Source organism: Pristis pectinata, chromosome 44 (genome assembly GCF_009764475.1).
Source record: "Pristis pectinata isolate sPriPec2 chromosome 44, sPriPec2.1.pri, whole genome shotgun sequence".
NCBI classification, from domain to species: domain Eukaryota; kingdom Metazoa; phylum Chordata; class Chondrichthyes; order Rhinopristiformes; family Pristidae; genus Pristis; species Pristis pectinata.
This window is the reverse complement of record NC_067447.1, coordinates 669607-726093: the sequence shown is the minus strand read 5'-3', so window position 1 is coordinate 726093 and position 56487 is coordinate 669607. Positions and strand designations below refer to the sequence as shown.

Here is a 56487-nt window from a genome sequence, read left to right as displayed (position 1 = left end):
TGGTAACCCCGCCCCCTTTTTCTTACCTCCCCCACTCCTTATTCGTGTGGCTTCCCTCCCTCGCCGCTTTGATGACCTGCTCATCTCATCTCCTCCCCTCCTCCATCCTTCGTTTCATTTTCCTCTGCCCTCTCCTGCTGGATTCAATCTTCTTCAACCTTTTGCATCTTCTACATGTCGCCTCTCAGCATATGAAATCCCCCCTCTTCCCCCACGCACCTACCATCTCCCGCTCACTTGGACTCGCCTATCACCGGAACACACCTGCTTGTGTGTGCTCCTCCAACGCCCCTCTCCCCACCTTCTTATTCTTGTGTCTTCCCTCTTCCTTTCGTCCTGATGAATGCTCTCGCAGCGAACGGTCGACTGTTTATTTCCCTCCATAGATGATGATTGACCTGCTGAGTTCATCCAGCCCTCCTTGTGTAATGATCCATATTTTAGAATCTGCAGAATTTCTTTGTCTAAGATACCGAAAGGCGATGTAAATATTGGATCTCCCCTTTCTTGGGTACTTCATACAATTGTTACGGACTCAGTGAAAGTCCCTTTAAGGTAGAGAGTGTGTGTGTATGTGTGTGTGGGGCGTGCTTACGTCAATAGAAGATAAAGGACGTAATGACGTTGTTGAAGAAGAAGAAGAAGGAGAGAGAGAGAGAAGGGAGAGAGACACCAGCCTGCTTGTTTTCTCTATCGATGGATGAGAAACAATAACTGTGTTTGCCACTGAAATCCATGTATGGAAGTTGGAAGTAATCCGGTGGAGTTCACTTTGTTGCTGACCTGTAGAAGGAAACAGGTATTTGTGTGTGGACGACCACGGTTCGGATGCTTTTCGGGGAGAGGAAGTCACTACCGAGTAAACAATGGAGTGTCGTTTGGGTTCCATCGTGGAACATTTGGATTTCGTATTTACTCTCTCTATGTTTCTCTACGTCTACGTCTTATCTTCAGACAACGGTGGTTGTTGAAGAAGCCCTTGCTCATGTTTCACCTTATGGCTTGCGGAACTGAACTTTAAGAACCATTCCGGAACTGGGAGTTTTGGACTTTGCCACACCCACACACACACGAAGAGTTTAGTTTTGGGGTTAACGTTCAAGGTTTAACATTTTTGAATTCTAACATACTAACATTTTTACTTTTATTTTACGTATTACCATAAGTCGTGATTAATAAAATAGTTTTTAACACTGAATCATGCTCAGTGTGTTTCTTTTGTTGCTGGTTCGTGACACAATTTATGCATTGATTATAGTGTTTTTGAATTTTGTATTTCATTCATTTTTCTGATTGCTGAAATCATTAGTTCACATTTGCACGTATAGCTGGTAAGTAAAATGAGACAGTGAATGAAAGCAATCCTGGAAAAGATTGCGGTAGGGGGTAACAACAGTTTTGACTTGTTGCCCCAGGACACGTACATTATAGCTTTCAACAAATCTTCTAATTTGTATTGAATACATATTGCTTGACAAAAAGTCGCATGATCCGCAAAACTTTGTTCAATCACACTGCTCAATCCGTGCTCCGTCAGTTCCGCAAGCATCCGATTTCCTGAATGCCTTGACGAAGCCTTCTTCCTGCGCTTTTGTGGAAATGGGATGATCGGCCGTGATCTAGTTCCGGCAAGTTCAGTGAGGATTAGGAACTAAAGCGGAAGGTTGAGTCAGTTCGTAAAAGTTATTTCACTTCACAGTAAAAGAAATAGCGATTTCTAGGCGTATTTTAAGGTGTTAATTCATAATTTCTTGGCTTTTGAACGATTCTACCCGAATTCATTCTTGTCTTTTTTTCGTTTAGAATTTACTGAATGCCAGACTCATTTATAGTCGCACAAAGTTGACAACGTTCACTTTAGCTTTTTGTGTCAAACATTATCGGTTCAAGGGATTTTTTCTCAGTTTTGTTTCCCCCTCTTCGAGGCCAGATCTCCCTTCGCGACTCTGAACCGAAAGACGAAAGAGTTTGTATTTTTGCAGCATGGATTAAACTCCACAATAGTGCGGTTGGTGGAGAGATTTTATTGCGTATCTAACATTAACTCAGAATTCACAATTGCGAAGATATTCTCATGTGCTGGTAAATTATAATAAAAAGCTCAGCTGATCAGCTCGCTGCAAGATACAACGGCGTGACATTCAACCTGGAGAGTAAAAACGATTGTACGATGTTTGTCTTCCCTTGAGACAGTCGCTTAACCCATGCACTACACATATGAATAGCTTTGTTCTAAACGTTGTTATCAGAGCAGATCATTCAGGATAAGGTTAGAGACAAAGTAGATCTCCTTTTTTTGTGGATTTTCTTCAATATTTATGGAAGCCTCATTTAATTATTAGGTGTCAGAATAACATGCTGTCCACAATGAGTCGATTTATTGCTGAAGTATTTAACACAAACACTTAAAGCTGGAAGCCAGCTCAGAACAGAATTAAGATCAATGATGGAAAGAGAAGATCTTGTTATAGTGCAGATACAGCATATATCTTTTTTTAGAATGGCCTTGCCTAATTTTAGATTATATTATTGGGCAATCAATATTAGATATTTAATTTTTTGGATACCAAGATTCAGATGTAATTCAACGCCCCAAATGGGTACACCTTGAGTCCCAATCAGTACTTGAATTTTCATTAGTTTCTATTTCAGGAGCTTCACTCTCTTTTGCACTCACCAAATTAAGTCAACATATGATTAATCCAATTGTTAAACATACAATACCAATTGGTTTCAATTCCGTAAATTTTTTGAATTGAATAAATTTAATCTATCAAGTCCCATTCAATCTAATTTTTTCTTTCATCCATCCAGAGTTGACTCAGCTTTTTCCATATGAAAAAGAAAGGGAATAGTATGTTTTCGTGATCTATTCATTGATAACTGTTTTTCATCTTTTGAACAAGTGTCTAATAAATATAATTTCCCTAGATCACATTTTTTCGATATTTGCAAATTAGGATTTTTTAAAAAGTTACTATATCCTCTTTTCCCACACCTTACAAAACTGAAATTACCGGAAAAAAATGGTTTTAATCCTTGTCGGAAGGGCTTGATACCAATATTTTTTGATTTAATTATGAAAATTCGTTCAGAACCAATGGACAAAATTAAGAATGAATGGGAAATTGAACTCCAGACATCTATACCCACAGAGACTTGGAAGAAAATTCTTCATTTAGTTAATACATCTTCAATGTGTGCCAGACATTCTTTGATACAGTTTAAGGTAGTTCACAGGATCCATATGTCAAAAGATAAGATAGCTCGTTTTTATCAACATATAAATCCCATATGTAACAGATTGAAATCACATGTGGCTTCTTTGACACATATGTTTTGGTCCTGTCCTCTTTTGGAAAAATATTGGAAAGATTTTTTTAACATCATTTGAAATGTATTCAAGATTGATTTACAACCTCATCCTATCAGTGCAATTTTTAGTTTACCAAGGATAGAATCTGGCCATCTATCTGCCTCCACTAACCGTATGATTGCCTTTGTTACATTTTTGGCCAAACGATCCATTTTGCTTAAATGGAAGGGTCCAATACCCCCTAATACTTTTCAATGGTCCTCTCAAACTATATCATGTTTAAACTTGGAAAAAAATAGGAGTGGTACTGTTGATCCTTCACTTAAATTTGAGGAAGTTTGGAGTCCATTTATTCAAAATTTTCACGTTATAGATCTCCTTATAATAACCCTTCAATTTAGAGGAACGGAGTTGGTGACATAATATTGCTCAGTTTCGATTGAGAAATTTGAGTCCAGTTTTTTTTTTCTTTTTTTTCTTTAGCTTAGTTTGGTTTGATATATTGTTTATCATTTTTCTTACTGTTTTGTTTTCTATTCTTTTTAATATTTTATAATAAATCATTTTCTATTATATTACATTCAATCACTAACATATCGTTGGATCTACAGATTTTTTATACTTTATTGTTCTTAATGATCATCCATGTCATGATTGTTCTCCTGATCTGTATTACATGCATAAACATTGATATAATAATCTGTATTAATTTGAAAACTATTAAAAAGATTAAAAATGAAAGACATTTTTTAGAGTTTTCTAACGTGCTCAACATCGTGGCATTTTCCTCAAAATTCAATATATTGTACCATTCCCGTATAATCACATTGGACGTACCACGATAATGATTGTATTCATGTAAGACAATCTAACTTATAAATTGTCCTTAATCTGTTATTACAGTTAAAACATTCGATGCAGTGGAAGACGCTGCGATGTCCTGTCCAATATCTTGATTGTGTAACCATCTGCAAAAGAAGAAACCAATTAAAATAAATCGAAACTACGAAGATCCAGAATGTTGATTAAGATAAGGTATATTAGTTACATGTACATCGAAACACACAGTAAAATGCATCATTTGACTAGAGTGTGCTGGGGGCAGCCCGCAGGTGTCGCCATGCCTCCGGCGCCAACATAGAATATTCACAACTTCCTAACCCATACGTATTTGGAATCTGGGCGGAAACCGGAACACCCGGCCGAAACCAAGCAGACACACGGGGAGAACTTAAAAACTCCTCACAGAGAGCGGCTAGACTTGAACGCAGATCGCTGGCACTGTAATCGCGTTACGCTAACCGCTGCACTACCCTGCCTGCTTATGAAACGAACAATATATATTTAAATAACAAATGTATTGTTATATCAAGTCCCAACGAATAAATGTATTCGTTCCATGTGTTGTAAACGATTAACTTTTTATCTTGACTTGACTACTCTGTTGATGAAAAACAAACTTCTTCAAATCCACTTGAAAACTCTTGCCCTAGTACGGTGATTTTTTAAAAAAAATTCTTTCTTAACGACATAAAATTAATACATATTACAAATATGAACACACCTGATTTGTTTCTGAGGTGCGCTTCTATCTACAAGTTTCTGCAGTACTTCATCGGTGAACCGATTAGCGTGTTGCTCATCCTGAATGGAATTGCTCAGGTACAGCTGCGTCAATGAACAATTTGTGCTGAGTGCGGAGAACAGCCCGTCCAGACAATCATCTGTGAGATGATTGGATCTCAGCCTGTATTGAAAGGAAAGGAGGATTATTAACTCTGTGTGCGCGCACACACACATACACACTCGCATATCCACACACAACACACGCACAATACGCTCGCACACACACGCACAACAGACACGTAAACACAAACGCACACCCACGAACATACACACATGCAAACCCACGAACATACACACATGCAAACGCCCATACACAAACGCACACACAAGTACGTGTGTTTGTGTGTATTGATGCCAATCAGAGTCTTGGTACGTTTCAAATAAAGGCAGATGGCATCTCAAATTTCTGGAATTTATGTTCACATTATAAAGGATCCACATCAAATCTATTGGTTATCAAATTCATTATTTTCTTTCATCGAAATACAATTGAATGAAGAAGCGCCAAACGAACAGCTGGAGGATCTCAGCAGCGGGTCAGGCAGCATTTAATGAAGGAAAAACAACCGTCGACGTTTCTCGCCGGGAATCTGGACCAGGATGCAGAGTGCAGAGGGAAGATGGAGAGTTTTGAGGGGAGGGAGTGGGAGTGGGACAAGTATTGTTAGGTTGTGGGTGGAGCTGGGTGGGGTGAAGGATGAGAGGCGGATGGAGTCAGGTTGGGGGTGCAGTTCGATAACACGGGCTAGTTGCTAATGGGTGGAAACACGCTTGGGGAGCTGGGAAAAAGGCCAGATAGAGCCGCGTGGGGGCAGAGAGCGTAAAGGGAGAGGCTGAGGCTGGAAAGTGAAGTGGATACACAAGAGGCTGTAAATGCTAGAATCTGATACGTGATGAATGGAACCGGTTGAGGGAGGGGTGTTGGTAAATTGAACCAGGTTGGATGGGAGTAGGAAGCCCAGTAAGTAGATTGTGTCGGGTATAGGTTGAGGGAATCAGGTGGATCTCCGGTGAAACTATGTGACGGGGTCTTGATTTGGTAAAAAGCAGGGGCAGGAAACTGATAGATCAGGAGGAGAGAGGGAGAGAGAGCGACAGTGCGTGTGAGAGAGAGATAGTGAAAGAGAGAGAGAGAGAGAGAGAGACAGAGAGACAGAGAGAGAGACAGAGAGAGAGAGAGAGAGAGAGAGAGAGGAAAACACTGGGGAGTGGGCCACCCGAAACCGGAAAATTTAGCAGTCATGCGACCCACTTGCAGTCTATCAAGCGAAATGTGAGAGCGAAACGAATTCAGTGGACGAGGTTGGTTGAGGTGCATGCGATTCTTTGCCTCATCTGGGAGGATTGTTTTTGTCTATGGATGACGGTGAGAGAGGAGGTGTTGGATGTATTACACCCTTTGAGGTTGCAAGAAGAAGTGTTCGGGGTAGGACGGGATGAGTGGGGAGGGATGAGTGGACCAGGGAGCCATGGAGACAGCGGTCCTTACAGAAAGTAGAAAGAGGTGAGGAGGGGAAGATGTGGCTGGTGGTGGGATCGCTGCTAGAAATGCCGATAGTTCCGCTAAACCTAACCCTCTCACTCTTTTCCCCACAAAACCACACAGACTACCCTTATCTAGTTGTGTTACCCTCCCCGCCTGTTTCCACCCATCTATCAACCACACACATTAACTAGTGTGTTTCCCCTCGCCTTCCTCTGTCTAGTTCCATCTTCTCATCATCCCCCCAACTGGTTTCACTTATTATCTTCCTCACTGATCATCTCCAGCATTTTCCAATCTCTTGTGTCTCCACATCACCTTCGCCCTCCTCTCACCCCACCTGCCTCCATCTGACCCTACTTATTTTCTCCTTGTCCGTTTCAACTTCTCATGCATTTGCCTCCCAACTCCATCCACCCTCCTCTGCCGGTTGGATAGATCTCCCCAGCGTCCATGACCTCACCGAGATCCACCTGTCACATTTCAGTCCTTGCCTCACGCTCCCAATCTCCTCTTGGTCCCGACGATCTTCCCTCGACACTCTCTTTAATTCCTGATGTTGAGATTTTTCTGTTTTAAAATGTAAATGTGTATAACAGCTGCTTTCCGTCAGCAGATTTTTCAGAATGAATTTGTCTTCCTTGTTACATTTACACGAGAACATATATTTTTGCAAAAGAAATGTTTTTAATGTTTATCGACCACAATCTGTCCCTTCATAGCTGCTGTCTGACCAGCTGAGTTCTTCCAGTAAAACAAAAGAAGTGCTGGAGGAACTCAGCGGGTCAGGCAGAATACATGCAGAGAATTAAACAGTCGACCTTTCGGGTCCAGACCCTTCATCAGGACTGCAAAGGAAGTGGGCAGAACCCAGAATAAGAACGTGGGAAGAGGGGAAGGAGAACACGCAGGTAGGGGACGGGCGAGTTCAGGTGAGGGGGGAAGGTAAATTCCGGAAACTCTATGCTCTCTTTCCACCCCTCACTCCTTTGTCTTCTCTTATTGCTGTGGCTCCCTTATCCCGCCTTTATGACCTTCCCAGCTCCTCTCCTCCTGTCCCCATCCTTTATTCCATGGTCCACTTCCCTCCTCTACCCGATTCCTTTTCGTCAGCCATTTGCTTCTTCTACCTATCGCCTCTCAGCTTATTACATCTTCTCCCCCACACCAACCCAACTCTCTTCCGCCCTGACCTGGACTCGTCCATTACCTGACATCGCCTGTCATCTGCCTGCGTGATCCTCCTCCCCCCCCCCCCCCACCAGCTTCTTTTTCTGGCTTTACCCTCTTTCTTTCCAGTCCTGATGAAGTGCCTCGGCCAGAAACGTCGACTGTTTATTTTCCTCCTTGGATGCTGCCTCCCTTGCTGAGTCTCTCCAGCACCTTGTTTCTACTGCGGATTATAGCTTCTGCTGTCTCCTGTGTGCCGGTGAACAAAGGAGATTTTCCGAGTGCAATTGACAGGTTAATGAAAACCCTAATGCAAAGACAGATCTTCCGTTCTGCTTGACGTCATTCCCAACCATTACTCACTCCAGAGTTTGTATTTTGCAGGCATTTATGTTCAGAATATTAAAGAGACTTCTCACGCCTGAATCTTGCAGGTCATTCTCATTGAGTCTAAAAATAAAATGCAACAATCAATAATTAATTGACGCCGATAATGAAAATTCAAAAATAAGTTCGCAATTAATCAGGCTGTTTATCTTTCACCTCCTCACGAGGCAGCAAGATGTTCAAAATCAATTTTACAATCACTGTCATTAAGTCAATGATCCAGTTGAATGTAATTGCAAAACTTGAAATTCTCTCTAATTTACATTGAAGTGTACAGGCAGGATACATTCGTACCTTTTTCGAAAACATAATTTAAACATTGAGTCAGGTTGTAAATTAAAATTCTGGATATACAATTATGAAACAATGGCAACACCCGTTCAAGTTAATAAAGTTAACAAAGAGCCGAATATGACCTCAGATCCACCGGCATCAGACCACAATTTAGGTAGTAAATTCCACATTCCAATGTACAACCAGAAACTCACGAAGGAACTGACCCACGTTCAGCATCCACCCGGCAATATGGCAACTAGTTTGTGATGAAGGATATTATGAAGTCAACATATGGATCCCAGCCCTTGATGTTTCGCACAGGAAGCTGTGTCATGGCAATCTATTTAGTGACGTAATATGTGTCCCTTAACATGTAAAACGACCTGAGCTAATCGCAAAATGTTGCAAGGGTCACGTTAGTAAAAAGGATGGGTGTTTTCTTGAATCTTCCGCATATAGAAATTTTAAGAAATTATTTCGAAAACATTCTGTATAATTCCAAAATAGGGTTTCTGTTGGACAAGTGAATGAGGGAAAGTGCACTGATGTTTATATTACTTAGTTTCAGTGGTATTAATACATTTAAAAGCATGAGGATGTTACGTTGTTAAATGTTTACTGAGTTTGGTGAATTACCTGAGAATTTGACATCTGCGCAGCAATGGGTCCAGTTGTTGGAGTCTCTTCTGTTGTATTAGGCATGAACTGAGATCCAGCTCTTCAATCACCTCAGAGTGGATCAAAGTTCTCGATAAAACCACACAGTCGGAAGGTTTGAGGAGGCATTGATTGAATTTAATTGTTCTAATCGGCTCCAGCACGTCCCTGGTTACTCGAGTGTCTCCAAATTCAAGTAAGTAGTGCAGTATATTTAAAAACATGCTTTGGTAATACTTCCCTTCCAGGTTCGGTAAGCGCCGTTTGACATCTTCCGTGAGCCACTGTGTGATAACAGAAGTGGCATCAGAAGGAAATGAACCAAATTCCAACTCAAGGCGAGCAGTTAGCTTCCGCGAAACCAGCCCAAGAAGAAAACGTGAAAATGTATTGAGTCTGCCGTCAGTGACCATGAGTGCTTCGTCGAGTAACCCTTTCAGTCCAATTCCTGGAGTATTTAGTCTTTTCGATAGTGCAGCAAGGAAGTTCTGCATAACAGAGTTCCTGAATTCGTAAATATCGCCATCACTCTCCTTGTCTGGAGCCTGGATCATAACCGCAGTGATCAATCTGGGAGAACAAGAATTCAGTGTCCCTAATGTGTCGACTTCAGACGGAAGTGTTTTACCAGCCATTCGTTCGTAGGCCAGTTCTCCCAGTTCAAGCAAACTCTTTAGAGAGGTTTTCTGATCATATCCGCATCTCTCGAGAAGGAGCATGACGTAGTCAGAGAGCAACCAAGTGTGGCTTATGGTGGGGATTGGTGTCTGAGCGTCAGCTTCTGATTGGCGAGACTCCAGCGACGAGGCGAGGACCAAACAAAACAGAGGGTTATCGCACATCTTCCACAAGATGTCACTCTGCTCAATGAATTCCAGAATATCGTTCGCGTATAGATTACCCCGGAAATAACGGCGAAAATATTCTTTTGCTTTCTCAGAGTTGAATACCCCGATTTGGAAAGTTGAATCTAAGGTTAACTGACACAGAGGATCCAGTTTGAAAGGCTGGATTGTGAAAAGCACTGAACACCCTTTCAACAAGTCTCCCTGTATGAGACTTTGCACGATGTCTGACACGAAGCAATAAGACTCGGGTCCGAGACAATGATGTCGTGGATCTATGTTTTTCTCATTTTCTGAGAAAATAACGGGCCGATCTAGTTGGTCCAAATCATCAAATATAAACAATATGCTTTTGGGTTCTTTCCACAGTTTTTCAAGAAAATCTTCCAGGTAAGGATATTGGTCAAGGATCAAGGTGTTTAAAGTTATTCCACATTTTTTTGCATTTAAGTTGTGAACTTTAAAATGAAAGACAAACTTGAAGTTTTCTTGTTTGTTTTTCGTGGCCCAGTCATGGATTATCTTCTGTATCATGGTGCTTTTGCCAGTCCCTGCAGCCCCACAGACGACGGCGATGGTGTTCTTCTCAGAGTCAGTGTTGATAATTCTCAATAGTTCATGGGTTTTAAATTCTCGAACGTGCTTCTTACTTTCTCCTGTTCGACTATCGTGTTCAGGTTGTGGCCGAGTAATCTTTGGGTCAGTGTAGATGTCATCAATTAAACGTGACTTGGGCATTTTGTTTCCTTGTGTGCATGCATCTCTCAGTTTCTTACTTTGAATTCGGAGAGTGTATCTGTGTTGCAGAACCGTTTCTTGAATTGAAAATAATAAGAAAAGAAAAGAACTTGAATGGTTCTTGGTTTTGTTTCAGAATAGACATAGAGTCATCTCATGACAAAATGCAGTGTGAGCACGGATGACAAACAAGAACAGTCTCTTACTTTAGACTTGTAAAAAAATTCCACTTCGTTGTCTCTATCCATTAAAATTGTATTAACCTTGTTAATACCAATCTGTAATATTATGGTATGTTATAATGCAGAATTTTCAACATTCCGAAACGCATGATGCATGAACTTTACCACATTGTCGAAGGTGCTAATTTTCATTGCCTCAGAGAATGAACTTGGTACAAATTAATAAACAGATACAAACTGTTTGAAATAACCAGAATCTCGGAAGAGTAAACCACTATTGATTCCAGATTGCAAACTGTAACGACATACTGTCTGTAGACCCCTGAATGTGCCCCAATTAGCAGAACAAGAACGTTATAATAATGACAATAAAACAAGGAGGTGAACTTGTTTTGGTGCGCTGTTCATGGGCGTCAGTCCATCTGTTTGAAGCCAAGCATGGCGTCGTCGCAAAAACCTGTTGTGTCGTGTCGGTGGATTACAACAGATCGAGTAGAGATTCCAGTTTTGTAATATAATGTTCAAGTCGAAGAATAACTTAAAGAATTACACTATGGTCTTGGAAATTCACTGATCAAACCAAGTAAATAACCATTGGCATTGATGGATGTTTCTTTCGAACTCTTCGTCGGAAAGTCAAATGGATTATTCAATGGAATAAACTTGTTATCTATTAACAAATTGCTCTCATCATTTACCAGTTACGACAGCCAGAATTTCCACTGAGGCGCAAAAGTGCGCCAACCCAATGTGCGCTCCATTAACACAGTTAGTTAAATCGTGCAGACAAAGGTCATTACAATGACTGAATTTTCTGAATCATCGAACGGATTCATGCCTTCAGGTTATTTATTCGTCCCTTTCGTCTACATTTGAGATACATTTCTTCAATAACATTGAACCCTGCTGTGAAGAATTTGGCCCTGTCATTAGCTGACTGCCGAGATGATGGTGTGCCCATTATATTTACAAGCATCATTATTTATCTGATTGCCTGCTTCTGAATTTGGATGTTTCAAGGATGATTCAGTTTATATGTTGGAAAATGCTTCTGGTTGTGTTTTAACTTTTATTTTCTTTTGTGAGATTGAGCACACACAGAGTTTGTTTACTGAGAAAATCTTACATTTTTCTCAGAACCCTACCTTCCTCGACGGACTGCTCCAGAACACTTATAAGGCTTTGTTGTTTTTCTTGCATTTTGGCAAGTTCCCTACAGAACATCCTGCATTCCCAAAAGTTTCTGTCGAGCACCGATTTCAAAAGCAGTTTCGAAGCATCTTGTCTTCGGTCACTTCTCGTCAACTTTCTGATTTCCTGAAGAGGCAAAGTTGATGTATTCAGAAAAAAATCACTTCATTATCTTCCCTTGTGGTAATATTAGAAGCTAACAAGCACGCATTGGGGTAACTGCCTGTTAAACGGCGACAACTTCTAATTTAGTTGACAATTTCAAGCAATGCTATCATCACATCTTAATGAGATAATATCGTTGCAGATGGTCGGGTTGAATTCTAACGAGGCCACGTATTTTCAAGAATTAATTGAAAGGGAAAAACTCTTGTTTTATATACACTGACAGCCATATATAATCAGACACGCGAGGGGTCATGTCAAAGCAAATCGGATGTTAATCGGAATCGGGTACAAAACAATTCACTGTTTGGAGCTGCGTCCTTCGAAAAGACAGACTCATGACTCTGTGGCTATATTCTGCTCTACTTCCTCTACAAGTTTGCAGATGATACCACCGTTGTCGGCCGTATCTCAAACAACGATGAGTCGGAGGACAGGAAGGAGATGGAGAACTTAGTGGAATGGTGTCATGACAAAAACATTTCCCTGAATGTCAACAAAACAATAGAGCTGGTCTTTGACTTCAGGAAAGGGGGTGATGTACATGCACCTGTCTACATCAATGGTGCTGAGGTCAAGAGGGTCGAGAGCTTCAAGTTCCTGGGAGTGAACATCACCAACAGCTTTTTCTGGTCAAATCAAGTAGAAGCCACCTCCAAGAAAGCTCACCAGTGCCTCCACTTCTTCAGGAGGCTAAAGAAACTGACTCTCACCAACTTTTACCGATGCACCATATAAAGCATCCTATCTGGATGCTTCACGTCTTTGTACGGCAGCTGCTCTGCCCAGGACCACAAGAAACTGCAGAGAGTTGTGGACACAGCCCAGCGCATTAAGGACACCAGCCTCCCCTCCTTGGATTCTGTCTTTACCTCTCGTTGTCTTGGTGAAGTAGACAGCATAATCAAAGACCCCACCCACTCGAGACATTCTCTCTTCTCTCCTCTTGCATCGGGTAGAAGATACAGGAACCTAAAAGCACGTACCACCAGACTTAAGGACAGCTTCTACCCCACTGTGATAAGACTATTGAACAGTTCCCTTATACAATGAGATGGACCCTGACCTCACGATCTACCTTGTTGCGACCTCTCACCTTATTGCACTGCACTTTCTCTGTAGTTGTGACACTTTACTCTGTACTGTTATTGTACTGTTTTTACGTGTACCACATCAATGCACTCTGTACTAACTGAATGTAACTGCACAGTGTAATGAATTGCCTGTACGATCGTGTTGTAAGACCAGCTTTTGACTGTACCTCGGTACAAGTGACAATAATAAACCAGTACCAATACCAATAGTGTTCGTTGACGTCCCAATATCATGGATTGAAGATGCAGCTGGAGGTATTAATCCGAGTCCCTGTCACAGACTCCACCATTCTTAAACAATGTCATCAATGAAGTCTATTTCACCTACATCAAGAACAATAGAAATTTGCTGGCGATTGGAAAATATGTCACTCCATCTTTACCTTCCAATCTGAATGGACTTAGTTGCAGTCAATGTGACTTGGGATTTCAAGTAAGAATCCGAATTTGTACCTGAGTACTTGAGCAACCATACCTTTCTTTGCTAATTTGCTCTTAATGTACCTAAGTCCTCGCTGACAAAGCAGGACCACCTGCAGGGTTTTCCGTGTCTCGGGAATCTGAGGTTTGAGGCGCACATTCTTCATAAGGTGCAGGGCATTTGGCATTTTGTCACACAAGAAGGTCTTTCGCCACTGACTTTTTAAATGCCTCAGATGGTCAGATAAATATTTGAAAACAATATATTTTATGGAATCTAGATTCTAAAATTCAGCAATATCATTTAAAACGTATTTTCAATTAATACCAACTAAAATAATCAATAATAGTGAAGGACCGGTGAAGCACTTTAATTTCCTGTTTTTCCTTTTAGCCACAGTTAAATAAAAACGGCCTTCGCGAGATGTGGCAGCCACAGCTGCCCACACACCAAGTGCATCCAATACCTGTGTGGAGAACCATCAATGACCACCATGAGAATCAATGATCAATAGAGAAAGGGCACGAATGTTTGTAGAAATGGGACCCCAGGCCCACTGCAATTCACCTATCGCCGAAACAGCTCTACAGCGGACTCCATCTCCCTTGGCCCTACACTCAGCTCTGGAGCATCTGGACATTAAAGGCAACTACGTTTGACTATTGTTTATTGACTACAGCTCCGCCTTCAATGCTATAATTTCAGGAAAACTCCTCACCAAACCTGGAACTCAACACCTCCCTCTGTAACTGAATCTTTGACTTTCTGACCTACAGACCGCAATCAGTGAGGATAGGCAGCAATACCTCCAGCACGATTATTCTCAACACTTTTGCCCGCAAGGCTGCGTCCTCAGCCCTCTACTCTACTCCTTATATACTCATGACTGATGGCCAGATTCTGCTCTCACTCCATCTACAGGTTTGCAGGTGATACCACTGTAGTCGGCCTTATCTTAAATAACGATGAGGCGGGGTAGAGGAAAGAGATAGAGAGCTTAGTGACATGGTGTCCTAGAAGCAACCTTTCCCTCAATGTCAACAAATCAAATGAGCTCGTCATTGACTTCATGAAAAAGGGCGGTGTACATGCACCTGTCTACATCAACTGTTCTGACGTAGAGAGGGTTGAGAGCATCAAGTTTTTGGAGTGAACGTCACCAACAACATGCCGTGGTCCAATCAGGTAAACGCCACAGCAAAGAAGGCTCTGCAGCACCTCTACTTTCTTAGGAAGCTAAAAGAATTCGGTATGTCCCCTTTGACACTAGCCAAGTTTTATCAATCCACCATAGAAAGCATCCTATCTATGCATCACAGCTTGATATGGCAACTGGTCTGTCCATGATGGCAAGGAACAGCAGAGAGTCGTGGACACAGCCCATTGCGCCAGGGAAACCAGCCTCCCCTCTGCGGACTCTGCCCTTAGCTCACGGTCCCTTGATTAAGCAGCAAGCATAATCAAAGACGCCATTTACTCGGGTCATTCTTTCTTCCCTCCTATCCTATCAGGCAGAAGATACAGGAGCCTGAGGACACATACCACCAGGCTTAAAGACAGCTTATATCCCACTGTGATAAGACTATTGAAAGGTTCCCTTATACGATAAGATGGACTCCTAACCTCACAATCCACCTTGTGTGACCATGCACCTTATTGTCTACCTGCACTTCTCTTCCTCTCGAGCTGTGACATTTTACTCTGTACTGCTATTGTTTTCACCCTGTGCTACCTCAATGCACTCTGTACCTCACGAGCATCCTTGTTATGACCTTGCACCTTATGTCTACCTGCAACGCACTTCCCTTGCCCAGAGCCTACAATCACTCTCATACATTAGCCCTTTCATCCCCGGGATCATAACTCCTCTGGACACTCCCCAACGCCAGAATATCGTTCCTGAGATATGGGATAAAAACTGCTCACAATACTCCAAATGTGGTCTGGCCGACGCCTTAAAGTCTCTGCAATACAGAGTCTAAATCCTCTGTACTGTTCTTTTTTACCTGTACTACCTCAATACACTCTGTATTAGCACAATGTACCTGCACTGTGTAATGAATTGACCTGTACTATCAGTACCTCGGATACAAGTGACAATATAAAGCAATACTAATACCAATACGAATTTCAGCACAGGACTATTATCAGGCAGGGATGAAGTGCACAGTGGTATTCATACGGTATTCCTAAATATTTGCATTGGTCAAATTTTAAAATGTACCCATGACACCAAAAGTGACGACACAGTGCACGACAAGATTTCAGGTAGATATAGATCGATACGTGGAAAGCATGGATAGATGACAGCTTAAACTTAATGTTGAGAATTGTGAAGCATTATAGTTTTAAAGTAATATGAAGTATAAAACGAAGGGAACCACTCCAAAAGGACTACTGGGAAGTTGGGGGTGGGAGTTGGGACATGTGCATCATATTTTACAGGTGCCAGAGTTGATCGTGAAAGTGTTGAAGAAGGATGCTGGATCCGGATGGAAAACAGAAGAGCAATGAAGGAATAATGCACATTTTTAGAAGAACTGGTCAGTCAAAACTAGACACAAGTTGGCCACTTGTTGGCGTCGGGCCCAGTTATAGCTGAGACTGAGTGCAAAACGGATATGGGAAAATGAAGGATATATGAATAGACACGTGAACATGGGCGTACTATTCTTTTAAAAATGGTGAGCCTGCATCCGGAAGTGCAATTTAAAAGCATATAGACAACGTTAATTGAGAGAACGTGTAACAATTCACAGGGGTCAGCAGATGATTAAGTAAAATAGCAACAATTATGGATCAAAGAACCAGGTCTTTCAGCCCTCTGAGTTTGTGTTGGCATCAAGAACCCATCAGCACTATTCCCATTTTCCTTCCGCATGCCCAACAACTCCCCCTCCAATAAATCCTCTGCCACCCGCCTACTTCAGCGAGAATTTACAGTAGCCAGCGAATCTACCAGTAATCACGGAGTGACAAGTGAGGCAAAATCAGATTACCCGAGAAAGTCCATGCTCCTTCAGAGGTAGTGTGCAAACTCCTGCCAAACTGTCAAGGAGGTCAGAATCGAATCTTTGTCATTAAATGGGCGAGGCAGCTGCACTATCTGTTTCGCCACATTTCCGACCATATTAAAAGCCGTTAAGGTTTGAACGTCATGACAGGGTAGCAGTGAGGAAAATTTAGTTACAGTTCATAAAAAAGCAGAGTAAACATTTGAAATGAGAGAATTCAAAGGAACTCTGGTGTGGATAGTAGTCATGTATGAGTTAGATTGCTCTTGGAAAGTACTGGTACGTATTCAATGGGAGGGATTGCATGATTCCAAAATTCCAGAAATTTTATTTGTGAATTCCACTGCAGATAAGGGAAGTAATTAAGTGAACACTTGCTTCCCATCACCGCTGACAAGAGTGATTTATAATTATTGAGATCTAAGTGAGCTGTTTATTCTCCAGCAGTAACTAATACGGACTGAATTGTCAAAGTGTTGTGCTGAGAAGGCATTACCTATGCGAAGAGTGCATAATGACATTTACTCATGTGATGACTTACTTTCCAATGAGATATTACGTATGTTCACTTCAACTTTAAGTTTCAAACACAAGGACTATCGATTTCACATTAACAACGGAAGTAATAGTGTTTTTTTTTAAAGTGGCTATATCGTTGACTGGACAGAATTTAGCCGGACTTTTCAATCAGTGGTATAACTAATTTAATGATATATCAGACCAACAGACATAAGCCATACCTCATGGTTTAATTCCGTTATCACATTTCCCTTTAAGAGCGTCTCACTAATATTCTCCACGACGTCTTCAGTTAGCGATTCTAGTCTCACTCGGTGGACTTCTGTAATTCTGTACAGCTTGAGATCGGTGCATCCCTCCAGTATTGGTGTCATATTACGAGATATATCTTCTGCCAATGTGTAAAAGAGGACATATTAAAGTAATTTATGCCTGCCTTCAAATAATGACTGCTGCAAATTAAGCGTCACGGCAAATAGAATGTTGCTTATGTCATTGGTCAGTTCAAACAGGACTCCAGACGACGGTCTCTGCAGGTCTTAAATGCAGCTGAAAATAAATGGAATCTTTAATAGCCGTCATTTCATCATTAGAATCATCGACGTCAGAATCTTCACTTCGGCCAGATGAAAAGGAATACAAATTTCAGTCAAGTACTTCGACATAAAGTAATCCAATTAAGACGACCGTGTTATTTGTCTTCCTAATTGTTGATTTTCAGTGATCTGTGTACTCAGATTCTCGTGCTGTTTGGATGTCAATATTTAACATCCTCATATAGTTCAAATCAGTCTGTTTTCCCACCTCCTGGAAAAACTGCGGATTTTCCCGTATTTCACTTGATCTGTTGTGTTTTTTTCCACTTACTAACCTCCCTATTCTGTAATTAAGAAATCAAATGGCATGTTGGAGGTTTTGTGTAAAATAATAACACAAGCCTTCAGGTCCTTTCTTATCCCTTTTATTCGTTCTTAACGACGTATAATGTACATTGCATTCTCCCTTGTTTCTCTCATGCTTTTGGAAGATTTTAGTTTCTGCATCCGGCTAAGAGGATCAAGGAATCGATTTCACTTTTTTAAAATGATTAAATCTGTTCTTCTCCGATTTCAATTCTAATTTAAAAAAGAAACCCCGAATTAACGTGGTTCGCGGACAGCAGCTTCACACCTTCCAGATTCGAAAATACAGTTCACTAGAGACAAAACCTCAGAGTGCGAAACTGACATAGAATCATTGCTTGCTCTACCTTGGCTTCCATATATATGACCTTGAAGCCTTGTTCTCCAGGACAACCAAATTGTGGGTCAACGGTGGTGCTACTGCTGAAAAGCTTCCCGGACATGAGAATTGCATTTCCCAAGCCAATGACTATTCCCTCCCTTTCACTCCTCTTAAATTTTCTTCCTAATATTATTGTTCACGAATGTCTGTTTCACACGGAAATAAGATAAGAGTCCCTTCTCCCTGATGAACACTGTTTTCTTACCCTTCAACACGAGAAAGTTGTGGTGATGGCATAACTAACTGGAATAGCTGCAGGCCTCATATCACATTTCAGACTAAACATACACAAATAATATGTGTGTATATATACACACATATTATTTTCTGGGCTTGGGGACATATTTATTAACGAGTTCTTCCTGCTTGAATTACAAATTATTACATGGATCTAAAATCCATAAGTATCGATGTTCGCCTGAATTTTGCTTTGCTAATATGTTAGTTGAGGCCACCACATTACTTATCTGTTACCTTCAGTACTGCGCCTACAGAGAAGAAATTTTGATTTGCATCTGCCACAGTCGAGGCAAGCATATTTCTCTGCAAGGATACATGAGCATGGTACAGAAGCGTGCGTATATTAAGCCAGCCCATTAAAAGAGATGAGTGTTGCAGAGGATCCGTCGAGAGGCAAACGAGAAGAACGGAACAGGCTCCGGAAGATTAAGCCCTCAATAAAATAACGACACAGCCAATATTTGTTTTGTGGATCTCGCTGTATCGTATCTCAGGAAACAGAATTTGTAAATGACGGAGGATCATGAGAAAATAATGACTTGGTTAGCAGAAATCATTTTAGAGCACTTGCTGAGACAAGCTCAATCTGTAAGAATGTGAGGGAAAAAATCAAACATAACCAGGATGGCAATAATGAGGTTTATGTATGTTCATTTAAACAACAGCGGCAATTTATTTTTTTGTGAAAAGATGATTGGAGTAGGTTGAGCAGAAGCTGCACTATCGGCAAGCAATTGAGCATTCAGCACAACGGTAATGGCAGAAGCGCAGAGGTTTCCGAAACGATTCTTTGCTGCAGAATCTAACCCTTTCTGTACCTGAAATATGTCGTCGTCTTTCATAAAGTTTGTGTCGCGTACCTTCGGATGCAGGGCGTTCGTAGCCTTGCTGACAATATCTCCGTTTCAAACAGCAACAAATCACTACAAATGCGGCAAGTACTCCTCCTAGAAATGACATTATGATGGCGACAGGGAGATAGATTTTGCGGCACTCTCCCTCTGTGTTATCTGTGAATAGCGAAAGATACAAACATATTTGATCATATATCATTCGAGAAGCAATTGAAATGACAATACGAAGGACGTGAGTCGTAGCCGCCAACATACGACAATGTATTTTCTTTCCATATTGACAAAGTAGAGATTCGAAACCTCCGGGATACTAGTTTGTAACTGAGTACCACCGAAAGGCAGATTCAAGCGATTTCCCCTCCGAAGCCTGGCTGGAGTATCTTAATTTCGACATTAACTCTCGCCTATTTGGTCCCAAATTGAGCATAACACACTCACTACATGTAGTTTGGTTCGCCCCGAAAGTGCCTATGTTTTCGTCCAGTATTATCGGTGGTCGATCCTTACCCATTAATTTAGGTGTTCGGACCTCAGTTCCGGCAGGAGTGCTGTGAACAGTATCAGATTCCGTCCCGTTATCTCGGCCGGAATTCCCATCTTTTGCTTTTCTCTTTTCCCGTAGCAGCCTGAGATATTTCTTCCTTCTCTGTCGGTTGTGGTTCGCTTCTGCGTCATGATCTACGGTCATTTTAGCAGATTTAGCCATGGCGTAGCCATACCCTTGAGGAAGAATATGTAAATGAATCATGGACGGGATTAAATGGAATGTTTTGACTGGACAGGGGAAAGCTGGTGGCAACCTTGTTATGATCACATATTAGATAGAAATGTTCTACAACACTGGTTGCTCTGAAACATTTTGCAACCTCTTACTGGGGTTTTGTATGAGCAAGAGGTCATGAAGCAAAATATAACTGAGCAAGTGAAAATAAAATAATGCATTAACAATTCTGAACTGCATATCACGGTATTTTCACACACAAAAACGTACGTCGAGTTTACGATATATCCAGGGCTTGGCAGTTCAACATAAATGTGGTGTAATGCTGATTACACTGTAAGCTATACTATCTGATATTAGAATACCGTCTGCAGCAATTCTCGGTACATTAAAGCTGCATAATTGCTGGGAAATACTGAAATGTCTTCAAAAGCGAACACCATGAGGGATATTTAAAGCGGGAGACAGGATGATCCTTACAGTCAAGAAACGTTTTGACATAAATTAAAAATTTAAAGAAATGCACATGCTGAAAATTGGAGCGGAACAGAAAATGCTGAAAGCACCCAAGCAGGTCAGAGAACATCAGATCAGATGAAGAGTGTTTGACGAGAAAGTTTAACCAACATATACAGCCTGACCAACAGAGTATTTCCGGAATTATCAGATGTATGTGGATATTTTGATTTATTTCGTTATGTATATTCAATGCTTTATATAAACACCCGCGCCAGTTCATGCTTAATTTCCTTGCATTGGTGGAAATGAGACTCAAACTGGTTTTGGTGCCGTTTTCTCTTGCATTCTTACAGGCTGCCACATTGTTTAGCACTTCTACGAAAGGACACTGAGGACGTATCAACGACTGGTTGTATTCCACTAAATTGGATTTTTAGTTATCCAGCAGTCGACAATTGTGACCGAGGAAGAAGGATACAGTGAATGGCTCGGCTACTTCAAGCGAGCATCTTGGAGCTTGCACACTTCGGAAACGTGGCAGGCAAGTTGCATTGACAATCAACCTCCAACTTCCAGGAATTCTACACTGAACCTATCTTATTCTGTCTACATTCTCATTAGCCACCACAACTCCAACGCCCACAGACACACGCGCTCACACAAACACACATACAGCCCCCCCCCCGCCACACACACACACGCATGCACACACAAACAAACACACACAGTGCACCATATTCTACCACTCAGTCTTCAATGGATCACTTTATTGTGGCCAGTTCGCCGTCCAAACCGCACTTCGTTTGGAATGCGGGAAGACACCTGGACAAGCTGAGATAGTCCATGCTTTCACGGCAAAAGGTGAACACTGCATAAATGGAGGGCCAGCGGTCAGGATGGATTTCGGATCGCTCGAGTTGGGAGGCAGAAACTCAACAAGCTCTTCCTCTCGATTGCCTTTATTTCAGCGAGACTTTTTCTATTATAGACAGCCTGAGGTTTCTCCTGTCCCAAATTCACGCACAATTAACTCCCCAAAAATTAAATGATCAGCTGCAGTTGGAAGATGCGTAAATACTCCTCCTCCTCGCCCCCACCACCTTCCTAACCCATTAAATTTTGTTCATTGACATCTATATAATCATGGAAGATATTTCGAAATACTTAGCAGACGCACTTTGGCTTCCTTCCAATGTGTCCAGCCGCATTTCTTCTGAGGTCAACCGGGGATCTTCATTCATCATCTTCCTTCTACTGACGTCACTTCTGCCAACAGTGCTCTTCATGATATTAGAGACACCGTTCTCTCCTTGTTCGCCGTTAACTTCTCTTGTATCAACCGTTTCTTTCCCGCTGTTCTGGCCAAGTTTCATTTCTGCGGCGTGATCTTCAGCCAGTTCATGTGTTGCAACATGGGTTCGGAAAGTTCCTGGTGGGAATGGGTACAAAAATAACTTCATTGGAATACTTCAACTGGACTAGGAAATGATACGATAGAACTGGAGAAAATGACTTAATAGATAAAATGACAAGTCATCCCCGAATGACATATATTTGTTTAAACAGAAGTAACGAAATGAAAACAGAAAATAGTAAGTCAGAAATGTATACATACGTTAATAACTATGAACTGGGAACATCAGAATTGAAGCCAAGACTGATATGGGCCAAAACAAAACCATATTGGAAAGCTTACCATCTTTGAGTAATTTGACCTAGAGTTATACAGTTACGGAAAGAGGTACTATACCCAAACTCTTTCATGCCGACCAAAGCAATCTCACTTTCCTGAGTATGGTCCATGCCCCTCAACAGTTTGCCTACTCAGATCCCCGTTCAAATGTCATATACACGTGGAAATTTTACCTGCCTCTACCATTCGCTCTGGCAGATCAATCCATCAACCCACCGCTGTCTGAATGAAAAACGTGCCTCACATGTCCCTTTTAAAACTTTCTCCTGTAACCATCAACCTACGGCCACTTGTTTGAGACTCCCCTACCCTGACAAAGGGACGATGACGATACACGTTATCTATGCCCATCGTGGTTTTATAGTACCATATTATGGTCACCTCTCAGCATCTTCGACTACAGGGAAACAACCCCAGCATATAGTTAAACTCACCTTATATCTCAAGCCCTCCAGTGCCAGTGAGATATTCCTGGGTATTTTCTGCAGCTTAATGACATCCTTCCTCCAATATCTTGCAAAATGACGTCACACCTCAAGTATTCAATGACCCGAAAGATTAAAGAAAACATGCCAAATTCCTTCTCCACTACCCTGTCTATCAGTGGCGTGAACATTTGGGAACTATGTACTTGCATAACTAAGCGTAGAGTCAGGCTCATAAATATCCACATTATTCCAAGAGGACATGTCAAAACTACACAAAAATACAAAGCAGACGCACCTTGGCTTCCTTCCAATGTGTTCTGCTTCGCTTCATGTGAGGTCGCTGACTGATCTTCCTTCATAAGCTTCGTTCTGTCTATGCCACTTTCGGCGTCAGTACGGACCATAATATTAGGCGCACCCTCTTCTCCTTGCTCCACATTAACTTCTACATTCCTCCGCTTTTTTGACGTCTGGTAGTGACTTTTTCTCCCGCTTCTCTTCTGTCCTTTAATTTCTGTGGTATGATGCACATTTACCTCAATTGTTAAGACGCAATTTTAAACGACCAGCTGAAACAAAAGAGATTAATGTGGTTTGGATCTTCGGGGAAATCTCTTTCCCCCTCAGCAGTTACATCCTCCTGGTGGAACTGCATGTTTCAATTTCGTCAACTAAGTTGTCAATCATTTAGCTGTGGGAATTCCATTTTTTTCAGGCACGGATTAGTGTAACAAAATCCGTCACTACGCATGTATATAGAGGTCAATGAAAACACAAAAGCACTTTGAGGTCCATTGAATACTCCTTATTTATTGTAGATATATTAATACTCATTGAAAAAAACGTCCTTACCAATTTTATTTTGAATTTCTTCGAATTTGTCTGATTCTTGTTCTTGCAGAATTGATGGTCGATCTTCATTCGTGTTCTTCATTCTGCCCATGTCAGTTTTGGCATCAGTGTAGTGAGCATCAAGGGTATATTTGCGTGCTGCGTCCATTGAATCACCCCTTCCCCATGCCTCGGCGTTGACATCAAACGCGTTCAGTTGGTTGTGTGTCATTTCTCTGTTATGACTTTCAGCCTCTCGAGGAAGGGTGAAACTGTCCGGCCTCGTTCCTGGTTAAAGAAGGAATGAATACAACGTGGAAGGGAAAGAGTGAAATCATTTAATTGGCCAGCGCAATGGCAGAGCTAACGATTCCACTGAAAGAGAGAGATTGGCCAGTGGTCGTGAAATAAAGGCTAATCCCGGACGTAAGGAAAGCATTACTGCATCAACAATGTTGTCCTGCTTACGGGGGATTACCGTGACAGTGCTTCATATTCAACAGACAACTTCAGGGACAAATATACTGGCATGCATAATTTGGCACCGTTTCCACTTCAAGAAAATATGTAATTTAATGATAATTAGTTGCAGGCAGGCTAAGTCAATGATTACCACAAGATAAGATTTCTGAAAGAAATACCGAGAGCTGAACACGCAATGTCATATAGCAGCGGTCAGCTTTCCAAGCAGATGTCACAGTGTTTTTGAAAGCAATATCTAGAGATGCGTATGAAATGAGAAAACACCCAGACAAGCAAAAAAAAAAACGCAGATTCTGGAGCTTCGAAAGAAAAACAGAAATTGCTGGAAACTTTCGGTTTGCAGTTCTGCTGAAGGAAGTTCAAAGACAAACTTTACGTCATGCATTATTCTCACAGGTGCTCTCAGAGCTGTTAAGTGCTATCCACGTTTGTTTAGTTTTAATATCGTGGTCTATTCACTAGAACTTCAAATAGTTAAGAGAAATACATATTTCCATCATTCAATAGCCCTGCAAAAATTAGTTCTCCTTTATTCTTTCATTCGTTCGGATTCGGAAATTTATTTTCAACTCGCTAATTCATTTAATTTTACATTTATTTGTCTTTTCGTGTATTACGCAGCCATTCATTCATTCGTCCCGCTATTCGTTTATTTATTCATTGATCAATTCGTTTATCTGTTTCTTTTAATTATCCAGCCATCTTTTTAATTTGTTTTATTTATTTATCGTTGATTTATCCAATAATCCCTCCGGGAATCTATTTAATTCGTCTTTCCTTCCGTATGCCTGCCTGCCTGTCTGTCTGTCTGTCTATCAGTTTATCTGTCTGTCTGTGTGTCTGTGTGTCTGTGTGTCTGTGTGTCTGTCTGTCTGTCTGTCTCTCTCTCTATCTATCTATCTATCTATCTATCTATCTATCTATCTATCTATCTATCTATCTATCTATCTATCTATCTATCTATCTATCTATCTATCTATCTATCTATCTATCTATCTATCTATCTATCTATCTATCTATCTATCTATCTATCTATCTATCCACCCATGTATTATCCGTTCAATTATTTTTCACAGATTTATTTCTTGTTCTCCTCTGATTGTGTTTAACGAAACGGCATTCGAATGGGTTCTCGTCCAGATATTATAGTATCATTTTCAGTATATCGAGCGGTGCATCAGAAAACGGACAATCAGCCCCACCTCGTCCATGGTTTTCCCATCAATGTTGATATAATTTTCCTGCATTCACCCAATATCCTTCTATGCCTTGCTTTTTCATTCTCTTTCTAAATACTTCTTAAACGTGGTGATTCCACCTGATTCCACCACCTTCTCCGGCATCGCGTTGCAGATATCAAGTACTCTCTGTGAAACAAACCTGCTGCTCAGATCCCCTTTTAAACATCCTCTCACCTTATCCCTACCCCTCGCTTTAAACTCGTCCTTTTCACGTTACACCCATGTTCTCTTGTATTTTATTTTTTTATTTTTTTTATTTGAAGCGTAGTAACAGGCCCTTCCAGCACAAATGTCCAGGCCGTCCAGTTTTTTTAAACCCAAATTAACCTACCCGTACGCCTTTGGAATGTGGGAGGAAACCGGGGCACCGAGAGGAAATCCACGCAAACACGGGAGAATGTAAAAGCTCCTACAGACAGCGACGGGAATCGAACCCTATCGTTGGCGCTGTCATAGCGTCGCGCTAGCCGCTACGCTATCGTGCCGCCCTTAGATCGCCTGCCCTCAGATGTTTTAGGATTACCTTCATAATCCAGCCAGATTAATTATTTCCCTTTCAGCAATATTTAATGGAGAATTAAAGAGCTTCAGGCATTCGTCAACCTACATATTTTTCTCATAAAACACACGATATGTATCTAAATGGATTTCCACGAGTAATTTAGACGGCAGAGCGATTGAGTGTGGGTTATATATTTTTCCGAATACTGCAGAGATTCTGAACTCTTAAATTTAGTACATCTAAGTTTCACAGTAGAATGATCCTGAACTCAGTATTTCTCATTTTCTTAATATGACAAGTCCGGCTGGAAAGAAAATATCATGTACGATTTACGCAATTACTATAGGGTGGGAAGGCATTGAAAATACTGTACAATTTTTCATTGGATTTACCTTACTTTTCACCTTTTGAAGTATTGCAATACTAATCTACTTACCTTTTCTCCTTTTGCTCCCTCCATAAATTTCTAGATCTTCTACCGCACCTGCTGCACGCTTTCTACTCTGGTGCCGAGGACCTTGAACCTCTTGAGGAGGAGTTAATTTGGCCGGGCCCGTATCTATTCGAAACAAATTTGAATAAATCACGGTTGGAATGAAGTGAAAAGTGTAATTTGACTCGAATTTGGAAGTAATAACGATGCAGAATCTCTTAACAGAATAAAAGGAAATACTGATATGATCTTTGGTGATGACAGCCGTTGATCGGGGAGAAGGAAGAAAAGCTGGACGCCTGGAACAACAGTATTGAAATATATTAATAAGGAATTCGTTGTGAACCAGGATCTAATTCAAATTTTAGGATGGAACATGACGATATGCAAAACTTGGCACCATCCTCACTTCAAGCGAAATTGACCTAGTCCTAATTATTTGCACCACGAAAAAGATCAAAAATTAACGTGAAGATATTTCCGAAGTAGATTCTGGTAAATTAACGCGCACTGCCATGTGGAAACAGTCAACATTCAAGCAGATGATTCAATGACTTTGAAATGAATATCTCGAAGGGTATGCAACATATTGGAGCAGAATTGGTCTGCTGAACACTCACACAAAATATGCCAGAACTGAAATCAGAAATATGAAGGGAAACTTGCAGATTAATTAAATCTGAAAAAATGGTGGAAATCTGAAATAAAGCCATACAATACCCAGCTGTTTAGGCCATAGTGTGGAAAGGAAAATAAATATGCCAAGATCTGTTTCTCTCTGCATGATTTAATGTTTTATTTCATTTTTACAGCAGCTGCAGTTTATTTTGGGCTTTCAACTGCTGAGAAAACAACTCAGTTTCTACTGTAAAGAATCGTCGACTTCGAACGTTAAATCCGTATATCTATGTCGTCATCTATCTATCTATATCTGGATGTCTGTCTGTCCGTCCATCTGTCTGTATATATGTCTGTCTGTCTTTCTGTCTGTCTGTCTGTCTGTCTGTCTGTCTGTCTGTCTGTCTGTCTGTCTGTCTGTCTGTCTGTCTGTCTATCTATCTATCTATCTATCTATCTATCTATCTATCTATCTATCTATCTATCTATCTATCTATCTATCTATCTATCTATCTATCTATCTATCTATCTATCTATCTATCTATTTGTCTGACTGTATTTCTATCTACTTGTCTGTCCGTTAATCGATCTATCAATCTATTCGCCCGATTATTTATTCAATTGCATATTTGTTCCTGATATATGCCAGGATTCAAATAATTCCTCGTGCAGATATTATAGAATCTGAGATTCGCGATTTAAAAAAGTAATGACCCGCAAAACTGGACATCCGCCTACTACATCCACGTCAACGAATTTACCCATTGAGAAGAATCCCATTTGCCCGCATTTGTACCGTATTCCGCTGTCCCTTGCCTATTAAAATGCATTTCTCGATCTTTTTTAAAATCGTGAGAGTATCTGACTCCAGCACCTCCTCTTGTAGTGCACTCCAGTTGTCAGTTACGCCCAGTGTAACAAACTTAAACTTTAGATCCTTTTAGCCTTCTCTCATCTTAAGCCTTCGCCTCGTCCTCAACTCTTACTTCTCAATTTAAAGCCATCCCCTCTTGTTAATTTTGTATTGTGTTTGCTTTGAAAGGTCAGGATTACCTTCAAGATCCAGCCATTTATTACAAATCAATTGCTTCCCCGTTCATTAGTAATTTGAAGGAGCATCATGGAACTTCACGTATTCATGAACTTTAATATTTTCGCATAGAGTTCCTGATCATGATCTAACTAGACTTCTGTGAGTTCATGTGACAGGCAGCGGGTGGGTGCCCAGATTTTATTTTGGTCAAATGAGTGCGAATGAGTTATATTTTTCCCGGATGTACCAGAGTTTCTGCTGTCTTAAATTTAGGATAAATTTTAACCAAAGTATGATTTTGAATATAGAATTTCCCATTTTCTTAATATGACGTCCAATCGAGTCAAATTTATCTGATCCGGTTGACACACTCACTACAGGATGGGAAGACACTGAAAATACCGTGCAATTTTCATTGATTTCACCTTAATCTGACGAAGCATTCCCAGACTTCTAATAAATGAACTTACCTTTCCTTCTTTGACTCCATGCGAAAATTTCGCCATCTATTACAGCGCCAACTGCAGGCCTTTCTGTTTGTTCCTCATAACGTTCAATCATTTTAGGATTCGGGAGTGTGCTCGAGACCGGACCTGGTCGAAAAATAGTTGAATGTTACACAGATGAAATGGAGTGGAAGTATGCAATTTGTCTGGAAAATGGAAGTGATCATGGTGCAAAATCTCTTCACTGAAAAAAAAAATACAGAAATGATATCTGGTAACTACAGCGATTTACCAGGGATAATGGAAAAAAAACTGGATCGCGATGCTGGAAGCAACATGACTGAAATGTCCCAAGTGATTCAAAGCGAAGAAAAACAGTTTTGGAAGGAACACGCGGACATGTCCCAATCACATACAGACATAGCCACATTTGCAAAGACGTACGGGTAGATTAATTTATGTTTAATATGGGTGGCGCGGACTCGTTGGGCCGGAAGGGCCTGTGACCACGCTGTAAATAAAACTTAAAATTAAAAAAAAATAAAGATGGTAAACGACTGCGTATGAACGTTTCATGTGAAGTTATTTCCGAAATATATTCCAACAGATCAAAGCGCATTGTCATATGAATGCAATCAACTATCCCAGCAGATTCTTCGGTATCTATGAAACGCATTTCTGGACCTGCAAGCGAAATGAAAGAGCAGAATTGTTCGCCAGAGGACAAAACAGAGCTCTGTTTAACTTCAGTGAGGCGCAAATGGACCTGCTAAGAATTTCCAGCATTTAATGTTTTATGTCAGATTTCTAGCATCTGCAGTTTTTTGTGGGGTTTCAGCTGCTGAAAGAGAAAAAAAAATGCAGTTAAAACCTTGAACGTTAAAATCGTTCATTCATTAGATCTCTCTTGAAGTATTGAGCTTGTAACATTTGTGTTCTTCTAATCTTTGATGTGTTCTTTGTCACCCGAAATAGTTCACATAATTTCTGTTTCTTAAATAAAGATTCCTGTGAAAATCTAATTATTTATTTGTCCGCCTTTTATTTCTCCATCGATCTTTTCAGTTCGCATTATAACTAAAGATATAACTTAAGGGATAGGGCGGGGTGAGAGTAGAAATGGAGGAATGGTGGAGTTACTGGTCAGGGATACTATAACAGCTGCAGAAAGGGTGGATAACGTAGAAGGATCCTTTCTATATTCAATATGGGTGGAAGTTAGGAACAAAAAAGGAGCAGTTACTCTACTGGGAGTATTCAATAGGCCTCCCGGTAGCAGCAGTGATGCTGAGGAGCAGACTGGGAGGCAGATGTTGGAAAAGCGCAAGAACAAAAGGGTTGTAATCAACTTCCCAAATATTGATTGGCACCTGCTTAGTGCCAAACGTGTAGTCGGGGAAGAGTTTGTTAAGCGTGTCCAGGACGGATTCCTATCACAGTATGTTGACAGGCCGACTAGAAGGAATGCCATATTGGATCTAGTATTAGGTAATGAACAGGGTCAGGTGACAGATCTCTCGGTGGGTGAGCATTTGGGGGACAGTGACCACCGCTCCCTAACCTTTAGCATTGTCATGGACAAGAATAGAAGCAAAGGAGACAGGAAGATATTGAATTGGGGAAGGGCAAATTATGAGGCTGTAAGGCTGGAACTTGAGAGTGTAAATTGGGATGATATTTTTGAAGGAAAATGTACTATGGAGATGTGGTCCATGTTCAGGGATCTCTTGCAGGATGTTAGGGATAAATTTGTCCCGGCGAGGCAGAGAAAGACTGGCAGGGTGAAGGAACCATGGGTTACACGAGAGGCGGGACAACTAGTTAGCAGGAACAATGCAGCATACATAAGGTGCAGGCGGCATGTATCAGATAGGGCTCATGAGGAATGTAGGGTAGCAAGGAAGGGACTTAAGAGGGGGCTGAGCAGAGCGAGAATGGGACATGGAAAGGCCTTGGCGATTAGGGTTAAGGAGAATAACAAGGCATTTTTCACGGAAGTGAAGAGCAGAAGGATGACGAGAGTAAAGGTAGGTCCGATTAGGGAGGAAGGTGGGAAAGCATGCCTGGAAGTTGTGGAAGTAGGTGAGGCTCTCAATGAATATTTCTCTTCAGTATTCACCAAAGAGAGGGTACTTGATGACGCTGAGGACAGTGTTGGTAAGGATATTGTTCTAGAACATTTAGGTATCGAGAGAGGATATGTTGGAGCTGTTAGAAAATATTGGGACATATGAGTCCCCGGGACCTGACGGAATATTCCCCAAGCTGCTCCGTCAGACGAGAGAGGAGATTTTTGGACCGTTGACTGGGATCTTTGAGTCCTCGGTGTTCACGAGAATGGTATCGGAGGATTGGAGGGTGGCAAATGTTGTCAGCTTATTCAGAAAAGGTAGTAGGGATAGTCCAGGGAATTAAAGACCAGGTAGCCTTATGTCTGTGGTGGGAAAGCTGTTGGAAAGGATTGTAAGAGATAGGATCTAGGAGCATTTAGAGAATCTGGACTATTAAGGACAGCCAGCATGTCTTTGTGATGGGAAGATCTTGCCTACAAACCTGATAGGGTTCTTGAGAAGGTGGCCAGAGAGATTGATAAGGGTAGTGCTGTGGATGTGGTCTACATGGATTTTAGTAAGGGGTTTGACAAGGTTCCACATGGTGGGCTTCTTCAGAAGGTCAGCAGACATGGGATCCAGGGAGGTTTGACCGTGTGGTTACAGAATTGGCTTGCCTGTAGAAATCAGAGGGTTGTGGTGGAGGGAGTGCGTTCAGATCGGAGGGCTGTGACTTGTGGTGTCCCGCAAGGATATGTTTTGGGACTCCTGCTTTTTGTGATAATTATGATGAGGTAGAAGGATGGTTAGTAAGTTTACAGCCGACACAAAGGTTGGTGGTGTTGTGGATAGTGTGGAGGACTGTCGAAGATTGCAGAGGGATACTGATAGGATGCAGAGCTTTGCTGAAAAGTTGAAGTTGGAATTCAATCCGCTGAGGTGTGAGGTGGTACACTTTGGATGGACAAACCCCAAGGCGTAGGACACACTTTCCTTCTCTCACCTTAAATGTACGCCCTGTGGCATTTGACATTTCTACAGTGGGGAAAAATGATCCTGGATGCCTAACGTATCTATGTCTGACTTAGTTAGACTAAGGAAACTGATAGAACTTATTTCTATTCATTTTTCTTCTCCTCTAATTACTCTAGCACCTTCTTGATATCACTGATCAGCATGAATTTGAATCAATTTAATAATTGAAAACCATACGTTTATTATCTCATAGAAAATAGTTAAAGCATCATATTGAAGTGTTTCAACGGTGTCTGAATGTCTCTGACAACTGGGAAATGTGGATGAACTAGGGAGGACATACACAGTAAGTGGAAGGGCACTGAGGAGTGCGGAAGAACAAAGGGATCTGGGAGTTCAGATACATAATTCCTTGAAAGTAGAGTCACAGGTAGACAGGGTTGTGAAAAAATGCTTTTGGCATCCTGGCATTTATAAATCAAAGTATTGAGTATAGGAGTCTGAATGTTTTGTTGAGGTTGTATAAGTCATTGGTGAGACCAAATTTGGAATATTGTGTGCAGTTCTGGTCAACGAACTACAGGAAGGATATCAGTAAGATTGATAAAGTGCAGAGGAGATTTACTAGAATGTTGCCGGGTCTCCAGGAGTTGAGTTACAATGAAAGATTGAGCATGTTAGGACTTTATTCCTTGGAGCGGAGAAGAACCTTGATAGACGTTTACAAAATGATGAGGGCCATAGAGAGAGTCAATGCAAGTAGGCTCTTTCCACCTAGACTATAGATTTCTATGGTTCTATGGTTCTATTTGGAAAATCGTTGAGAGCACAAAAAATAAAATGCTCATAAAGCAGGACTTGAATATATAGGAGTGGTTAGGGAACTTCTGCCCTGCGAACCTGTTCCCCTGTTCAACAACGATATGGCTCACACGTATATCACTAAGACGGAAGTTCCGCGACTTCAGCCTTTGTGACGTCGAACGATGACAACAACAGAGAAGCAGTCATGGAAAGGTTCCTGTAGAAAGAGAACGCACGCTGCTTGCTAGGCAGAGCGCAAAGGTAGAGGGAGGTATAAGGAATAATAAGTGTTGAGGCGGTTGTATAAAGCGCAAAGAATAATTGACAGTTAGATTCCCCAAACAACTCAGGGGAATTAGCAGCACAGACAGATTTATGCAGCAGAACTAGTGTTTGTCGTTGTAACTTTTCTACTTACTTCCCAATTCACGGTTGCGGAACACCGCAAGTTCTGCCGTCTCCTTGGGGTCCTCTTTGTACTTTGCATGCTCAGGCTTAAATTTCGTGAGCGGAGATGCCACATATATTTCAGGAAACGTTCCCATCAGAAGCATGAACAAGACGGAATTAAGGATCAAGCCCTTCTCGCACTTTCTCATTTTTGTGATATCTGTCAAGAGTGCCAAACACAAATGATGGCAGGGCAGTACAACTGGGCAGCATTTTTAAAAGGTACGCCGATAATATACCATATTTATCCCGTGTTACCTCTGTTTGAGTGCTGAGACATTCCGCTGAAGCTTCTTATTGATTTCAGATACATGATGCAAACGGTGAAGACCGGTAACTCCTCAGAAACAAATAAATATTTGAATAACAATGCAATTTGCTTCATTCGTTCAGATACCGATTAAGGATTTAGAACAGTACAGCAGAAGAACAGACCCTTCGGTCCATGATGTTATGTCGAACTCTCTGTACATATTTAAATGTATAATTCAATTAATCTCTTCTGCCTGCACAATGATCATATCCCTCCCTTCTCTCCACATTAATGTGCCAATCTAAGAGACTCTTAGAACCATAGAACCATAGAACAATACAGCACAGAAAAAGGCCATTCGACCCTTCTTGTCTGTGCAGAAACGTTATTCCGCTAGTCCCACTTCCCTGCACCCAGTCCATAACCCTCCAGACCTCTCCTGTCCATATATCTATCCAATTTATTCTTAACACTTAAGAGTGAGCCCGCATTTACCACATCAGATGGCAGCCCGTTCCACACTCCCACCACTCTCTGAGTGAATAAGTTCCGCCTAATGCTCCCCCTAAACCTTTCTCCTTTCACCCTAAAGCCATGTCCTCTCGTACTTATCTCTCTTAATCTAGGTGGAAATAGCCTACTCACATTAACTCTGTCTATGCCCCTCATAATTTTGTAAACCTCTATCAAATCTCTGCTCATTCTTCTACGCTCTAAGGAATAAAGTTCTAACTTGTTCAATATTTCCCTGTAACTCAACTCCTGAAGACCCGGCAACTTTCTAGTAAATCTCCTCTGCACTCTTTCAATCTTACTGATATCCTTCCATTAGCTAGGTGACCAGAACTGCACACAATACTCCAATACTGTTAAACTCCTCTATCGTATTTGCCTCCACTACCAGCCCTTGGAAGCGCATCCCAGGCACCCACTACTCTCTGTGTAAAAAGAACTTTCCCCGCACATCTGCTTTGAAATTACTCACTTCATCTTAAATGCATTCCCTCTGGTATTAGATATTTCAACCCAGGGAAATCGATACCGCCTGTCAACTCTTATCTATGCCTCTCGTCATCTTAAACAGTTCTATCAGGAATCCCCCGAGCGTCCGCCGCCCTTGGGAAGAGAACCCAAGTTTGTCCAACGTCTCCTTATAACACATGGCCTCTAATCCTGGTAAACCTCTTCTGCTCCCCTGCCAACCCTCCACATCTTTCCAATAATGGGCTGACAAGAATTGAGTGCAATGCTCTAGACGCGGCCGAACTGCAGTTTTATAAATCTGAAACATAAGATCCCGACTCTTGAAATCAGAAGCTCGACTAATAAATGCAAGCATGTCGTCCGGCTTCTTCATCAGCCTTTTAATCCATGCAGCCACTTTCAGGGAGCTATGAACCAGGGCCCCAAGAGCCCACTGTGCAACAAGACTGTTGAGAGTCTTGTCATTAATCGTGAACTGTTTCTTTGCATTTGATTTACCAGAGTGAAACATCTCACATTTGGCCGAATTGAACAACCATATCTGCAACTAATCTTTATTCCAAATTTATAAAATAAATAAATGCACTGAATAACACAAACGTTGTAAAACGTCACCGTTTTTCGCCATACATTCTCGACCTCTTTAGTTAGTTTTTGCCATTAATCTGAAATTCGCATCCTTTGCATTGCCCTGTTCCTTCAGTGAATCGCCATCAGTTTGTTTCCACAGTGCTTCGCTCCCTACATCAAACGACACAGCTTTCCTCCCTGATTAATATTATGACAACAGCGAGATGAGTTGTAATCACAATAAGGAATCGGCTTATAATGAAGAAGTAATTTTACTTGATTCTGATGTCACCACTATTGGTTGGACTAACGTCGGTGTAATTTGAAACAGTGATATTCCGCGCCACATGGTTCACATGCAAGGTATAATTTTATTTTTCTTATACAACAGTGATATTTTGGTTTCTTTTGTGATTATCGAATCCACTGGTTGGTTTATCTCAAATATTTCGTTTCTTTGGTACAATTAATTGAAATTATAAATCTAGAATCAAGGCCCCAGTCACCGGTTGCACTGGTGACGCTTTAGGTGCTCGTGCTCCTTGACGATTGCCATTAAAATATTCGCAAAAAAAGCCCCACAAAGTCTGAAATATGATAAACAATGCCAAGAAAATTCTAACTTTCTTCAATACGAGTGGAGATGCAGAAATCAATTTCGACACAAAAAAAATAAACTTAATGAGAAAATAAAGCAAACGCATCTCCGTTACACTCACTTTGAGATTTAGGTGCAGTTCTGGTCGCCAAGCTGCAGGAAGAATGTGATTGTGCTGGGGAGAGTGCAGAGGAGAATGACCAGGCTGCTGGTCATTGGAGGATTTTAATGACGGACAGAAAATGGGTTAGACGAGGTTTAATTTCCCCCGACCTGATAGGAGGGCATAAGGTTATGAGAAACGTAGATAAATTAGATAGTAACAATCGTTTCTGCTATTGTAGGAAGATTAAATCAAATGGCATGTCTTTAAGATGAGAGGAAGCAATGTTAAAGGGTATCTTTGGTTTACAAGGAGAGTATTTGATATCTGGAACTGGTTGTCAGAGTAGATAGTGGAATCACATACAGATACTACTTTCAAGAGGAACTTAGACAAATACTTAGCCAGGCAAGGCATAGAAGGACACAGTCCAAATCGGGTATCAGTGAATTTGCTGCGGTGCGTCGGCATGCACGTGAAGGTACGAAGGGCCTGTTTCTCTACTGTACGAATGTATGACTCTATGAATCTAATTTCATCACCGATATGTGCACAGGCGACCACATTGAAGGTAAAACGGTCTTTCCAAATGCTGTAACTATAGCCAATTTCGAGCTATGGGAAGAGTTGTTCATCGTCTCACTATGTCAGCAGTTCAGAGGTGAAAATAAAAACATGAACTACGAACAGAACGAAACAGTTCTTTCCTGTCCATATTATTAAATTATCATAAACGGAAATAAATCTTACCTTCTAGAAGAAAGTATAAAACAAACGTGGCGTGTTTTGTCCGTTGGCAAAGGGTGCAGTGAAATTGTTAGAACTCGTGTTGAGACCAGACCCAGAAAGAAAGATTAGTTGTGTGAACTTTATACCCTTCCCGGAATCACCCTACATCGAGAACCGGCCGATTCAGTGGCCTGGGTTTTACACGATGTTACCTATTTATTCATTACAAAGGCCCATCGTTACAACCAAGAAAAGCTCTTTGTGCCTTCTTACAGTTGTGATATTATCCCTGATTAGCATTACCACATTCCACCTCGTTTACCTACATCCCCATCCCTTTTGAAACATACAAACCTTGCAACATCAAGCAGCCACTCCTGCCCTTGCGACAGCCAATTCTCAGTAATGGCGATAACAGCGCAATTCCATGTACTGATACATGCACTAAGTTCATCACCCTTAATCTTAATACTTCTCGCATTAATCTGAACACATTTCAACCCCTCCAACTGACTGCGTTTATGACATATCCGCTGCCTATTCTTCCTCACAATCTCGCTGCACATCGCATCTTCCTTTACGCAAACCGCCCCATTATCTGATCTGACGCTCCCATCTTCCCATCCCCCGCCAACCAAGTTTAAAACCCTCCCCAACAGCTTTGGCAAACCTGCCCGCAAAGATATTTTTCCCTCTCGAGTTCGGTGTAACCCTATTTTACAGGCCACACCGTCCCCAGTAGAGATCCCAATGATCCACAAATCTGAAACCCTACTCCGTGCATCAACTCTTCAACGACGCATTCGTGTACAATATCTTCCTGTTCTTATCCTCAGAATATTCTCCCAATGTTTTTGATTGTCTCGCCACTGTCAAAGCTTTTGAATAATATTCTCCAAAATATCATATTCAACTCCTAACTCATGCCAGAATAATTTCGTTTACCTCGGTTCAGGACCTTAATCTTGGAATCAACGCCCTCACTCGCTACCCTAATGATAAATTCCAATACGTTTTATTTTCAAATGAATCATGTACAAAAGAGAGATTTCGTTGTATTTCGACAATTCGCAATCCAGCATTGGCAGCTCTCCAGCTGATCATCTGTGCGTGTCAAAGAGGCCATTACAAATGTACTCTGGATATTCCTTTCGACGGTGTTACTACTAATTTGGCTTGACCAATCTAAATGCAGATTGAAGTGACCATTATTATGTTTGTACCCTGAGAACATGCACATCTAAGCTATTGTTTCATGTTATCCCTCCAAGACCACCACTGTGTTCACTTCCATATACAGCTCCCTCCCGAGATTCTGTTTTATAGCTGAATCGACACAGATTCCACTTTAGGGTCCTCGGTGCCGACATCCTAAATATTTTATTGCTGTCCCTCATTTACAATAATTTATATCTATCCTCTGATGCAAAGCGCAAAATAAGCAGAGGATGTGTGTGTTGATGAATCAATGAAAGCGTACGGTGGGTTAACAAAGGTTAACGAGATGTACAGAATTACGGCCTTTAACAACAGTAGCAGAGAATATGAACGTACGAAATTTATGCCTCATATTTACAAAGCATTGGACAAACCTTGTCTGGAGCACTGTGTTCATCACTGCTCACCAAAATAAAAGATGAATTTTAAGACATTTGAATGCGTCGGAGGAAGATTTGTGAGAATATCTGCTGCAAAGAGGGATTACGGATTCAAGGATAGATTAATAAACGTTTTATAGGCAAGATTTCCTCCGCTGTTGTTCAGTACAGGGGATCTGATTGAAACTTGCGGTACCCTGTGAGGTCTTGACAGGGCTGAGGGGGACGAGTATCCTGTTGTGAATGAATCCAGAACTCGGGGTTGCCCGCTGAAGACAAACACTGTCCTCAGCAGTGCAGATCGTGAACTTTTGGGATGTTCTTACTTACACCGTGCAATGGAAACCGAATATTTGTGTACTTTTAAAGCAGGGGTAGGCAGATTCCTGATAACCAGGTGGGGACAAATGTAATAATAGTCTCTTCAATCTATATTTAGATTGGCCAAGCTAAATTAGCATTAACACCGTCGAAAGAAATATCCGGAGTACATATTGTACAAAGTCTCGACAGGGCTTAAGGGGGTTGCTGAGCTCAGAATGCAGCCAGATCAACCATGAGGTTATAAAATGGAGGACCAGTCCCCCGGGTTAAAATGGCGTACATACAACACAGAACAGTACAACACGGGAACAGGCCCGCCAGCTCCCGATGTTGTGTCGAATTAATCAAACTAGTAATTAAGTGTCGAACAAAATTCATCCGTTCTGCCAACCGAATGTCCATATCATTCCATTATTTGCACATTCATATTCTTATATCAGAGTCTCTTAAGCACCTCCATTATATCTGCCCCCACCACCACGCCTGGCAGCGTATTCCAGGCAGCAACCACTCCCTGCCTGAAAAAAAAACTTGAGCCTCACATATCCTTTTAACTTACCCCTTTGCACCTGAAATTCCTGACCCATCGTGTGAGTCGGTTCAGCCATGTGAAAACGAAGTTACTGAGCCCAAAGGTCTTAATTTTAGTCGTTTGTCGCGACGATCTTCAATCCTTCTATCAGATCAGCACTTAACTGCAGGTAAAAATAAATCTTCTCTTGCCTCCTGACGACCTGAAGGATCATAGAGTTGGCAAAGTCTCCCTCAACTGCAAATCTGCTCGTTCACTTAATGATATGAGCGAAGCCGATTTGAATGCAGCTGTTGGTTGAATATGCGGAGTTTGATTCTGCAGAAAGCAACAGCCGATATTCAAAGGCATTCATGATTCCAAATTTTTAACCTTCCACCCAGGGTGCTCACCATGCCCTTGCTTTTGTCATTTCTTCCCGAGCTATCTTGGTCACTTGCCGTCCTCAGATGTTGAGCACCGATAATATTCTAAACGAAACGTCTTAAGCATTAAGCTGTGTGTGACTTGTACCATGCAACTAGTAGTGGAAAGGCTGATGAGGTTAAAGTCTATACTTTACAACTGTGATACGAACTGACCTTTGCACAGGGTGCGTTCAACATTTGAGATGGACCAGAATGCTCACTTGCCCGAGTCTTTTGAAATGTCATTTGTGGAGCATCGACACAAGGTAAGAAATAAACGTCGAACATTTATGGTAAATTAGGAAGCAAGACTATCACCATGATATACCTGTGGAGTAGTTTAATAACGTGGATAAATTAACATCACGTAGAGTTTAGTAAGACATTATTTGTTAAGGAATAGTCCTTCAGCTATCGGCGAATACTATGTTTCCTACCACATTACGCTATGAAATGTGTTTTTCAGTGTGTGTGTGTGTGTGTGTTTGTGTTTGTGTGTGTGTTTCTCTGTGTGTGTGATTGTGCGTGTTTGTATGTGCCTTTGTATTTGTGTGCTTGTGTGTGTGTGTGAACCTTTTCACTGTCTGATTGTGTGTATTTGCGTGCTTCAGTGTACAGTATGTATGGGTGTGATGGTGTGCTTTTGTGTGTTTCTCTTTGTGTCTGACCGATTGCGTGTGCTTGTATGTTTCTGTGTGTGTGTGCTTGTGTGTGTGTGTGTGTGTTTCTCTCTGGGTATGTTACGTATTTATGTGTTTCTACATGTTTGGGGGTGTGATTGTGTGTTTATCTCTGTGTGTGATCGTATGCGTTTGTATCTTTGTGTGTGTGCTTTTGTGTGTATTTGTGTGTATTTCTGTCTGTGTCCGACTGATTGTGTGTACTTGTATCTTTCTGTGTGTGTGTGTGTGTATGTGTGTGTGTGTGTGTGTGTGTGTCCCTAATAATCTTCTCAAATCGTTTACCAACAACTTACGTGATACTTACTGATCTATAATTGCCAGGATTATTCCCATTTACCTTTCTTGCCATCCTCCAATCCTCTGGTACCACTCCTGTAGATAGACAGGACCCAAACATCATCCTGAACGCCCCAGCAATCTCTTACCTCATTTCCCGGAGCAACCTGGGGTTTATCCGTCCGACCTAACCTAATGCTTTTCAGAAACTCCAAACCTAACTCTTTCTTTCTTTCTTTTTCAATCTTTTTTATTAGTTCTAAAATTAATACAGATTGATATATAACATCAATGTTTATGCATGTAATACAAAGAGATCAGGATAACAATCATGGCATAGATAATCATAAAGAACAATAAAATATTTAAAAAATCTGTAGATCCAACAATCTCTTAGTCAATGAATATAATATGAAAGAAAGGAAAGAAAAAGATTTATTATATAAATTTAAAAAAGGAAAAAGCCCAAATCAATAAGAAAAATTAGAAACAATATAAACTAAACAGAATTTTTAAAACAAAAAACAAAACAAAAAGACTGGGCCAAAATTTCTCAGTAGAAACAGAGAAATATTACGTCGTCAACTCCGTTACTCTAACTTAGAAAGTTATTGAAAAGGGATCTACATCATTTGAAAATATTGAATAAATGGGCTCTAAATATCTTCAAATTTAAGCGAAGGATCAACAGTACCACTCCTAGTTTTTTCAAGATTAAACATGATATAGTTTGAGAAAACAATTGAAAAGTAGTAGGGGGTATTGGATCCTTCCATTTAAGCAAATAAGATCGTTTGGCCGTTAATTTAAAGGCAATAATACGGTTAGCGGAAGCCGTAAATGGCCTGACTCTCCTTGGTAATCTAAAACCTGCAGTGATAGGGTGAGGTTTACATCAATATTCCTGTGGATTACCTTGAATTGTATCAACGGGTGTCTGGCACACATTGAAGATGTATTAACTAAGTGAAGAATTTTCTTCCAAGTTTCTGTAGGTTTCGATGTCTGGAGTTTTCCTTCCCGTTCATTCTTAATTTAATCCAATGATTCTGGACGTATTTTCATAATTAAATCATAGATGATTGCTACCAAGCCCTTCTGATAAGGATTAAGCTAAAATTTTTTCCGTAGTTTCAGTTTTGTCAGGTGTAACTCTTCCTTAATCTCAATATGCTCCAGCACATTGGCCTACTCTGTGCTGACCTCACATTCGTCAAAGTCACTGTCTCTGGTGAACACTGAGGCAAAGTATTCATGAAGGACATCGCTAGCTCCTCCCCCCCAGGCACACGTTTCCCCCCTTTCTCCTTTAGCAGTCCTATCCTCTCTCCACTCACTCTCCTGTTCTTCACGTAAGTGTAGAATGCCTTGGTGTTTTCCTTAATCCTACTATCCGAGGCTTTCTCATATCCCCTTCGAGCTCTCCTCAGTCCCTTTTTAAGATCCTTCCTGGCAAGTTTATATTTCTCAAGAGCCCTGTCTGATTTTGCTTTCTAAACCTTAAGTATGTTTCCTACATCCTCTTGACTGCATGTTCCACCTCTCTTGTCAACAGTTGTTCGTTCACCCAACCACTCTTTCCCTGTCTCAGTGGTAAACACCTATCCAGAACCCCATAGAAGCAGTTCTCAGATAACCTCCATATTTCTGCTTTGCATTTCCCTGAGAACTTCTGACCCCAATTGACGCTCTCAAGTCCCTGCCTAATGTCATCGAAGTTACGCCCCAATTAAAAACTTTCCCATATGGTCTGCTCCTATCCTTGTCCATGGCTACACTGATGGTCATGGATTTCTGGTCACTATCTCCGAAATGCACGGCCGCTGAGATGTTGTCATCAGGCCAGGTTCATTGTCCAGTACTCAATCCAGTATGGCCTCTCCTCGAGTCGGCCTGTCCACGTGTTGTGTCAGGAATCTTTCCTGGACATACCTAACAAATTCCACCCCATCTAAACTTTTGCACTTAGGAGATGCTAATCCATATTTTTCTAATATTATTTACAGCGTGGTAACAGGCCCTTCCGGCCCAACGAGTCCGCGCCGCTTGTTTTAAACCCATATTAACCTACCCGTGCGTCTTTGTAATGTGAGAGGAAACCGGAGCACCCGGAGGAAACCCACGTAGACACGGTAGAACGTACAAACTCCTTACAGACAGCGTGAAGTCATCCATGATAATAGCCTTATTATATTTGCAGCTTTCCAAATTCTGCCTGGTCATCTGCTCCTCGGTGTCCCGGTGGCTGGGGGGTGGTGACGATAGATTACTCCCAATAGAGTGATCGCTGCCTTCCTCTTCCTGACTTCGACCCACACTGAATCTGTGGAAGATTCCTCCACGACATCCTCCCTTTTACTTCCCATGATTAGTAATATCACTCCCCCCTCCTTTACCTCCCTTCCTCCCCAGTTTGACATATCTAAACCCCGGAATATCAATGAGCCAATCCTGCTCTTGTGACAGCTAAATCTCTGTAATGGCCAAAACAACGTAATTCCATGTACTGACACATGCTCTAAATTAGCCTTATTATTAATACTTCTCACATTGAAGTAAACCCATCCAACTGACTGCATTTATGCCTTATCCACTGCCTTTACTTCCTCGCAGTCTCTCTGTTAATTGCCTCTACCTTTACTCCAACTGCTCCATCATCTGACAGAACAGTCTCGTTCCTATCCCCTTGCCAACCCAGTTTAAACCCTCCCCAACAGCTCTAGTAAGCCTGCCCGAAAGAACGATGTACCCTCTCGAGTTAAGGTGTAACCCCTCTCTTTTGTTCAGGTCATATCTTCCCCACAAGAACTCCCAATGATCCACGAATCTGAAAGGCTGACCCATTCACCAACTTTTCAGCCAAACGTTCGTCTGCCAGGTGTCCCTATTCTTTCCCTCACTGGCGCATGGTACAGGCAGCCATTCGGAGATTACAGCCATTGAAATCTGCTTTTTACTTTCCTTTCTATCTCCCTCTATTCACTCTTCAAGACCTCGTCCATTTTCCTATCTCTGTCATTGGTACCAAATTGTACCACGACAGTGCAAAAGACCTGGCCGCTGCGGCTTTCTCCTGGTAGGTCCTCCCACAAACAGTATCCAAAGCGGTACAGATATTATTGAGGGAAACTGCCACAGGGACCCCTGCACTGACTGCCCCTTCCCTCTCCTGACGGTTACCCAGCTACCTGCATCCTCCATCCTAGATGTGACTGCCTCCCTGTAACACCTGTCTATCAACCCCTCAGCCTCCCGAATGATCTTCAGTCCATCCAGCTCTCGCTCCAGTTCCCTAACACGGTCTGTCAGGAGCTGCAGCCGGATGCACCGCTCGCAAGTGGAGTCGTCCGTGACGCTGGGGGCCTCCCTGACTTCCCACATCCTACAAACGGAGCATGCCAGTGGCCCGACTGCCATTTCCACTGCTCTAACTGTGCAATTCGACTCATCACATCAGGCTCCGCTCACTGAAGTCTCCTGAACCAAAGTCGGATGGACGATAACAACAAAATCTACAAAGAAACTTTCCTCACTTTTACCTCTGTCTGTGACTGATTAGTGTGCGTTGCTTCTTCGTGATTAAGGACTGAGGAAAGATCGGTCTCATGGCCTGATAACATGTGCGACGGCATAGGAGTTATAAGAGGAGGGACATGCACAGGGGATCCATAGCCGGGGCAACAGCTTTTGGATAATTGGTAGAGGAAATACAGAGGGGAGCTGAGCTCTTCTCAGTCACGTCTTGGAGGGTTTGGAACTCAGACCATGAAAGACCGGTGCAGGCCAAATCCCTCACAGCCCCATATAAATACTTCCCATATGGAACCTCGGAAAGCCGCGACCTAAAATATAATGGACTCAGATTTGGAAAGCTGGGTTAATAAAATAGATAGCCTTAAACAAATGTCTTTGGAAAGATAGTATTTTTTTCTCATTCAACACTCTATTGAATAATGCGATAGCTTCGTGTTCAAACCTTCACTTTGTTTTTTTTTAAATAAACTGATACAGTCCCGCTAGATTTGGGTATTCAACGCATGGGATATTATCTGTGTAATGGCCACAGGGTTGTCGCATATGGCATTACCACACTAGCTAAGTTTGATTCAAGTTTCGCTTTGAGGATCCAGTTGTGTCAGGAGGAACTTAAGCTAAAGATCAGAGAATATTCCATGTGTTGGTGGGCATTGGATATCATTCACTTGATTGAAGTCAAAATGCTGGCTATACAACAGTGAACGTAAATCTTTTTGCCTTTCGCATGGATCGCTCCTTCTGCGACACCTACTTCACCACCCACCCCCCCCCCCCACTTCGATCCCGCTCCCACCCTGGACACCTTCCACTGCCCCGCCATTGGTCCAACACCTGCCCCGACACGACCTCCATCACCTCCATCCAGGGACCCAAACAGTCCTTTCAGGTGAGACTGAAACTCACCTGCACCTCCCTTGATATCAGCTGCTGCATTCGGTGCTCCAAGTGTGGCCTGCTCTACATTGGTCAGACCAAACGCAACCTAGGTGAACGTCTCGCAGAACACCTGCGCTTTGTCGGTAACCGCGATCTGCATCTTCCCATTGCCGGTCACTTCAACTCCCCCTCCCACACTATCACTGATATGTCAATCCTCGGCCTCCTTCATTGCCAGGAGAATTCCAAGAGCAAACTGGGGGAACAGCGCCTCATTTTCCGTCTTGGAACCTTGCAGCTTAACAGCGTGAACATTGAATTCTCCCACTGTATATAATCACCACCCCTTCACCACTACTCCCCCCCCCACTGCCACTATGCTTCTTCTCTTCTTCCCTTTCCTGTCCTCTTTTTATTTCTACCTTTTTTCCCTTTTGTCTCCTGATTTTTGATACATCCCCCAGTGCATCTCCTCTCTCATGTTTCCTCGCACCTGCCTATCATCATCGCTTACCGGAATCTGCCTACCACCACCTTCTTCCCACTCCTGCCCACTTTTGTCCACTTATCACTGCTATGCTTTATCATCCTATATACTGGGCTTCGTCTTTTCCTATCTTCAGTCCCGAAGAAGTGTCCTGATCCGAAAGTTGACCGCCTGCTTTTCTCCGCGGATGCTGCCGGCCCTGCTGAGTTCCTCCAGCATCACCGTGTTTTTCACCTGGAAACCCAATATGGTTCCAAGAACCCTGATGTTTTGGATTCTTTTTTTCTTCCTAAGCTGTGATCTCCCACTATTCCATATACACTCAGGAGGTAGAATTTTATGGCACACTAGCTTTCTAATTTCAGTCTCCATATACCCTTGCGCTACAACTAGTTCCGTAGCTCCTCATATACTGTTTGATTTTGGCATTCCGGACACTAAGGGCTGCAATTCCGCTGGAAAAGATTATGCAAATTCTCAAACTTTTCTAAACTACCTATGAGAACAGATACAAAAATGGAAACATTGCAACACCAATGTAGCTGTGAAACAAAAGTTAACCCTGGCTGTGAAGGTAGTGCTACCCTTTGCTGTTTTAGAGTTTTGAATGTTTACAAAATTCCATCAATTGGGCTTTGTCTGGTTTCAAGTTAAGGTTAAATTATCGCGTGGAAAAAGATGTTTTGCCTTATTGTTGGGAACGATACAATGGGGATTCGACAGAGGTATTTAAGATGAGGCAGCGCTATCCTGTAGTTTGACTATGACTGGACAAAGAACCAACGCCTTTAATTTCCAGACAATAATATCCTCCCAACGTCCAGTAAAAATTCTAGCTCGGTAATTTACTCGTTATCAATTTCAACAACAGTGATACAATCCTCTATGAAACATTAACTAACTCTATAATCTGAATTCCCCCACCCCCTCCACATACACACACAAAAGTGAGACTGGAGCTTAGAGCAAAGTCCAGAATATTATTGCCATATCGTATACGATCTTATCTTTGCTTTTGAATATTAACCAGGGAGTGTTCAAAGGACGCTTTATTCAATGTAATGTTGCAAAACAGCCCTGCAAAGCAAGTTCTCCAACTGAGTTTAATAGTTTATATCTAAACGGCTTGATGCTAAAATTAATAAGAATCCAAATGTGCTACATTAGAACATCGGAAAAGAAACAGACAGACTTCAGAATTAAATGGTATTCCTCACATTTAACTCTCATTTTCAGACCAATACTTTGACTATCATTGTGCTAAATGATCGCAATGGCCTCGCAGGGACTTTTGTCCTTTGTTATCTGATAATGAACAGCTTCCAGTAAATGATATTCAATGATATCAGTCTCTCTCTGTGAAACAATAAGTATCTATTCTAAAAGTAAATATCCTTTTACTGTACACACAAAGAATTATATTGAATCGAACAACTTGCTGGAACGATGTGATCACAATAAGACGGTGCGTGATTCAGAACAATATGTGCCGAGCAATGGAATAGCATAGCCCACAAAACAATGAATGCTAAATCCCCAGGGGTGATTGATGAACAAAGCGTTCTTGGAATTCAAGTCCAAAGATTCCCGAAATTTGGTGGCAGTTGGACAACGTGGGGAGAGAGACATGATGGATATCTGTAACCATCAGCCGCGCATATAATCTAAAAGCTGTATGTGAATGATATAGGAAACAAGGGCGGGTGGATTTCTGAGCCCTCAGCTGAAATTTTCCTTTCTTCTTTAGCCAGAGTTGAGGTTGCGGAAGATCGGAGCATAGCTAAGTTGTACCTTTACTTAAGAGTGCGGGAGGGATAAACCAGTAGGCTATTGGTCAGTGAGCCTGACATCAGTGGTGGAAAGCTGTTGGAAGAGTATCTGAGGGAGATGATTTATTAGCACTTGGACACGCAGGAACTGATTAAGAATCGTCAGTATGGTTTTGTTTGTGGGAATCCATGCCTTATGAATTTGGTTGTTCTCTTTGGGAAATGTGACCAAGAAGATTGACGAGGACAGATGATAGATGTTGTCTCCGTGGATTTTTATAAACGTCTTTGACAGCCCCCTCCCCCCAGGGTAAATTAGTCCGGAAGGTTACATCACATGGGAGACAGGTTGAACTTGCAATTTGAAGACGAAATTGAATTGGTGAGAGGAGGATGTTTGGAGATTTTTTTTCAAATTGAAGGCCTATGACAAGTAATGAGCCAGAGGGATCTGCGAGGGGCACTCTGTTGTGGTCTGGTGAGAATGCCTGTGTCTGTAAGTTTCAGATGATATCAAAATTGGTGGTACACTGGCCAGTGAAGAAGGTTTCCTGCGCTACTCACAGAATGTTCATCAACTGGGAAACCGAGGAAGGGAATGACAGATGGAAATTAACTCAGGCAGATGTGAAATGACGCATTTTGGCTGGTACAGATGGTTAGGATGAGCCAAATGGCCTCCACTATAACGATGGTTTTCTTTCATTTAACCGTCAATGCAGATAAAACAATATTATATTCAGACCTTCCAATTTGTTTTTTTTTAAATCAGCGGATGTCTGCTCTCAGATTTGGACCTTCACACAAGTTGGATATTATCTGTGTAAAGTCTGAAATATGACCGCAAATACCATGACCCGCGGAACCCAAATTTGGTTCGACTTGCATTTTTGGGGCTAAAATTTTTTAAAAAACGTAACGTAAGATATAGATCGGAGAGCACCCATTGAGCCGCTCCGGTCTTGACCATCTCTTGGTAATGTGAAATCAAAATACTGGTTGCACGATTTTCAACGGAAATCTATCATGTTGGATTTTTGACTTTGTTCTTGTAGGTGTGAGGATGAGAGCAGAGAATGTATTGTCACTGCGGAAAAGAAGGAGTGATGGATGTTCTGTCAGAGAGCTGTTGAAAACCTTTTGAAGGGAGAGGAAGAATATATACAAACGTTTTATCTGGAGAGGCGAAGGCTGCGGGAGCCCCGATGGGTTAATAAAAATAGGGCTGAAATGTCCAATAATACAGCACATGTATTTAGTGTGAGGGGGGAGATCTCAGAGGAGATGTTCGGGGCAAGTTTTCTTTTACACAGAGAGTGGTGGGTGCCTGAAATGCGCTGCCAGGGGTGGCATTGGAGCAAGATACAATATAGGCGTTTCAGAGGCACCTGGAGAGGCACACAATGGTGGAGGATGACAGAGGATGGAGGGAAACAGACCATGTGCCGCCAGAAGGGATTAGTTTAATTAGTCGTCATTGATTTAATTAGTTCGGCAAAACACCGTGGACCAGAGGGCCTGTTCCTATGCTGGACGTTTCTATATTCTATTTAATTCACCACAGTTATTGTCTGCTCTTGTGTTCTGAATAACATTCAGTCGCAACACCTAAGTATTTAATGTGGTTCCAAGTATCAAAGCATTTTGGAAATATTGCTTTTCTTTCCAAACTATGATTTGTCACTGTTCCAAATCAAGTCCAGGAGGTAGGACTCTCCCATTTCCTCGCTTTCCCATTTTCGGTTCCATTAATCCGGCATGGAAACGTGCCCTCCGTGCCGTCAGAAAGCAAACCTCCCTTGAACAAGGCATTGGGACCCTGGTGCAATAGTTCCGGACCTCCTGATTTACTGCTTTATTTGGAGCATTCCAGTAACTCAGGGCAGCAACTCAGCTTGAAAAGATGGTATAAAATGAAACGGTTGTGCAAATATTAATCAGAAAACTAACATTTCTTCAAACATTTAGCTATGAAAGTCAAATAAATACTAGTTTTGAAGATAGTACCATCCTTGTTTCTGTCGCAGAATATGCAGTCTCGATATGTACGAAAAATTCTATTGCTGGGACTGTGTCTGTTATTGTTATTGGTATTGGTTTATTATTGTCACTTGTACCGAGGTACAGTGAAGAACTTGCCTTGCATACCGATCGTACAGGTCAATTCATTACACAGTGCAGTTACATTGAGTTAATTCAGTGCGCATTGATGGAATACAGGTAAAAACAATAACAGCACAGAGTAAAATGTCACAGCTACAGAGAAATTGCAGTGCAATAAGGTGTATGGTCACAACAAGGTAGATCGTGTGTTGAGAGCCCATCTCATCGTATAAAGGAACAGTTGAATAGTCAAAATTACAGTGGGGTATAAGCTGTCCTTAAGTCTGGTGGTACGTGCACTCAGGCTACTGTATCTTCTACCTGATGGGAGAGGAGAGAAGAGAGAATGACACGGGTGGTTGGGGTCTTTGATTATGCTGGCTGCTTCGGTAAGGCAGCGAGAGGTAAAGGCAGAGTCCAAGGAGGGGAGGCTGGTGTTCTTGACCCGCTGGGCTGTGTCCACAAGTGTCTGCAGTTTTTTGCGGTCCTGGGCAAAGCAGATGCCGTGAGGCATCCAGATAGGATGCGGTCTATGGTGCATTGATAAAGGTTGGTGTGTGTCAAAGCGGACAAACCGAATTCCTTTAGCCTCCTGAGGAAGCAAAGGTGCTCGTGAGCTTTCTTGGCCGTGGCATCGACATATCAAGATAAGGCTAATAATAGCAAGGGAAAGAGCGTTTTTCCTCACTGCGGAGCATGATAAAATTGAGTGATTTTGCAGATCAATTCAATTTGAGGTGGACTGTGTTGTGTGGTTTTACAATGACTGAACAACAAAAAAAACACATTCATCTTCAAGAGTAAAATAATCTGCCAATTTCCAGCAGAAAAATCCTGTTCAATTTGTTATTAAACAATTAAGTAAAGGAACAAATTTCATCAACGTCTATACAGTAGTCGACAAAACATGAAGTAACTAGATAACCTTCACAGTAACTGAAATTGGAATTTCAGGCTCAAGGTTCAGAATATTGTTACCATATCGTGCACAATGTTATCTCTGCGTTTAAACATTAACGCGGCGGTAGTGTTCAAAAGTGACTGGAATCATTGCACTGTTCCTAAGCAACCTTCATCGTAAATTCCCCAACTCAGCGCACTTGGTCAAGATTGACTTTCTGGAATGCGCCATGCAGCTGCAGAACGAAGGCGCATGTGCACTGTCTCCAGAAAAAAAATCAATACTTTTTTCAACCACTCGTTATAGCTCCTACCCTCTAATCCAGGAAAATTACTGGGAAATATCTTCTGAACTATCACCAAGGCCTCCACATCCTTCTCTGATGGTTCGAATTGAATGTGACTGTTTGTAATACGCAGAAGCTAAGCATCAGTGTATTGATATTGTTATTGGTATCGGTATTGGTTTATTATTTTCACTTGTACCGAGGTACAGTAAAAAGCTTGTCTTACAAATCGATCGTACAGGTCAATTCATTAAACAGTGAAGTTACATTGAGTTAGTACAGAGTGCATTGAAGTAGTACAGCTAAAAACAATAACAGTACAGAGTAAAATGTCACAGCTACAGAGGAAGTGTAGTACAATAAGGTGCGAGGTTACAACAAGGTAGATCATGAGGTCACAGTCCATCTCATTGTGTAAGGGAACCGTTCAATAGTCTTATCACAGTGAGGTAGAAGCTGTCCTTAAGCCTGGTGGTACGTGCCTTCAGGCTCCTGTATCTTCTACCCGATGGAAGAGGGTGGGTGGGGTCTTTGATTATGCTGGCTGCTTCACCAAGACAACGAGAGGTAAAGGCAGAGTCCAAGGAGGGGAGGCTGGTGTCCGTCATGCGCTGACCTGTGTCCACAACACTCTGCAGTTCTTTGCGGTGTTGGACAGAGCAGCTGCCGTACCAAGCCGTGATATATCCAGATATAATGCTTCCTATGGTGCATCTGTAAAGGCTGGTGAGAGTCAAAGGGGACGAACCAAATGTGTACGCGTAGCTGCAATATTGTAATCAAGAGGATGTGATTAGTGTTTATGATTATGATATGAAATGATCGTTCTTCACCCCAAGTACACATAAAGCCGATTTTATAGTGATGTCTGTAAACAGAATCATGAACTTCGGCAGAAAATCAACAGATGTGGGCAATGTTATGGTGCTTTATTGATGTAATTGGTACTTCGATGTCTCCATGGAGATGGTCAGTAAGGGTGACAAATTGCTGGATCAGTATGGAATTAATTGTTATCAGATATAACCATCCGAAGCTATTTTAGAAGATTTTTAGAAACAATATTGCAATTTATTTCTTATTCGCCACCTGGCAAAAGAACAACAGTGAGAGTTCGAGTGCTTAAATCTGGAATAAGACAGCTAATTGTGTGCAAGTACAGTATGTCGCTCGTCTCTCGCCAAATGGCAATCACAGAGAGTTCGTGGATATCTGAAACACCAGGGGCGGTGGTAGAATCAGATGCGATTGTTACATTTGAGAGGCACTTAGAGGGACACTTAAATAAGAAAGGAACGGACTGATAAGGCATCAATGCGGGTAAGTGGTATTATTCAAGATGAGCAAACATGCAGGCATGGACGTAGTGGGCCGTCGGGCCCGTCTCTTGCTGCATAACTCGAGACATTGTATGGGCGAAGACAATCTTTGAGCATATTTGAGCTGCTTGGCGCAGATTTAATTGTCTCATTTAACACAGTAGGAAAATAAATTCGCATTTGGCTGAGGAAGTAGTTTGACATGATTAGCCTCTCGGCAGAGATTTCTGGATCCCCTTTCTCTTGATGTAAAGGGAACGGAAATGAAGGCGGAATGTATTAGTAGTCACATCCAGGCATTGTTCAGTATCTATTCCTGCGCTCTTTTCCTTATTGGTATCGTGAAGCGCCCCATGGAAATACCAGTCTCTGGTAATTACAGATTTCCTTTGCTTGCCAAGCTGTAGAGTAAATGACGCCATCGACCTAGAATTGCTACATGTTTTCATTTACTCGTCTTATATCTGTCCTGACGCCACCAACCCTGCCCGCTGGGAATCGGGAATTGGAAACCCTGGGAACTGTGCCCTCAGAAAGCATCGTTCCATATTTCACTCCGGGTGGCTCAGGAGCAGTAAGAGAGATGTTTTTTTCCTCCGGAGCTCGTTAGACATCGGAAGCTTTGGAGAAGATGAGGACACTATCTGTGGCAGCTCCGTTGGAATGCGCCCGATAAACCCAAAGATGGATGTTCATGATGGTTATGGGCAAAGTGATATTAAACTATCTGAAACATAAATAACATCCATTGCACACTTGAACAAAATGAGCAATGCCGATACATAGACTAGTGACAGTCCTCAAAACCTAGGATGTTGGATGACGCCGAGAGAAAGGTGCAATAATGAAAGAGAAATGTCGTTTTCTGCATTGGAGTAAAACAATACGGCAAGCATGTAAATTGGTAAATTGGTTTATTATTGTCTCATGTACCGCGGTACAGTGAAAAAGTTTGTATTGCATACCATACACACAGATCATTGCATTGCAACATTGCATTGAGGTAGGGAAAGGAAAACCATAACAGTATGCGGAATCAAGTGTTGCAGTTCCAGGCGAATTGCTTTGTAGGCAGACAATAAGGTGCAAGGCCATGACGATGGAGATTGTGAGGTCAAGAATGTAACTTATTGTACTAGGGAACAGCTGAACAGTCTTACAATAGCGGGATAGAAACTGTCCTTGGGCCTGGTGGTACGTGCTTTCAGGCTTTTATATCTTATGTCGGATTGGAGGATGAAGAGAGAATACCAGGATGTGTGGATGTCTTTGATTACGTTGGCTGCTTCACAGAGGCATCGGGAAGCGTAGACAAGAGTCCAATGAATGGAGGCTGTTTTCCGTGATGTGCTGAGCTGTGTCCACAACGCTATGCAGTTCCTTGCAGTCGCCGGCAGAACAGTTGCCATACCAAGCCATGATGCATGCAGATAAGATGCTTTCTCTGGTGCATTGATAAAAATTGGTGAGTGTCAAAGGGGACATGCCGAATTTCTTTAGCCACCTGAAGAAGGTACACATTTTTGGTCATGGCGTCTGCGTGAATGGCCCAGGACAGGCTATTGGTGATGTTAGATCCTGGTCTGAAGTTATTCATATTGGTTTGGATAGTCTCTGACTGATTATCTCAAAGACAATCAACGTTGTTTTCAGAAGTCTTAAAACTATGATTTCCCGAAACAAAATACTAAATTGGTAAAACAATGGAGAATTGAATTTAGGAGCCGGAAGGTATTGTTGCAGCTATATAGGATCCTGCTCAGACCCCACTTGGAGTACTGTGCTCAGTTCTGGTCCCTCTCTACAGGAATAGGGGGGAGCCATAGAAAAGATGCAGAGGAGATTTACAAGGATGTTTCCTGGGATGCTGAGCATGACTTATGAAAGCTGGTTGAGGGAACTCCGTCTTTTCTCCTTGGAGCGACAGAGGATGAGGGGGGACCTGACAGAGGTATATAAGATGATGAGAGGCATTGATCTTGTGGAGAGTCAGAGGATTTTCCACAGGGGTGAAATGGTGGCCACAAGAGGACATAGGTTTAAGGTGCTGGGCGATAGGTATAGAGGAGATGTCAGGGGTAAGTTTATTTATTCAGAGTGGTGAGTGTGTGGAATGGGCTGCCGGCAACGGTGGTGGAGGTGGATACAATAGGGTCTTTTAAGACACTGTTGGATAGGTACATGGAGATGAGAAAAATAGAGGGCTATGTGTAAGCCTAGTAATTTCTAGGGTGGGGACATGTTCGGCACAGCTTTGTGGGTCGAAGGCCCTGAATTGTGCTGTAGGTTTTCTGTATTTCTATGTTTCTAATGACTGACCCAGTGTCACAACGAATAAAGATTAATTGGCTCCTGCAGCATAATTGCACTGAATAACATATCTGTCATGTTAGTTGAATTCCAGCATAGAGTAACAGAGTCATACAGCATGGAAACTGGCCCTCCGACTCAACTGACCGATACCGACTGTGTTGCTCGGGAAGATAGTCCCATCTGCCCGCGTTTAGACCACAACCCTCTGAACCTCTCCGATCCATGTACTTCCCTAGATGGCTTTTAAATGTTGCTCATGTGCCCGCCTCGTGCACTATTTCTGGCAGCTAATTCGAAGTACGCAGCGCAATTTTCGTGCAGAAATAAGCAACGGAGAGCTGCATTCACGGCCGAGGGGTGCAATTCATTGAACAGTTATAAAATAGCTTCTGAGGACAATTGTCCAAAGTTAGACAATGGTTGGGAATAGTTCTAATGAACTCTGGCGCCGAGAGCACTACAATTTCACACTGAGTGTATCTGGGTTTCATCTGAGTGTACCTCAGTGTTTCATACCGAGAGAATCTGGAGAAAGAAACAACCTGTGTTCATCATTAAATAATTCTGCAAACTGAACTCTCAATGGAATCCCTTCACTGTGACCTTCCCTCTGTTCTTTGAGTCAAAATACTTTGAACGGATCTGGTTATCGTCTTCTGAAGCGAGTCACCTGGTAAAAAAAAAACAATTTACTTGGCGCAAAATGAAAGAGAGGCCAAGGGCGAAACCAGTTAAGAATATGGTCTCCCGTTCTCGCTCTCCGGAATTTCCAGGAAGAAGAGCGATTTTTACCGCAATAATAGTAAGGAATTTCTTGGAATAATTCGATTTCAATGAGCAAAAATACCATGACGATCCGGATGCATTTTTGTAAGGGAAACTGCTACTTCACTTCGCTCTGGTTATTTGATTAAGCAATTTCTTAGTTTCACTGGAGACCGTCCTAACAGCGACGAGAAAGATAGGGGGCCTATTTTTGCGGATAAACAGTTTATTTGTTTAACTGACGACTGCACTAACAGCGGGGCGGGGAAAAGGGAAGGAGAGCGGTAGATCTGCAAAATCCGTTGCAGAGAATCTGTTTGTCGAGTGTCAGTAGCGCTCATTCAAGCAGCGAGGAGTAGGAGGGCGGGAAATTTGTAAAAAAAATCCGTTGCTGGGTATCGATTTCTCATTGTCTGTGGCGCTCGTCCCGGCAGCGAGGAGGAGGAGCGCTGGAGATTTGTAAAAATCCGCTGCAGGGTATTGGCTTGTCAGCGTTGGAGGCTCTCGTTCTAGCAGCGAGGAGGAGGAGCGTGAGAGATTTGTAAAAAATCCGCTGCAGGGTATCGGTTTGTAGGTGTCTGTTGCGCTTGTCCCAGCACCGAGAAGGAGGAACCCGGGAGATTTGAAAAACGCGTTGCAGGTGTCGTGGTTACCCGCAATAGATAGATGACCACGAGAAGCAGAAGATTACTTAAGAAGTTAAACTTTTATTTGCAAAGAAAAGTTGTGACAGTCAGACAGTCAGTTACTAGTCACGCTCTGAGTACTGCCCTCTCTGACTGCCCCCGAGCAAAGCTCGAGGGAGTTTTTTATGCTTTTTTTCTTAGCTTATTTACATTGGTACAATCCATCATGTTCTGTCTTATCTTCACAGTTTCATCCTTTACCATTTGCCTCCTTTCACAATTGTCTTTCGCCACAGTCATTGCCTGACTCAATCGCAGGGTGCCCCAATTATTTATGGGTATTGAGGGTATTGGTACTAGGCTACAGGACTATAACTCTGTAACAGGGTGCCCCAATTATTTATGGGCGTTGGGAGTCCTGGTACTAGGCTGCAGTGTTATCAGTTATAAAACAATACTCGGCTGATTCGCGACAAGGCTAATGGTTATAAAACATTACGATGTGCCCCTATAACATATGACCTATGAGACTTGCTGGCATCTGGCTTATCAGTTAAAAAACAGCTTCAGAACTGCTGCAGAATCATTAGTCGCCATAACCCTAAAGACCCTTAGCTACACAATAGATCAACAGTGTCTTCCTAGGAATGTGCTAACCATGGTTTAATGAACTACACTAAATCAAAAGTGTCTCCCTAAGAATGGGCAAACTATTCCTTTAATGAGCCATGTGTTTCCCACACTAAGAGTTTCCCGCGCTTGAGCTGAAGAAGGAGGAGTTCCAGCGGCCATCTTAACGAGTTCAGCAGCCATCTTAAGCACAGAGCAGATTATGAATAAAAAAGTATAGCCTCTACTTTCTATATATTCTATACAGGTAAGCAGTTTGTTATTTCAGCTAATCCAGCGGTGAATAAAAGGGAGTTAGTCTCAAGTGGAGCGGCGATCTTGAGAATGGCTATGTTGAGGTAGAAGTAATGCTGGTGTCTAAAGTGCGGGCATATTTGAAAACCGGGCTTCGCTGAGCAGGGTGAGTGGCAACACTTAAGGGCAAGGTATTTTATTTTACTTTTTTCCCCCAAAGTTCGCTGATTCATTAAAGAGGCAGTAATGTCTGCCAGTGGAGCGGTATGCTCCGCCGGTCAGATATGGGAGATCGGGGAACAGTCTGCTGTCCCTGAAGGCTACGTTTTTCGAGAAATGTGCTCAGCTGCAGCTCCTCTAAAACCGCGTAGTTCTTTTGGAACGGCAGCTGCGTCTCATTGGGGAGCAGACAAGAGGCAGAATGTGTCATAGATTGTCGTTGCAGGGAGGCGGTTTCACCGCAGGGGAGGCAGGCAGATAGTGCAGGAGTGTCCTGTGCCTTTCTGCCTCTCAAACAAGTAAGCCAGTTTGGATATTTTTGGGAGGAAGGACTACTTGAGAGGAACAGTGGCATCGGCCGTATAAGTGACACCACAACAAGCTCTGTTGTAAAACAGGGTAGGGTAATGGTGATAGCGATTCCTTTAATCCGGGGCATAGACAGACGGTATGTGGCCGCAAGTGGGATTCCAGGATCGTGCGTTACCTCTCTTATGCCAGGGCTAAGGTTATCTGTGAGCAGCCAAAGGAAACTCTGAAAGTCGAGGGTGAGCAGCCAGATTTCGATGACTATATTGGTATCAGCAACGTAGCAGGAAGTGAGGTGAAATCATGCAAAAGGAGTTTAAGGTGGCCGGTAGTTTCTTTAAAAAAAGGATTCCTAGTATCGTAATCTCAGGATTACTCTCCGTGCCACGGGTTAACGAGACAAGGATTAGAAAGGGTGCAAAGTTA

The 56487-nt window shown here is 42.0% G+C and overlaps 1 protein-coding gene and 1 long non-coding RNA gene across 3 annotated transcripts; one reads left to right on the top strand and one right to left on the bottom strand.

Moving 5' to 3' along the window:
- Positions 1 to 3963: 3963 nt before the first annotated feature.
- LOC127566669 (uncharacterized) lies at positions 3964 to 38800 on the bottom strand. 2 transcript variants are annotated; one of them, XM_052009192.1, is made up of 15 exons: positions 38349 to 38800; positions 32599 to 32790; positions 28375 to 28497; positions 26257 to 26379; positions 23616 to 23882; positions 23059 to 23277; positions 21820 to 22071; positions 19970 to 20182; positions 19427 to 19618; positions 17306 to 17475; positions 11826 to 11997; positions 8895 to 10575; positions 7959 to 8045; positions 4881 to 5063; positions 3964 to 4284 (listed from the first exon to the last, which is right to left on the bottom strand). In XM_052009192.1, the coding sequence occupies exons 1-15, from the start codon at positions 38395 to 38397 to the stop codon at positions 4203 to 4205; spliced, it is 4005 nt and encodes a 1334-aa protein (XP_051865152.1). In that variant the 5' UTR covers positions 38398 to 38800; the 3' UTR covers positions 3964 to 4202. The 2 variants fall into 2 exon arrangements, with proteins under 2 accessions (XP_051865152.1, XP_051865153.1); XM_052009193.1 differs by having other exon boundaries at positions 19469 to 19618.
- Positions 38380 to 43591, top strand: LOC127566673 (uncharacterized). The gene is made up of 4 exons (XR_007955767.1): positions 38380 to 38490; positions 38913 to 38994; positions 41694 to 41819; positions 42936 to 43591. It is a non-coding gene; the product is annotated as an uncharacterized LOC127566673 (long non-coding RNA).
- Positions 43592 to 56487: the final 12896 nt, after the last annotated feature.

Excerpts from the sequence above, each read along its gene's own strand:
- LOC127566669 (XM_052009192.1), bottom strand. The coding sequence starts at position 38,397 with ATGGCTGAACCGACTCACACGATGGGTCAGGAATTTCAGGTGCAAAGG. Across the intron at positions 23,883-26,256 it reads AGGGAGCAAAAGGAGAAAAG|GAACGAGGCCGGACAGTTTC; the intron begins GTAAGTAGATTA and ends TTCTTTAACCAG. Across the intron at positions 19,619-19,969 it reads CCGAACACCTAAATTAATGG|ATAACACAGAGGGAGAGTGC; the intron begins GTAAGGATCGAC and ends CGCTATTCACAG.